Source organism: Prosopis cineraria, unplaced genomic scaffold (assembly GCF_029017545.1).
Source record: "Prosopis cineraria cultivar Desert tree isolate PC_DT_omini unplaced genomic scaffold, ASM2901754v1 PC10, whole genome shotgun sequence".
NCBI classification, from domain to species: Eukaryota; Viridiplantae; Streptophyta; class Magnoliopsida; order Fabales; family Fabaceae; genus Prosopis; species Prosopis cineraria.
In genome coordinates, this window is record NW_026555341.1 from 7520142 (window position 1) to 7592019 (window position 71878).

A 71878-nucleotide genomic window follows, 5' to 3' on the forward strand; every position below is an offset into this window, starting at 1 on the left:
CGCTTGTATATTAAAAATCTATATATAAAATATTTGTTTCCCTATGCATATTAAAAATACAAAGAATAATTTTATTCTAGGATGTAATGTATTTTCATAAATTTAAATTTAAACAACAAAACATTATATTTTATAATTTATTATATATATGTGTGTGCGCGCGGACAAAGCAACGGATTATTTTATTTAGAAATTATTATTTCGATTATTCCCACATAAATTAAAATTGAAACAAATTTATAATTTTTATTGAGCTATGCATTTTATTCTACATTTTATTATTTTATTCATATAAAAAAATATAAGCTATAAATGATAGGTCCAACACTTATCATTTTTACTATAAGCCTCATGTTCACGTCAATTTTACATTAGGAGTTTTACACGTATTGTTACAGCAAGTGCCACATGATCTCTCAAAATTTAAAAACTTTAAAACAATTAAAAATTACCGTCCGTCCCACTATAGGCTTATAGAGGGATAAGCACTTTTTACATTATTATTTTATATGTATAAAAAATATAAATAATAAATGATATATATCATATATATTAATAAATTTATATACTTAATCTTATATATTTAAAGTGTTTATTTTCAATTAAATTAAGATATGTATATATATTATATAAGTCTCGCCCTTTTTATTATGGATCTCATATTTGCCATTATTTTTTCACTATAAACCTTATACTATAGCAAGCCCCACATAATAATTTGTAAAAGTATAAAAAATTCTAAAAAAAGTAAGTTATTATTCATCCCACTATAGATCTAGAGTGTGATGATGTATTTTAGGATATAGAATGATGATTAGTGAAGAATAATGTTGCGGCGTAAATGCGCATGTCAGTGTTAATTTTCACTTCTTGTTTGCTTGAAAATCTAACCATTTCAGTGATTTTGAATTCATTTTTGTGGGCCAATACTTATCATCAATTTTTGATTTTATAGGACTTGTTACTCATTTTCATCAATCATCAGCTGAAGCACTGAGTATTACGATATTCCTTTTTTCTTCTATTGTATTGGATTAGATGTTAGGATTCTTCTTGTTTTGATTTTTTACCAGCATGTTAGGGTTCTGAATCTCTGTTTATATTTTTAAGTTTATGTTTTTCAATGGTCATGGGCTTATGGCATTCTTTTGCTATAAATAATAGTTAATAAAATTTGAAAGTATTGTCATTTTTCTTTGAAAAAAATATTTCTTCTGTTGGGACCTAAAATGGTCACAATAATCTTTACCCATATCATGAGGTAAAGAAAAAAGAGTTAATATGTAATCAAAATCTTAAATTATAGATTTATGGATGATTTAAATCCTAAACTCATATTTAATATATCTTAAACATTGAATAATTAAATTTGTGGCAATTTGTCATTAATTTGAATTAAAAATTTGTTATTTTAAATTGTGAGCCTCCTGTTTACATCACGCGTGGACATAGCTTTTTGTCCCTCCTCCCACTCTCTCCCTCTCTCTAGTTCTTGCTCTCCCTCCCCAATATAACAGCATTACGTGGACTAAGATTGGAGAAACGAAATAGCCATGGACTGAGATTGAGAGCACGCAGCCGAATACCCCATACCTAATGTACTTAACTATCCGGCCACCGACAATGTTAACGGCATGGCAACACATGAAGTTGCCTTGAGACTAAGGACCAATCAAGCAACAGCAAATGATGGCACACAAGTGATCTTTGACTCTACTTTCTCCAAAAAAACTTTGCAAAGGAACGATGGCACATAAGTAGGCTCCTCTCTCTCTCCCCCCAGTTCAAAGCAGCAGCAAACGGCCTCGTTTTTTAATGCAGAGCTCAAGCATTTCATCTTCATCTTGTCCATCCTCGATAATCTGATTGTGAGCAGAGTTTTTGGGGGAGCTGGTTTTCAAAGCTATGCATGCGCCTGATAATGGCACACGAGACGTGTCCTAATATCCTTTAAGTGTAACTCCTTGGGGGGGAGAGAGAGAGAGAGGAGGAAGGAGAAGCCATCCTTTATTGAGTTTATCTTTCTAACATTTCCTGAAAGTTGCTAATGATGATTGGATTTTGGGTTTCAACTGTAAAGTGGCAAACTACTACCTATTATTTCTGAAATCTATAATATTTTAAAACATCTTAAAATTTATTGAAAGAAAAGTTTTAGAATTGTGGGGTCTTTTGTGATTATATAAATGTCACTTCTAGGATCATAAGGGACAATTATAATTATCATCCTTTTCAACATATTATTGATTCAATCAAAAACCTTTTGAGTAGGAATTGAGATGTTCAATTTCATTTTTTGTTAAGAGATGATAATAGGATGACCAATCACTTAGTTAAATTAGCTTTTAATCTTACCAATAATTTTAACTTGCATGACCAACCTCCCATTACTTGATTGGGGTGGTCTCTAATTTTTACTTTTTAGTTTTTTTTTTTTATAGTTGCATATTCTTTTGACATATTCTTTTTTGAATGAAGTGTCCAGGTTTCACTCAAAAAAATATTTCTAGATCACAACTTTGCTTTGCAAACAAATGAGCAGGACAACACTCTACTGCGTCTTCAACTTCCTCATCTTCTTCATCCTTCCCAATACCTTTACTTCTTCTCATTCTATCTACACAGGCTTCGTGGGACGTCCCCTTTATACCATGTCAGGTTGAGAGAGAGAGAGAGAGAGAGAGAGATGAGGGGGTAGAGAGAGGAGGAAGAGAATGGCAGGGTGCATGAATTCATTTCAAATAGGGTTGCACAAAAGACGGAACGACACTGGACTTCACCTTAACTCGAAGTCCGATCTCTTTCATGAAAAGGACAGGGTTAGGTAACCCATAGTCTGGTCTTGTTCAGTGATAATATAAGGATTAATAGGACCGGACTTGATCCATAGGACTGAGAGACTGGTCCTGTCAGTCTAGTACTTATTTAGTTTTTTTTTTTGGTTTCCCTTTTTATTCTATGAGAAGAAATAATTCATTTTAACATAATAAACTCAATTAAAATAATAAAAACACTTATAATAATAATAAATCCATAATAATTTATAACAATGAGAAAAAATATTTTTATTATAGTTCAAATGATTTAAATTTATAACTTTAATAAAAACAGCATTCAATAAAATTCAACAACACCACATTACAGTAATAATTTAAAAACAAATTCAACAAATCTTCATACAATCATCCACTTAGCATCAATTACACTTCAAATATTTGTCAAAAATAAATTAATTATAATTATAATAAAAAATTAATAGGATTGGATTAGACCAAGCGGTTTGAATGCCTAGTCTTTTGTTCAGTCCGACCCGAAGAAATAATCTGATTTTTTTAATCTTTTTGGTCTTGAAGGACCGATGTCTATATGGACTGAACAAGATTGAGACCATTTCGGATTGGACTGAACCAGACAAGACTGAAATACTTTTGCACAGCCCTAATTGCAAAGTTAGAGAGAGAGAGAGAGACAATAAGGGAAGAGAAAGAGAGAAGGTAGATAAACATGCCACGTGGAGAGGAGAGGGCCAAAGATGCAAGGACAGAGATAGAATTCCTGCCCACCAAGCAAGCTTTTATTTGAAATTAACGATAGGGTTAGATCGCTCTGACTTTAGTTGTTTAGAGTCTAAAATATATCAAATGTAAGTTCAAAGTTTAAATCACCTTGAGTTTATAGAGTTCATATGGCCATCTAATCCAAGAAAAAAACTCATCCCACAAAGCAAATAAGGAAGTATGATGAATTGATAATATTGAAAGTTAAAAGAACCTTAATGAAACCGTCTGCATTCATGAAGTGGGATAATAAGATGCAACAGCCCTACAGTATCTTTTCATTGTCCAACAGGTATCGTTTCAAATTTTGAGGCATAAATTGTTTTTTTTTTAAAGGACCAGGGGTTTTTTTTTGGTGGTAGGATAAAGGATCAGGTTTACATTAAAGGTATTTGCCAGGAGACGTCGTCAGTTCTTACGGGCCACTGGAGGAACAGTAATCAGAGACCGAGTCAATGATCTTTGTCTCAAGATGACCCAGATCACTGCACACTGCTTATAAATTGGGCTTAATAGTCATGGCTTGCTGAACTTCTAGAGCTAGATCCAGTAGATGTCGTTTGCCGAGGTCTTAGAAGACGAGGCTATTCCATGGACTCTGCAAGAACAAGGACTGTAATAAATTCCCCTCACCTGGAAAATGTCCTTCACCATCCCAAGTCTTGGATGTCATATCTGTCATTTCCTTGTCACAATCTTTTGATTTTGGGCCCAATTTCTAGATCCCATTTCCTAATGCCCGTTTGGTAGCATGTGATTTCACTTTGGAGAATTTGGAGTGGAATTAAAAAAATAGGTGGTTTGGTATAATGAATTTCATCTGGAATCTGATTCTATAAGCAACTGCGTCAGCTTTTCTTTCCCTCAAGTTGAGCTTGGATGTGCAGTCAATGTCAATCCTTCTCCAAAAGTAGATCATATTCTTTGAAACCCAAGCCAGTGATTTCCTCAAGGCTCTAAGCCCAACATGAGATCCTGTCTATGATTGACCCAATATCAGCAGTCTTGACGCTTCTTCGTCAGTGAAAAGCCCATGTAGCAGAGTCAGTGTCTCTATGACATGGATATGATAGGCATTTTGTGCGCATACGACAATCGACTCTTGAATATTCATTTCCATAGAGACAGCGAAAGTGTTGCAAAGCCTGAAGTGCAATCGATTATCATAGCCAAGTGGCATATTCGTTGAATGTTCGCTTTTGAACCGGATGACCAATCTAACACGGTCGTTGGTTCATATGTCCCTTCTTCCCTTCTCCCACTCCACCAAACAACCTCGTTCAACGGACATTAAAAACAAATCCTTCTGGTATTTGCGTCAAAAAATTCCGAGGTTGTTCTTCTGTTTCTGCAACTCGGCCTCTTGCTTCTCATCATTGCCATTCATTTTTCTATCGAGTCACCCTTCACACGGATGAGGTAATTTAATCCTTTACTTACCCTCCACCTGTCTCTTGATTACTCTTTTTTCAGGTCTGTATCTTCGTCTTTTGTGTTAAACTGGTATTACTGGTTTCCCCCTCAGCTTCGGCTCTGCCTCGATGAGATTTTACGAACCATTTAGTGTCGTACCATAAGAAATTACTCGAATCGAAGTTTTTGGTCTTTGCTGCGGTTAAGGGATAGCAAATTTACGACTTAGGACATGTATTACCAGGACACAAACGTGCCTCATGCCTGATTCGATTTTGTGTCGTGCATTCAAAAATGTCCGATCGGATCATGATGGGAACTCTGCCTTGATTGATTGTGATTTGTTCATAACTTTCTTCCAATTATTTTCCCGTATATTGGACAATCATAATTAGACGTATCAATCCTTATGTTAGTCAGCCTTTGTTAGAAGAGTAGTTGGCTGCTTGGACTTGGAGTTTCACTTTAGCTTGCCCTTTTGTCCACAATCCTTTGTCTCTCGTTGAAGTAGTTGTGCAATGTTGAAACGATTTCTTCTTCAACCAGCGGGGGCCGTGAATTTCCTGTTAGGTTTGGGTTAGAGAGTGTAAAGATTGAGTCGAGATTTGTGGATGCATGATGTATAAATGGGGTTTGTTGCTTTCTCGGCTCTCGTTTCTTGATTACAGCTGTATTCAAGAAACTTTTTATTAGGCCACCGGATTGACTTTCACCATCTCTTAGCTCATTGTCTCGTAGTAATTTGGTTTTTGGTATGTGGGGTAATGTAACTTGGCATCTTTATTTTCCGTGGCCGGGCTTTTAGCATCTTGTTTTTAGCCTTTGTCTGGATGGGAAGCATTATTAATCATCACATAATCAAAACGATCACGCACCTAATTAACCATTTACAATTGCTGGGGAGAGACTTCAAAACGTAAAGCGGTTCAGTATTGGCAACCGAAAGTCCGAAACTTTCAGTTCATGTCTGCACGTCTATATATTCTGTGTACTTGCTACTGTCCTTTTTATTAAACATCTATAACTATTCTTCAAAATTCTCCTCTCTCTATAATTGCTTTTTCCTATCCTCTCTTCTCAATGAATTACACCAATCACAGAGTAATTTTGAAAAGCTGTAAAAAAAAAAAAATTGACATATAGACGCAATTCAACAGAAAATATAACTTATGTGTGTATATTATATGAGATCAACAGAAAATCACATCATTCACAAGTAATGAACTGTTTTTATTAAATTTTATATTACATATATAGACGCAATTCAGTTTGCTTTATTTTTTCTGATAATATAACTTTTAGTCAACTCATTCTTGTGGTTTATTGAGTTTTCAAACTCTAAATTATCAATTTAGCTATTAAATTTTGATGGTTTACAAACTTATTCTTATAATTTACTGAGTTAAGAAATGAATTGTTTTATATTGAATAAAAAACTATAAAGAGCTTATTCTCCCAATTAAAAATACTATAGAAATGAGTTGTTTTAAATTAAAGTTCATGAATTAAATTGGTAATTGAGAAATTCAAGGACCAAAATTCGTTTTCTCTATTTTTTTTATTCTGTAGTGACTAGAACAATTCTCATTCCATGCTAAGTAATCCTTTAATTTTCTAGGAAGGCTAGATTTTTACTCTTTCTTGTCCAAAATATACGTAGTTTTTTAAAATTTTTTGCATATTAATAAAGTTCTCATTTTTATATAAATATATATTATTTTTTCTTTTTAAAAGTTCCCATTCTTATGTAAATATATATTATTTTTTTTCTTTTGTTTTTAGTCAAAATTACTATTTCATGATGAGGAAGAGATAAATTTACACAAAAATATATGTTAATAAATATAATTGGTAAAATGAATTTTTTTACACATAATAAGTTACTTATATTTCTATTATTCATCTAACCTTACAACTTCCTTACTATTGAAGCTTTTTATTTTATAAAATTACGTTCTTATCATTGAAGCAAACTTCATGCAGTTAATTTTATCCTTAAACGAAAAGAAAAAAAAAATAATTTGGATAATATGACAAGATAACAAGTTTATCTAAATTCTCGAGTTTAATAATAACCTTAGAGAACTAAATATATTGAATCTTATTTTCTTCCAAATTAAACTCCTCTCGCTCTTGAGTTATTAGTTTTTTAATTTATTCTTTTCGTTAAAAAATGTAACATTTTTTAGAGAGTTGTATAATAAAAAATATAAGGCATTTTTAATCTTTTGAGGTGTAATTATTGCTGTTTTTTTTAAAAGTATCTTTATCGATAATAATTTTATATTTATTATAGGGTGTTTAATAGAGGTAAATATGAAAAGATAGAGTTAATTAAAAAAATAAGTAATTACTTTATTGAGGTGAGATTTAGTTAAAAATAATTTATTTTTTTAAATGGAGGGAATATCTAATTAATGCAAAAGTTATCGCGTAGTCAGGGAAAGTAAAATCTTAAACCCTGACATGGATTTTTAGGGCTTTGGGATTATCTTTCATTTAAGATTTTACAAGCTTTTTGTTACATCTTTTTTCTAGGTAATCACTTAGGAAAATGACAATTAAGGATCCCTTAAAGATATTAATCTCAATTAAAGACTATAAAATTTTAAAATTTAGTCTTTAATTGAGATAAAAAAAATATAGTTTGTCTTAAATGTCCTTAAAAAGAAAAACCCAATTATGTTGAAATCCTAATTATGTTATTTTTACAATATACATCAATAATTTTCTCACATTGGGTTAATGAATTCTCAAGTGATGTTAGTGAATCCCATCTCACATTAGTGGATCCTAATTTTGGATAAGTTATTTCTTGTTAAACAATCGATTTTTAGATAGGGTTTTATTTTTTTTACAATATACATTAAATTTTTTTTTTCAATTGAGTTAGTGAATTTTTAAATAGCACTTTTTTTTAAACAATCGATCCTTAAGTGAGATTTTATGTTTTCACAATATTTGTTAAAAAAATTTTTAAGTCGAATTAGTAAATTTTTAAATGATGCTTTTTGTTAAACAATTGATTTTTAAGTGAAATTTCATATTTTTACAATATACGTGAGCAGTTTTTTTTAAGTGGGATTAGTGAATTTTTAAGTGGTGTTAGTAAATTTCACATCACGTTAATGAATTTCAAAGGCATTTAAGGCAAATTATATTTTTTTATTTTGAAGTCCTTAATTGAGATTTTAAAATTTTTTTGTCCTTAGAATTAATGTCTTTACGAGGTCTTTAATTATTATTTTCCCTAATCACTTTCTATTACATCTTTAATCTTAAGCTAAGTATAGAAACTTATATTTTATTTACTATAAAAAATTGTATTATATGAATAATAACGAAATATATTTTAATTTATACACATTAATTAGTAATTAATTATCGTAATAAATTTTCTTAACCTTCACATTAAGGAAAATGCCGAATTCGTGTCGAAACCATGTAAATTCGGCTCACTCACCTGAACGGTCGATATGCCTGCCATCCGTTGCCGTGGTCATCACTCTCCCTATTTTAAAGGCTTGAAAAGGATGGCACGATTATTCTTGCAATCGAGTGGCTTTCCTGTTCCTTCCAGACGATTCGAAACCAGCTTAGGGTTTGTGACCATCACCGATTGGAAACCCGAATCTTGCAGTTTGTGAATCATGGCTGAGCATCATGAGCACGATGAGCCAAAGTCTGAATCACTGTTAGATAAGATAGCTGAGAAGATTCATGATCAGCATTCCTCGTCCTCGTCTTCGTCTGATTCAGACGACGAGAAGAAGGATAGCTCGTCGTCTTTGATCAAATCCAAGATTTTCCGACTTTTTGGAAGGGAAAAGCCAGTTCATAAGGTCCTTGGTGGCGGAAAACGTACGAGATTCATTGTCTACAGCTATTTCTTTTAGTCATGGAACTTGGGTTTCCAATTGATCTAGAGTACTGTTATTCTTATGCTTCGAATCTGCCTTTTTTCATTGCGAATCGTCTTCTGAATATGATTTTTCTAACCTTCTTTTCAGTGATAAAACGATTTAAGTCAAATCATAACTATTGTCGCAGTTGCTTACATTTTCCCTTAAGTAGGGATGAGATTTGTTCTCATATATATAATTTCACATGATTAAACCTTTTTCTCCGTTGGAACTTGGTGGATACATCCTTGAATTTATTATATGTAATATTGCCTTTATTTTGTGTGCTAAAATGATGAGCAACAGCGAAGCAGATATATTGTATTTGTAAATTATATCAAATATGTAATGCATAATTCATAATCGAAACTCTAGAGTCTTGATTTTGTGAGGAAAAACATCCTTAAAATGTTATATCGGATGATTAGTTATTTGACTTTGATGTCAGCTCGTGTTTTTTTGGGGTAGGCTCTGTTCCGTCGTTATGGTTTCTCGATTCGTTGTGTTTGGTGCTAATTCTTCATTAAGATGGCATACTTGGCGTTTAGAGCCTGAATTTGTACCGCACCACAGTTTCTTTGGTTCTTTGCTTTGTTTGCTGCTGTCTGCTGATTTGCTTGTTCGTGTAACAGCGGCAGATGTTATGCTATGGAGGAATAAGAAGATATCAGCTTCTGCTCTTGGTGTTGCAACAGCTGTATGGGTTCTGTTTGATTTGCTTGAATACCATCTACTCACTTTAACCTGCCACTTCCTGATACTTGCACTGGCAATTTTATTCTTGTGGTCCAATGCCTCAGCTTTTATCAACAAGTAAAGCGTTTAGACAATGCATTCATCTTATGGAACTTAATTCCTTTTCATGTGTGGGTTTAATTATTTGTTTTTATCAGGACTCCACCGCGTATCCCAGAAGTTCACATCCCAGAGGAACCTGTTCTACAGTTTGCTTCCGCTCTTAGAATTGAGATCAATTGGCTTTTTGCTACTTTGAGGGATGTTGCATCAGGAAGAGATCTCAAGAAGTTTCTTTCTGTATGTTGATATCCTTTTATAACTTACAGAGTTGTAGTCATATCACAAATGTGGTGCTTGCTGGCGTGTGCTCTATGAAAAAATTTTGGGTTGTCAAAGTGTAAACCTAGGAGAAGGAGGGGTTAATGTGAAGAAATCGAATGAGGGAGAGTGCCTGAGTGCAGTGTAGGGTTTTACAAGAAATTGAGTGGGTTAAAAGGGATGGGGGATGCATCTCTTAACATTGTTCTCACCTACCCATTTTGTTGACTAGATGACCAATTTTGTAACCTGGCGATCATTTAATAGTGAGTTTTGGGCAGTTATAATGTGTATCCTGAAATACCAGTGTAGGTTGTGCTTATTTCTTCTTACTTTCTTGGCTGGCATTTTACTCTGCTGTATTATATGATAGGTGATTGCGGGGTTATGGGTTTTCTCTATTGTCGGGGGTTGTTGCAACTTCTTGACGCTGTTCTATATAGGTAATGAATCTTTCTATTTCTGTTGGGGTTTATATGGAGACCAGTGCTTAGTGCCTTGAAATATTATTTTGATATGTATATTCTAATGTGTGTGGAACAGCCTTTGTTTTGCTTCACACTGTTCCTGTGCTCTATGAGAAGTATGAAGATCAGGTGGATGCACTTGCTGAGAAGGCAACCGTGGAGATTAAGAAGCAGTATGCAGTGTTTGATGCCAAGGTCTTGAGTAAGATTCCCAAGGGACCTCTGAAGGATACAAAGAAGGATTGAAGCGGCTGACAAATGTGCGATGTGGTTGGGCATTCTTCAGTACCCCTTTTTTTTGTCAAAGTCTTATCTTCTTTAGTTTATATTTTTCGAGGTACAGGGGAAAGATCAAGCTTGCTTTTGTTTCAGCTGCTTTCATGGATGTCTCTGGAATTCTGTTATATGGATGTCTCTGGAATTCTATGTTATATGGATGTCTTGTTTACTCGTTCTTAATTCTTGTGTTATTTTGAAGATTTGCCCTTTTGGGAAAGAGGGGGCAACTGGCAAGGAGGTTTTTCTGTACATCAATGCGTGGTTCTCCCATCTTATTTAAAGCTTGATGAACCATGACGGCTCCTTGATTTAACAAGATATTTTCATGTTTGTTGATGGTCTCTTACTCTGCGGGAAATTAGAATATGGAATTTGTTCGCCAATAAGAAGTGTCTGCACTAATGCAGCTGTGAAACTTGGTATGATTGTTTTTGCTCTGCAGGTTGAACCTTTGAGAATATTTGAATTAAATGATACTTTTACCACCTTTAATGGCTGGCTTCGATATATGTAACATTGTGAATTTACATTTGACTTGTATTTCATAACGATTAAAATTGATTTTTCATGATGTTTCACAAAAGGATACTTTCTTCTATTTTTTTTTAACACAATCATTAAGGTTTATAGTTTTATCAAATTTTGTTTTTAGTTTTTATATTTATAAGATTGCCAAGAGTAGGGAAAGAAAATCAAGAGATCTAGAACAGGTAAGGTGTATTAAGGATGAAGAGGGAAGAATTTTAGTTACAGATGATGAAATTAAAAATAGATGGGAGGCTTATTTTTCTAAACTTTTCAATGATGGAGAGGATTCATCTAGTAACTTGGAGGATTTAGTAACTGGTGAAGGAGAACAAAATTTGTCATTCTATCGAAAAATACGTGATAAGGAGGTAAAGGAAGCTCTTAAGAAAATGGCAAATGGTAGAGTTAACGGACCTGATTGTATATCTATCGAAGCGTGGAAATGTTTAGGTGAAGAAGGGGTGAGATGGTTAACTAAGTTATTTAATGTGATTTTACGGTCCAAGAAAATGCCTGATGAGTGGAGGAGAAGTACATTAATTCCTATTTATAAAAATAAAGGAGATATTCAGAATTGTACTAACTATAGAGGGATTAAACTCATGAGCCACACAATGAAATTGTGGGAGAAAGTAATTGAGCACAGGTTGAGATTGGAGACAAGTATTTCTGAGAATCAATTTGGTTTTATGCCAGGTAGATCAACTACAGAGGCGATTTATCTACTAAGGGGATTAATGGAAAAGTATCGTTGTAAAAATAAAGATCTACACATGGTTTTTATTGATTTGGAAAAAGCTTATGACCGTATACCAAGAGAAGTGCTTTGGAAAGCGTTGGAAAAAAAGGGAGTACGGATTGCTTATATTAAAGCCATACAAGATATGTATGAGGGGGTAAAAACTAGTATAAGAACGCCTAGTGGTCAAACAAAGGATTTTCCTATAAAGATTGGGCTACATCAGGGATCATCTCTGAGTCCTTATTTGTTCAACTTGATTTTAAATGTTTTGACGGAACATATTCAAGAGGAAATCCCGAAATGTATGCTCTTCGCGGATGATATAGTTCTTATAGCAGAGACAAGAGAAGAGGTTAATTGCAAACTTGAGTTATGGAGGAGGACATTGGAGTCAAAAGGTTTTCGTCTGAGTAGAAGTAAGACGGAATATTTATATTGTAAATTTGATAAAGGACTATTCGAAAATAATTTGGAAGTGAAATTGGGAGATCAAATTATACCTCAAGTGGAAAAGTTTAGATATTTGGGAGCCATTATCCAAAATGATGGCGAAATCAGTGGAGATATTTCACATAGAATTCAAGCTGGGTGGTTTAATTGGAGAAAAGCTAAAGGAGTTATTTGTGACCGTAAGGTGCCTAATAAACTTAAAGGAAAGTTTTATCGTACTGCTATCAGACCGGCAATGTTATATAGTAGTGAATGCTGGGCTCTAACGGGACAGCAAGAGCATAAAGTTGGAGTAGCAGAGATGAGAATGTTACGATGGATGTGCGGACATACACGTAAAGATAAAATTCGAAATGAGCACATACGTGAAAAAGTGAGGGTGGCACCTATTGAGGAAAAAATGGTAGAAAATCGGTTGAGATGGTTTGGGCATGTACAAAGAAGACCAAGGGAGGCACCAGTGAGAAGAGTGGAACATATAACTTTGAGTCCGATTAAGAGAGGTAGAGGAAGGCCTAAGAGAACACTCTTGGAAGTTGTTGAACGTGATCTCTTAATTAATAATATTTCTAAAAGCTTAATAAATGATAGAGCACAATGGCGTCTTGCAATCCATGTAGCCGACCCCACCTAGTGGGATAAAGGCTTGTTGTTGTTGTTGTTGTTTTATATTTTTGTTTTAGTGTTTTAAGTTTTTATAAAGGTTGAAAAAGATTGTTGAAATTATAGAGAGTAAAAATACTATAAGAATGACAAAAATTGAAAGTGAAAGTGTTAAACATTGCTGTGCTGAGAGAAGTTTCACCTTCTCTTTAGATTTTTGAAGAGAAGGTTTATCTTCTTCATTGAAGCTGACTTCTTCTCCCTTTCTTCATACTTTGTCTTTTTCTCAATGAATCCAAAGTTTGTATCAGGCCCAAACTTCACATTCTCAGCTTCAATGAATACTAGAGTCAACATGAATCCACCTAGAAATGGATCTGCTAAATAGAAATGTGATGAAGTTAGATGATGAAAAAGCAATGAAAGATCAAGACATGGACCCATCCAGAGACACTCAACTGTTGAGTGAACATGTCTCCTCTATTGAGCAACTGATAGAGGATTAAAGAATATCATCAAAAGATAATACCTCTGCCTCAACTAGTAAAGAAGACACCATTAAGAGAACCCAGGTTGCCAAGGCACCAATTTCCTATATGGATTCTCTAATTGGCTATAATGGATGCTACGGCATCAATGACTCCAAAGACACTCAGCATATCAATGATGATCTTGCTAAAGAGTTAAACATAGATTGGACTCCATCTGAATCAACTAACAAGCTAATGGATCGTTGCCCAATGGTCCCAATATCAAATAAAGAATGAAAAAATATATGCTTACTTTGGATGGATGCTTTAGTGATTAACACCCTTGGCATCCAAATTCATCCGAGATTACTTAAACCAAGGTTAGCAAGAAGGTGGAATCTTAAAGATTTTGAACTTATTAATTTAGTCAATAGTTATTATATTGTTAGAACCAAAAATTCTGAGGCTTATGAACATATCCTAAATGGAGGACCATAGACAATATTTGATCACTGCATTTTGGTTCAAAGATGATCATCGAATTTTAACCCAACTACTAACTCACTTGGTAAAATTGCTCTGTGGGTTAGACTTTCGAATGTCCCTATCCAATGCTACAATAAGGATATTTCGTGAAAGATGGGGGATTGTATTGGCAAGACATTAAAAGTTGATAATAATACTCTTTAAAAAGTAAATTCTTAAGATTCAACTAGAAAAACAAAGAGAGGCAAATTCGTCAGAATCAGTGTAGAAATCGATTTACAAAAAAAACTTGTCCCGAGATTGCTTATCAGAGATGAAATCTATAATGTGGAATATGAAAGCCTTAATCTCATTTGTTTTGGATGTGGTTGCTATGGTCATAGTAAAAACACTTGCCCCCACAATCCAAAAAATTCCTAGACAAATCAAAAAACCAAGGTAGAACTACAAGGGCAGTATAACATCTTGATTTTTATATAATAAAGAAATTGTGGAATTTAGGTTTTGAGGAAAAAAATGATAATAATAGGAATTTATATTATTTGAGGTTATTTAAAAATAATATTATGATTAAGTATTTAATTATGAATTTAAAAATTTAAATTTAAAATTATATAAGCAATATTTAGTTAAGATATAATACATAAATAATTTTTTTATGTGTGTGTTAAAAAAAAAGAGAAGGTAGAAGGAAAAAAAAGGGGGGGTGGAAGGTTGTTGTTTCTAAGTCCCACATTGGTTAGATGAGGGAAGAGAAGAGGTGCCTTCATGTATAAAAAGGAGGGGGTGTGTGCATTAGGAAGCATGAGAGGCTAAGATGCAATTTAGAGGAAATTGCAACTTTTGGCCTAAAGGTTTTTATAATTAAATTCAAACCTATAGTTTTTTTAATATAATTTTGGGACTCACAATCCCATTTTTATATTATTTTTCTCTCTTCCTCTCACGTTGCTCGGCGTTTTCTCGCAAGGGGGATTATTTTTTTTTCTTCAGGTATGTCCTAACTTTCCTGTTTAGATTAGCATTTAAAAATTTATTTAATTACAAAATTAATTTTATAGTTATTTTCTAAATAATATTAGCTTTCTAGTGATATGATTATTTTGTAGGATAGAGTAAATATTTTGATTAGGATTTTTCTATAGAATAGTTAATCTGATGATATGATGGATTAAAAATATAGGTTAAAACTCTTAGAGATATAATAAATATTATAGAATATTTTCTTGAGGTTGAAACTCATGTTTAAAAATTTTTGAGTTAAAATCTAGATCTATATGGTTGAATTTATGTGGAATCTGAGATGTAGGGATAAACCTATGATTATTAAATATTTATTTAAGTATGAATAGGTATTTTTGAGGTTATAGAAAGGTGATTTAAGGCTTCAGAATAATTTTAAAATTTAATTTATTTTTGGATAAATTTTTAGAATATAGAAGGATGAAATTGTGATACTAGAAGTAATTTGAGGATAAAAAAAAATAGTTTATTAGGGTACGAGAATTTTAGAAAAGAATTTGGGAAGTTAAATGAGGCATAAATCTTAAATTAGTGTTAATATGGATTATAGATCTAAGACTTTCTAACTATTTAAATTAGAGTTATTTATTTTAATGTAAAATTAATATATAGTATTGTGAAATAATTATGTAGATTATATTGACAAAGATAATGGTGAAAAAGGAGTTGTGAAGGGGAACTTGTTATTCAAGACACAAGGTAACCATTATTAATGTGTTGTGATGAGTGTGTTTGTGAATGGTTATGTGTTGTTTTATTGTTTGAAAAAATTATGAATTAATAAAAATAAATACTGTATATATATGCTTGTTTGAAATTATTGCCAAGTGGGTCAAAAATTTATTTTTGTTTATCATGATGAGATATTATTGTTCGGATATATTCCTGTTTGGATATTTGAATGATGCATGACTTGTCAGGGTATTTTAATATATGGTGTTAATGGGAATTTCTGTTCAGTTAATTATTACCACGTGGTAAGCCCTCATTGGACCCAATGAGTGGAGTGTCGCTTGGTCCAACTCACCTTTGGCCGGGTGATTTGGCATCCGAGCATGGCGAAAGGAGGATATAAGGTGCAGTCATGCAAATTAAATACTTGTTCGGTTTGTTTGAAAGTATTGTTCGGTTAAATGTTTTGTGTGCCTACTTAGCAATCGCATGATTAGTTACATCCGCATGCATCATTACATATTAATTTTTGGTTACTGGGACTTTTAAGTCTCATTCCCCGTGGTTAATATTTTTACAGGAGCGAGTCCGGCCGAGAAAGCACCAGAGGTGTAATTATGGTGTATGAGACACCATCTTTTACGTTGCCTCTTATTTTGGATTATACAATGTATCTTGTGCCAACTTAGGACATATCTTCTTTGTGGAGCATGTAAACTCTAATCCTTTTTATTAAATGCATTTATATGTTCAAGAGGATTATGTCTGTCCCTTTTAATTTATGACCTGATTTGAATAACATGCTATGAGGATCATGTCTGTCCTTCATGGTTCTAATTGCTTTTTGAGATATTTTAAGACCTGTGGTATATTGTTAGAAATTTTTCTATCATGATAAGGGTATGATAAGGGTTCAATAAAAAAAATGAGTTGTTGAATTAATAATTTACGAAAGATCGGTTTGTAAATTTGAGGGTGTTACAGGCAGTAACTCATCCACATGAACCAAAATAATTAGGTAGGCGTAACATTTAACGGACCATCACAAAACTTACTGGAGGACGATCGTAGTGAGTGAAATAAACCCAAGAAAACTTTCCAAGCACAGCAAACGAGACATCCAATGAGTAGAAATTTCGAGCCTCAAATGGGTAGAGTTTTTGATCAACGTCATGGTTGGCCTTTACACACAAACCGAGGTACAAACCCCAACTCAAAAACTCAATTTGATGTTTTATCTAACCTTGAGCAGGTTATTGACTTTGAAATGAAAAAGGATAGTGGTGACCTCAAGCAAAATAACACTTCTATAAACCATTGTAGTAGATCTGTCTGGAAGGTATGGAAAAAGAAAGACCTATTTGGGTCTAAACGTACGAGACAGAACAAAGCAGGGGAAGACTCAGTTCAAACACCATATGATACTGAGAAACAAAATAACTGAGAAGTTAGAAGTAAAGAACGGATGGGTAACGCAATAAAGAAGAAGCAAACTGGACCCAAATTTACTTGGGAAGGCCCAAAACCCTTAATGAAGACTTGATGGAAAACAAAAATGAGTCCAGCAACATACCAAACAAGCCCAATAAATGAATCCACTTAGTTGTTAGAGGAAACAAACGGCACGTGGGCTCATCTTCCCAGCCCATTAATGCCTATAAAAATACCAAGCCCATGAGTGAAATCCAAAACACAGAAAACTACTTCTCATCGAATCTGAGCGTATGGGACAATTCCAAAGTTGATGACAGACCCTCAACTCTTAATTACACACATTTAAAACCCCCAGACCTAGAATCCTCTCCAAGTATCGTCCCTGAGACACAATTCCATGAGGATGCTAAAGTGGAAATCCAAAATAAGAATTTAAGAAATTTAAATAATACCCTTATTGCTGAAGATGTTTGCTTAGACAATGAAGATATGGCGATTATCTTCTTGATGAAGAATTCAAAACTACACCTATTATTGAAAATCTTGAAGATGATGATTTCAGTGACAACCAGATTGAGGAAATGTATTCAAATATTAACGGTTAATATCCTGCAGATTTTTACTCCTTTGTTATTATTAATTATTTTTTATTATTAATATTATTTGTTGAAATTGTAGAGGTTCTTGTGCTAAAAGCTTTCCTTCCAGAGTAAAAGAGATTACTAAATGTCATAATGCTCAAATTTTTATTCTGGTTGAGACTAGAGCTAGTAGTACCAAAGCTGATAAAATTATTAGGAAATTGGGATTTTCTGACTGGATCCGTGTTGAAGCAACTAGTTATGCAGGAGGCATCTGGCTACTTTAGAATAATGATTTTATTAATATTGAATATATTTATTCCAATGTTCAGCTTCTTCATTGCAAAGTCAAGATTCCTCAAAAGGATACTTATTATCTTCTATCATGCATTTATGAGGATCCTAACCCATGCAACTGTGATTATCTTTGGTAATCTATTATTAATCGTTTCAATAACATATCTGAGCCTTGGCTTTTTGTTGGTGACTTTAATGCCTACCTGCCTTGTGAAGATAAATGTGGTGGCAATAGTTTTAATTGGAAATTGATGAAATTCTTTAGACAATGCATCAACCTTTCTAAGCTTCTTGATCTCAATTTCATCAGAGAAAGATTTACTTGCAAAAAAGGAAATCTAAAGGAGATACTCGATTGGGTTTTTTGTAATACTGAATGGAGACTTTCATTAACCAATGCCAATAGCTATCATTTGCTTAAATATGGCTTAGATCACCAGCCGATTAGTATTAAACTTGATGATAAAAGTATTACTACTCAGAGAGCTATAGCTTTCAAATACCATGCCGCGTAGTCTTTAAAAGATTCCTTCAAACCTCTCATCACTGAATCTTGGCATGACAATAATTGCAAGAATAGGACCTCCAAATTCATAAAACTTGCTTCAGAATGGAACATGAATAATATTAGTGGTATCACTGTGAAAAAGAGGCAAATTCTAAAGAGACTTGAAGGAATTGATCGTAATAGAAACTCCAAAGATAGCTACTTCCTCAAAAAACTTGAAAAATCTCTTTGGCAAGATTACAACAAGGTTCTTCTGCAAGAGGAATTGATTTGGTATCAAAAATCCAGATATAAATGGTTGCATTTGGGTGATCGCAACACTAAATTTTTTCATGCTTCTACTATCATTTGAAGGAAAAGAAATCAGATCTTATCTCTTAAAGACGAGGATGGCAACTGGATACATGAGTAAAATTCTCTCAAGAACTTAGCTGTCTTTTCCTTTGAAAACATTTTCAAAGTAGATATTGAAAGAAAACCCAAGCTTATCATTGAAAGATCCATTCCTTCCCTGTCTGACGCCCAACTTCTTTTCTTTTATCGTGAAGTTTCTGATAAGGAAATCAAAACTGCTGCTTTTGATATTGGAGCTTTTAAAGCGCCTGCTCCTGATGGCCTTAATGCTAATTTTATCCACTCCTATTGGGATGATCTAAAAGAGAGCATCTTTACTTTGATTAAAAAGGCTTTCAGGGATCCAACAACTGTTGCTGAGATTAACGATACCTTTATTACTCTTGTCCCTAAATTGAACCACCCTACTTGTATGAAGGATTTTTGCACGATTTCTTTATGCAATGTTAGCTACAAAATTATCTCTAAGATCATAGCTAACCACCTTAAAGAATGTATGAATCACCTAATTGGGGACAACCAATGTAGCTTCATTCAAGGGAGAAAAAACAGTGACAATATTATTATAGCTCAAGAAGTTATCCACTCCATGAGATCTAAAGCAGGAAAAAGAGGATTCATGGCTCTCAAATTGGATCTTGAAAAAGCTTTTGATAGACTTTCTTAGGATTTCATTGATGATACTCTCCACGCCATCGGAATAAATATCCATTTTAGGAGAATCATCATGACAGTCGTCTCTTCTGCTCGCTTGAGAGTCCTTTGGAGTGGCGAACCTTCTCATGAGTTCAGATCTACCTACGGCATTAGACAGGGAGATCTCCTCTCCCCTTATCTTTTTATCCTTTATATTGAGTGATTAAGTCATTGCATCTGTAGTAGTATAGATAATAATGATTGGAAACCTATTAATTTAACTACTAATGGTCCACTTATCTCTCATCTCTTTTTTACTGATAACTTATTGCTCTTCGTAGATGCATTAATTCTACAAGCTGGTATCATACAAAAATGTCTTCAAGAATTTTGTAATGCCTCTAGTTAAAAAATTAGCAAAGAAAAATTGAAGCTCTTTTGCTTAAAAAATATCAACATCAATAAAGCCTTGTAACTCAGCAATGAATTGGGCATCCCGCTCACAGAAAATCTTGGCAAATACCTTGGGATTCCTATTTTACATAAAAGAGCTTCCAAAGTAACTTTTGCCCCTCTTCTTGATAAGATAAAGTCTTGTCTATCTTTGTGGAAAAGCTGCTATCTCAACATTGTTGGAAAATCTGTTCTTATACAGTCTGTGCTTTCTTCTCTTCCTAGCTATATTATGCAGACTATACTCTTTTCTGACAACGTCATTTTTGAATTAGATAAAAGCTTTCGAAACTTTCTTTGAGACTCCTCTGATGGAACAAAAAAGCCCCACCTTATCTCTTAGGACAATGTCACTAAGGATAAGAAAAATGGTGGCCTGGGCTTTAAGAAAATCAAAAGTTAGAACATTGCCTACATTATGAAACTTTGTTGGGGGATTATTACAAAGCCAAACTATCTTTGGGTTTAGATCATTCGAGACAAATACAAATGCAATAAACCCACCATCCCAATGATCTACAATACGAATTTCTCCTCTTATACTTGGAAAAGTATCTGTAAAGTGTGGGATACCTTTATTTCTCAAGTTGGTTGGAAAGTTGGTAAAGGAGAGAAAATATCTTTCTAGCATGACAAATGGTCTCCTTGGCCATAACCTCTTGTTATTTATGCCTCCCCTAAAGCTAAGGTCATCCTTCAAACTAAAGTTTCTGATTTTTGTTCTATTACTGGGGGCTGGAATATCGAAAAAATGAAGCACTACCTTCACCCAAATGTGATAAATTCCATTCTTCTGGTGCAACCTCTTAACCCACATGGAGAAAATGATACACTTGTTTGGAGACCTTCCTCTGATAGCAACTTCTCAATCAGTTCTGCTTATAAAACTATTGAGAACTGTGAGACCAATATAACTTCCAACATTTAGTCCACTATCTGGAAATGGCCTACTTATGAAAAAATCAAGTTCTTCCTTTGGAAAGCTACTTGGGACCGTCTCCACACTACTTTTGTCAATTCCAAAAATGCGACACCTATCATTAGAAAGTGTCCCTTCGGCTGCAACTCCCTTGATTCTTCTATCTACATCTTACATGATTGCAGCAAATCAAGGTAAGTTTGATGAAACTAGTTAAACCTTATAAAATTAACACTTTATTTCTCTTTCTTTGCAGGAATGGATACTTTAAAATGCTAAGAATAATGCTGGAGGGCAGAATACCAGAAGAATCCCTTGGAACAAACTCTTCGCTCAGATATCCTGGAACATTTGGAAAGATCGCTGCTCTCACTTATATTTTGAAGAATACTTTCCCAACAATGACATTATCTTTTTCAACACACAAAACATCATTAATGATTACTGGCTTCAAGATCAACTTGGAAATGCTCATTTCATTAATGACAAATCTTTTTCCAAATAGATCAAACCTAACCCCGGTTGTGTTAGACTAGATGTTGATGGTTCTGCTTTTCTCAATGGAGCTGCTACTTATGGTGGCCTTATCCGAGACCATAATGGCAACTGGATAAAAGGTTTCACTAAATACCTTGGTTACCTTCCTATTACTGTTGCTGAGCTCTGAGCTATTTATGAAGGACTTTCCCTCTATTGAAGATGCAAATTCCCCTGCATCAATGTTTACTTTGACTCCTTGAAGCTCTATCTCTTATCCATTAATACCAAAGCCCTGTTCATCCCTTATAAGATACCATAATGAAAATAAAAAATTTCATCATAAAGAACTGGGTTGTCAACCTCAACCATGTATTTAGAGAGGGCAACAGATGTGCGGACTGGCTTGTCCACCAAGCGTCAAACAACAACAATGACATCCTCATTTTTGAAGACCCTCCGCTAGATTGCAGCACTCTTTTACATTTTGATCTGAACTAGTTTTACACAATTTTTTCCGTGGCCTTGTATTCAAAAAAAATTATAAGAATTATAAAAATTGAAAGTAAAAGTTGAGGTATTAGAAGGGATCCTGTTCCCTTCCTCTTTTTTTAATTGTGATATCTAAATTGCATTGTATGAAAACTCGAATCATATTGGTCGTATTGGTCGGTTCAGCCAGTGAATTGGGAACCTAGTCTCTTTTTTGATTTAAGTTTTCACTTAAACCGGTCAGCCATTAATCTAGTGTGACTTGGGGTCAACTTAAGAGAACCTGTCTAACCCAGTTGGGTTGTTGGGTCAGCTAGATTATTTTTTTATGTTTTTAAATTGTAAAAACTAAATAAAAAGTAAAAAATTCAACTTGAAAATTGTTAAAAAAGGCAATTAAATCATATTTCATTATTTGTGGTTCAAACTTTGAATAAAAGGCCTTAATTGTAAGTTCGAGCTTAGAAGATTCAATATTCTTTTAAATTAATTGTGCCTTAATTATTTTAATTTTTCATTATTTGTCGTTATTCATTTGTCTGATTGTCGCTTAGCATCTATGAATTATAATTGTCATTGTTGATGATTTTAGTGTTAGTAATTATTAGTTTTAGAATTTTTAATGATTGAAAGGTTGTACATCATAATTGTAAGAACGAATATTGAAAAAGCTATATTTTATTATTGTTAGACTTTTGGGTGGTTATAATTTTATAATTATTGTTGTATTTGTATCTTGCATTAGAGATTAATCTTAAATTTGATTGAATATTTGCATAATTAATGTCTTTTTATTTAAATTATATTATTTTAATTATGATCGGTTTGCCCTCCGGATTGGCCCCCAATTCAATCTTGGTTGAACTACTAACCTATTGGCTCGACTAGTTTAGTTTCCAGTAACTTGCTAAATTGAGTTTCTATTATAGTGATTTATATTTATTTTATTTTCTATTTCATAAAGTAATTTGTTTTGGCTAGTGGGTTAAGACCTATTTGAATTTCAATTGAAAATAATTGCTTATGAAAAATTAATTAATATAATTAATTTTAATTATAATTGATTATATTATAATGTGATCATGAATATTGTGTTTTTAAAAATTAATTTTAATAAAATTGATTTTATTTGGATAATTTCATAAGAATTAATTTTAAATATATAAATTATCATAAAAGACAATATTTTTTTAAGATATAAATATTAATATAATTGTATATAATATTATTAAATTTTGTTAAATTTTATTTAATAAATAAAATATGTATAATAATGATTCAGTTAATATTTATATAATATTTAACATAATATATAATTATGAAAATTATATTTGAAAATCACATTAAAATTTACGCACTCCCAACCCTGTCAACAACAGATGGGAAGACGCGAGCCCTTCACTCTAATTGCAGTTTCTTCACTCTTAATTAAATAAGGGCTCTCAAACAGAGATGGGGAGACTTGATGTGACTGTGAGGGAACTTTTCATATTTTTTGAGTGCTGTTCATGAGCCAAGCAATGCCACTATGGGCATATTTGAAAATTTAATCATTCTGACAAAATAATAATGACACCAAAAGTTATAATTGAAAATCAAAGGCTGATCCTATCAGCTTATAAAAAAACGGAGTTTCTGTGGCAAAATCGATTTTTTTATTTTTAAAGAAAAAGAACCGTTCGGGACTTTGGGTTTCTTTTCTTAACACCACGGTTCGGATTGACATAATTGATTATTTGTGATTATCCAAACAGAAGTTCAGTTAAATTTAAAATATTTATTAGTAATTGTGCATTTTTTATTTTTAGAAATACATATATAACACACACACGTGTAAATGACAAGGGGGGGACCCTCAACCTTTGATAGGATGATCATAATAGTACCATTAATGCACCTAGGCCATTGGCTATTACTTATTGCACATAAAAATTACCATTTCAAGAAATAATTATTCTACTCGGCGCTTTTAAACGAATAACCTAGCGCTTTAATTACCTACACATGTCTTTTTGGAAAGATGTCTTAAGCAGACCACGTCTGCGAAGACCTTCTAATTTCTCAATTGCTCTCCAATATATTGTTGGACAATACTAATGACCCATGAACTAAATTTTAATACATAATTTTTAGTGGCCTAAAAATTTATAACCCATTTTAATATTTATCATGATGGTATGTTGAATGTCTGTTTAGTCCTCTTCATATTCCACTTTAAGCAATACTTAGTTGGATCAAAAAATCGGGGGACCAACTGTTGGTCCCATTTAAATAAAGGAGTTGACTTTTCTAGCAAAGGAGGAATTATGGAAGATCCGAACTATTAAATAGAATTTAATGATTTAAATTTGGTAATTTTAAAAAATATAAATTTAATTTAAATGGTTTAAATCTATAGTGAAGGAACAAGAGACAGAAAAAGCAGTGGATAGAAACTTTTCTCCCAACTAAATTGCTACATATATTAGGATTGGAATTTGTACTCTCAACTATTTGTTTAAGTTGCGAAAATCTTTAAGAATTATTACTCAATTCAATTTTAATTAGTATAATAATTTATGCTTTCATCTTGTCTTACTCGATATTTTTTTTTAGTTTTTTTGTATTTTATTTGAAATCAAATTTTACATATTTTTGTTCTTAATTTGTATCTTTTTTATTAAAATTATTTAATATATAATTAAAAATATATTAATTTAATTACAGTTAGTCTGAAGTTGGTTTGACCATATTTCATTAATTGAACCACATACCAATGCCTTGATCCATTTGATGGTCGGTTTGGTTCCGATTTAATATCGTGAAAGATAAGTTTAGATTTCGTGCTCCCTTCCCTCAACAATTTCCAGTTTCATCATTTATAAAAGCTCAGATTCGATGTCTATTTTTCAGATTTTAGATATAGTTTCATTCTTGATGTGCTTAGGGAAGAAACGATTTTTCACTATAGATATATCTAATATGATTATTCATTTATTTGGCTGGTGCAATGAATAGTGAACACTCTGAGGAATTTTACTAGAATGAAATATTGGGAGAAATTTTTGCAAGTGTCAAGGATACTTTTGCCCTTTCAATTTTTTATGTATTTAAAAAATATTTTTCATTCATCTCTTGTTAAAAGTGCACCAAACATATTTGTGGTAATTAAGATCGCCTTGCACCTCACTCCAAAAGAGTGCGGAATTGAACCCCATAGGCCTTCGTATTCTTAACATCAATTGCTATGATGGTTATAATAATAATTCCTCTATGGGAATGGAATGTAACGTGAAAAGGTTATGATTTGTTAAAAAGGAGTTGCATTCCATAAAGCAAGAGGGAGAGCCGGTAATATTTGAAGTTTAACAACCTTGATGAAATTTGCTGCTACTATAATGATTAAGTGGGATATGTCACAACAGCCCTACATCATGTTTTCATTATCCAAGTCGATTTTTCAGGTTTACATTATGCCTTGTTTTCACCAACAACAAGAACAAACAATTGTCAGGCATCGTCCTCAGTTCCTGTTAACGGATACTTGGAGGACCCTGAGATTGAGTCCCTGTTTATCTTAGGTAGACGGTGATCCAGAGCAAATGATACAAATAAATTAGGCTCACCAGTCATGATTTGCTAAACTATTATGGCTTTAATGGAAGCTATTTCATGAGGTCTAAGAAGACAAAGCTATTCCAAAGACTGTGCAAGAGCATGGACGGTAATAAATTCCTTGATCGGGTAAATATTACACCCATCACCATCCCAAGAAAAATAAGTGGTAGCATCCTCTGTAAATTGAAATGCGCAAGAGCAAAGGCAACTGAACTCACCAGTATTGCACACCACACAGGCATGTATTTGGTAAGCGATGGAAGTAGAAAACCACGGAAAAGTATCTCTTCCCATACAGGAGCACAGATTGATACCACTATTGCAAATAATCCCATTGCCACGGGATCCCTTGCCATTATTGATTGTTCAACACTTGAAAGTGTGACAGGCGATGAAGGCAAAAGGGGTAGCAGGTCCAGGTTGAACTGTGAGAGTCGATTGACCAGGGGAAACATGAGACATCCCATGATGACATCCAGCTGCCATTTCCCTTTCAGGCTAAATCTGAACCAATCAGGGGGAAGGGGACGATACCGAGATAGGCAAAGCTGAAGAATTGCAATGCCAGCTAGTCCTTCAGTCATATCAGTGACTAGGCTAAATAGTGCCTGTCCTCTAAATGTCAACGATTCCTTGTTAAAACCAGCTATATGAGCCGCACAAGGAATCAACCAAGATCCTATAAACCAAAATACTGTTGTCCATAGAAGCATAACCTGCATGATACATTCTCTCACAATTTAGCCTCTCATGTTAAGATTTTGCTTTTCTACATTTTTAATCTACCTCACGGGGCCACATCACCCTGAGGGACTCATTCAATAGTCCAAAGCCATGTTGGAAACCATGTCGTGGTTTTATCACAAGAAAATTACCCATCTATTTCTATCCATATATTCTGTCAATTTTAGAATAGAGGGTGATGAAATAAATATAATCCATCTTAAAATACACAAGATGTGGATGTCATTTATTGCTCTCCATAAATCATAAGTTTGGATGTCTGTATATCTGTTTTGTCTGGTGAGAATGATATTTTTCCAAGCCATAGTATCATGACCAGGGCATCAGCCAAGACCAAATCCAGCAGAGAAGATTAAAGGAAGGTTGGCGAATCAAATTGTTATCAGCCTAACAAGTGAAGTCAAGGAGAAGGTTACTTGTCCATTTTCAAATTTTAATCGATTAATGGACTATTCTTAGATTTTTTAGCAGCTAAGCTAAGGTGTGCTTGATCAGAGTGGAAAAGGGAGAACTTAAGGGAAAGAGTGAAAGTCAAGGATGCACCATTAATTTCCACATTACATTGTTATTTCTAGATCCCATTCACTTCCACTCATATCAAGAGCATCATAAATTTAAACTCTACAGAATTTTATAACCAACATTAAGCAATGCTATTAAATAACATCAAGCTTGAAGTAGGACAAAACTTACAAGTAATATGGTCCCTGCAGCCCAAGGTACAACCCATTGTTTGCCAAATATCGTCAATACAGTATTAGCAGACTGAAACAGAATCAAACCTTTCAGTCAGCAAAAGATTAGACAGTATTTACATATTAGCTCTTACTCATGAACAAGATGTTGATGTTACAGTAATATCTTGCCCAGGGTAATCATGTGTCCTTATGTCTATAAAAACTCAAATAGGAAATGAAAATCTAATTTTCCTTATGCTGTAACAGAAAAACAAAAATCGAAATCTAATTTTCCTTTTGCTGTAACAGAAAAACACCAGCATCCAAATAGGAAATGCATTTGCTCTTGTTATCGTCAATTGGACAGACATATTAAAAAAAAACAAAAAAAAAAACATGAATACATTTATGGATTATATGTTTCAACATAGAAATTTTATATCGAACTATTTCAGATTGACTGCATGCTAGTATCCTACTGAACTGCAAAAATACCAATCAGACACATTTAAAAGGAATGAGTCTACAAATTGTGTATGCAAATGTATATGAAGCATGTCTGATTGGTAGCGAGTAGAATTGAGTTGGGCCAACTGAAGAGAGAAATTTCATCTTAGAAACACCGCGCAATTACATGATTCAATGTTCTACTATCAATAATTAGAACTCATATCATGATATGAATATCAATATTAAAAGTAGAACCCACTGACACAGTAAAGCGTGTGATATAGAAAGCAAATAACACCGTTACCTTCTGAAGGCCCGAATTCCAGTCTCTTTTAGTGACACTTGACTGAGAAAATTCAGGTTGCACCAACTCCTCGGGAAGATAATGACTTATAACTTCAGCCTTTGGGGTTTCTGAAGAACGATGTTCGTGCCTAAAGCACAAGATACTCAAATTCTGCAAGTGAAAGGCATCATGAAAACTACATCAGGTACGCAAAATTTAAAAAAAAAAAGAAAAAAAAAAGCTTGACCACCATTTTCACCGGAAACTTTGTACATTAGGTAATAAAAATTATATCTGGAATTTTTATTTGCATATCAAGCTTTTAAGGCTCACTCCAATGCTTAACTGCTCGAGCAAGGTTTTTTTCTTTTAAGAAAAAGGAACGAAGTTCAGGCTCCTGCTTACTGCATTCAATGGGTTAAAAAAAATGTGATACTCGATAGAACAACGTATAATTCAGGCCTCGGGTTAAATTCGAAAATGGATAGAACTTCAGGCCAAAAAAAGAAAAATGCTCAGAACTTTTTCGACCTTCCCTTTTTCCGGGTAGTAGAGAAGGCATTAATAATGACATTTCCGATGTCACATAAACAAGAGGAGAAATAACAAGCGAATAAAAAAGATGAAACTAACATGGAAAGATGCTTGAACTAGTTCCACAAACTGCTTACGTTCTTTGGTGACTTAGATTCCAAGATCCGAAACGGCCGAGAAATAGGACAAAGGGTTGGGGATCCGCTGAAGCCCTTAAATGGAGAGGTTGAGGGTGGAAGAAAGAAGCGACGGAAGACAGCGGAAGAGGAAGAGGCACTCAACATGGAGTCAAATTAGAACCGAACGCTGAAAATCACCAAAGCTTTATATCAAACCAAGTCTGTTTTTGGAGACCGATAAGAAGTGATTTGGCAGCCGGAGTCAAGCTGTTCTTCCCGAGGAATTCAATAGCCAACAGCAAATGGTGGGAGTTTTTAAGGGTGTTTGTGAATTTTAATTCTGGCCGAGGAAATTTGCCGGGGGTTGCGAAGAATCTTGGACTCTTGCTCTAGTAATTGAATTTTGAAAAAATACATTCAAGACCTCCAAAGATAAAGACTTTGAAATATCACTTTAAAATAAGAAAAGTAATTTGAAAATGATTAAAATTATAATACCTCTACATTTCTTTTTTAATTGATAAGTAGCTATTAGTGAAGTAATAAAGACTTATCCACATTTAATAAAAAATTATTCATTAATTGATAAATTCATAAATATAAAAGAACTTAGTTTTAAGAAGGGATAATTATAAATTATATATTATTCATTAATTAATAAATATTCATTCATATTTAATAAAAATTTATTTATTAATTGACAAATTCAAGAATATAAAAGAATTTTATTGTGAGAATGAATAAATATAGATCATATTTTAATAAATAGTTATTTGTTAATTAATAAGTATTCATTCGTATTTAATAAGAAGAGATTTGTTAATTAAAAAGTTTGAGAATTTGAATGAAGTTGATTGTGGGGAGGGACAAGTGTATATTATGTTTCAATAAGTATCAATTTGTTAATTAATAAGCATTCATTTATATTTAATAAGAAACTATTCGTTAGCTGAAAAGTAAAAAAAAAAGAGTATTATAATTTTTTTATTTAAAATTATTTTTAAATCAATCCCCTCATTATGCAATGATATTTCAAAATATTTTACTTCTTATTTGATATTACATTATTGCTATGATCCTTGAATGATATTTTCTATTATAATTTTAACTAATACTAATAATAACAATTATAACAACAACAACAATCGTATAAAAAAAAAGAAGAAGAAAAAGAAGGCATATAATAATTAAAATTTAAATTTCTTTTGAAATCATTTTAAGAGTTTTTTTTATCCTAAAATATCGTTTCATAATTCTTGTCATGATATGACCTAAAGCTATAAGCATGAGTTGCAAGTATCTCTTTTAAGAATTTGACATCTAAATTTCATAATAAAGATAAAAGAGAAAATTAGCTCTTAAATTATTTTATACCTTAAATTTATTTTTTATATAATATTTTTTTAACTTTTAAAAAGCAGTACAATTTAACTCATACCATTAACAAAAGTTAATATTGACCATTAGTTAACAAGAAATGACCAATAAAATTTTCTTGATCATTTCCTATAATTTTTTAAGATCTTGTATGTAATTTTTAGGTTCTTTACATTAATTTTTTGGTAATTTTTAGGTCTTTTTTTATCATTTTTAACTAAACATACTTACGTTTAAAAATAACCACCTAATGCTACATCATTAGTGCCTTATCATCATCCATGTGTGGGTTAGCTTATGACCTGTCACATATTATCTCATGCCTCGTCACTCACCACGTGTGCGACGACTCATGCCATGTCATCATCTATCATCTACCTCGCACTGCATCACTCACTTACTATCATGTCACATATTCATTACATTTATGTAAAGATCAAGACTTAAACCTTTGACTTCTATCTTCCTCAAGCATTATTTCTCTTTCTTTGTCAGTTCAACTAAAATGTACCTACATCCATTATATAAAAAATTAAATATATGTTATTTAACTACGCAAATATATTAAATAATATATTATAAAAATACATATGTATATTATATTATATTTTCAATTATTAATATATTAAAAGTATTTATATTTGTACTTATATGACTCTTTATATTCTATTTTTTTGGTAAAAATATTATTTTTTGTAAGGAAAATGAACTCAAAATACAAAAAATATTAAATATTAAATAATTTTATTATGAATATTTTAGTTAATTTTTAAATTTTATTTTTATTTTTAAATTAAAATAATTAAATATATAATTAATTAACAATTATTTCTAAAAGTTTTTTTTTTTTGTAATAATTAGTTAGGAACATAATCCCTAACTAATTATCTAATTTTAGATAGAGATAACATTCCCTTACTATTTTTCTCGCTAATTATCTTACTTTAGATAGGGATTAATAGTCCCTCACTATTTTTTTCATTAATTATTTTATTTTAGAAAGGGGTTGACATTCTCTAGCTATTTTTCTTGCGAATTTCAAGCCTAACTATGAAGTCAACATCTATCACTAATTTAGCATTTTAGAGAGAGATAGACAATCCCTCAATAAATTCCCTTGCTAATTCACATTTTTCTAACGTTGATGTTTCTAAAACTAGAGTGTACTTTTAGATAATGTGCATAGCTCAAGGCGAGACGAAATTAATAGCTTACTTAGGTTTACCTAAACAATTGATTTAGGAAAGTATCTCAATGTTAAATTCCATTCCAAGCCTATAGGGAAGGGTACTTTTGAGGATGTTGTTTATAAGGTGAAAAGGAGACTGACGAATTCAAAAGTGAAGTCTCTTTCCCTGAAAATATAATCTACCTTAGTGGCAGCAATAAGTAAGGACATCCTTAAATTATCAAAATTTAATTAATTAATCAAGAGTAATTAAGTAATAATTAGGCTAACAGTGATTAGTGATGGCTAATGGACTTTTATATTTGTGGGTATAGCCTTTAGATTGAGTCTGGGAGGCGGATTGGGACATATGGTCCCAAAACATAAGGTAGAATTGGGATGCCTAATTTTATGCCATTTGCCGTGGCAAATGGGGGCTCTTGCTGCAATGAACGACTAAATATTTTAAAATTGTAGCTCATGTTCAAGTTGTAGAAAAAAAAGGAGAAAGGAAGGAGAATGAAGAGTAAGCAGTAAAAGGAGTATTGTGGTTTGCTAGGACAAGCTTTCAAGACCATTCTAAAGGGGTTCAAGCTTCAAGCCTATAAGGTATTCATTTTTCCTTTCTCCCCCACTTCATTTATGCATTTCAGCCCTATTTTTTCTTTAAGGGTGGTGATTTTGGACCTTACAGCAATGGGTCCTGATCCATTAGTCTTAATGGGGCTCATGAGAGTTATTTAACCCTTCTAAACCTATTTTCTTGGATTTTATAAAGTTTTGAGGTTGGGGTTAGGGTTTTGGATGAACCCTAGTTACTATAAGGATAAATTTAAGTTTTTGGGTGTTTCAATTATTCATATTTAAATTAATAGAAACTAAATGGAGTTAATAAAAATTACTAAACTCATTGGTTTAGTGTTTAGACTTGTATTTGGGGAATTTAGGTCGTTAAAGAGTTGATTTTGGGATAAGAAGTGGTACTTTAGTTGAAATTTAATGATATTAGTAGCTTTATGATAAAATTGTGAATATCTTATGATGAATTAGTGGGTTGCTATTGCATGCTTACTATAGTTGTTTTCACCATTGCACATATGCTTGTGAATTTAGTATTATATGATTTGCATGATGGTATATTGTGCATGATGGCATGAACATGGTTCAGGTGGGAAGATGCCTTAAGAGAAGTATGTTATATTTTCCATGTGGAACTATATGACTAACACTATGGGTAACCCTGATGTTTGGTTTTCTTTCATAGGTCGGGTCTTTCTGAATCTCACCCTGGATTAGGTGCAAGTGTAGGTGCCTAGATCCATTGCCCTTTTATATCACCTTGGACTAGGTATGGTATTGAGCATTCCGACCCCATAATGGATTCAAGAAATTAGGGGAACTTATGGTTTGAAATTGAGCTAGGAATCTTTGGTCGGATGCCTCCTCATGATTGATGAGTTTGAGTTAGTCCATTCACACAAACCCAATCTTATTATATTATCAGCCTACGGTATTCAGTCAGCAGTATGTGAAGGAGATAAGGAGCTAATGATCATGTATTAGATTGAACCATGGGATGTGATACGTGAATGTTGTGATAATATGTTTTATGCTGTGATGTGTTTTATATAAATGCTCTCATGTGTACCTTTATTGATTTGACTTGCATGTGCATAATTTAAAGCTCTCCTTGGTTGTTGAGTAGTTATACTCGTATATGTTTACCATTTTTATAGGAACTAGTTTCGGTAAAGAAAGGGGAAAGCCTTTTGAGGCTTTGGAATTTTGATTCCTACTTCATATAGCCTCTATCTTTTGATTTTTTTTTCTTTATGTGTAATCAATATGGTAATGCATTGCCAATTAGGACAATCATTTTTTTGTTTACTTGTACCATTACATGTTATTTGTGGTGATTCTTTTGTATTTAGAGCCATAATCTATTGTTATATGCTGAAGATGCTATTCAAGGCCTAAATACTAGTTTGCAAGTAGGTTTAGAATCTATTAATGTTACTTTTAAAGGCTGTAAACTATGAAGTTATATTATTTTGGCCTCCCTTATGGTTTTAGCTGAAAATCGGGGTTAAGAAGTGATAATGCCATGCTTGTGGTATATCTATGTGTTGGTACATTGTACAAGTAATCTTAAGTCTTAGGGACTTGATCTAAGTGAGTGTTTAGGCTTTTAACACTTGGTGTGGGTTTTGGATACCTTGGAATTGTTTAACTGTGAAAGAAAAGTAGTTTTAATTTTAGGTCTTTAATTTTCTACTAAGATGAAATTTTGATATGAAATCAGTGCCATTAGCTAGCTTACTATCTAAGCTTTTTGAAAACACCTAGATCATTCCAATCGGATGTTGAACAAAGGCTTGGAGTATGTCCAAAGCTTGTCTTTGTGCTATGTTATAACAGTACAAGGGTTATCAATGTTGTGTAGTGTATTGTGGTGCACAGCATGGTTGGGGCTTGTCGTGACAAATTCTAAGGTTGGTTGCAGCAAGGAGTATTGGCCATGATAGATGACATTATACAGAAAAGTGATTTGTTAAGAAAAATGTTACTTTCAAGGATTATCATTTATTAAATGATAATGGGTTAAGATCTAATTTTACCTTTATACTTATTCTTAAAGAACACTGAGCACTTTAAACTCTTAAGTAGGGCAAATTTTCCCTTTAACTACTTTTTAGAGGAGAAAAATTACCTTTCTGTTAATCTATCATTTATTCTCCTCTTTTGTGCTTATGTGTCATAGTGCAGGGCCCATTGTCTTCTTACTTAGTGCCCAACATGTGACCTTTGACCCATGGTTAACCTTCTAACGTGGCATCTTCTTCTTCGTTCTTCTTCTACCTTTAGTTCTAACCTTCCTCACCCAATTTTATCTCCTCCTCTAGCAAATTTATTTTCTAAGGGTCCACATTAGCAACACCATCACCATCACCACTTCCTCCTCTACTACTATGATTACTACAACTATCATTGTGCTTGGTGCTTGAACCATAATACCCCTCAAATTAACAATGGTATTGAGATAAAGAAACTCGACTAGTTGAAGAGGTATGCCTCACCTTTCAATCTCTATTACCAAATTTCTTATTGGGTGGGAACAACCAGAGACTACTACGGATCTGATAGTCTTCTCATTACATAGTACCTCTTCACCTTCGCTAACAATAGATAAAAGCAATGGAAAATTTTGAATTCCCTTCCTATTGACAAGCATAGATTTGGGGCTCAATTATTGACCAGAGCCCTCATTTCAAATGCCTTTGTGCCATAATTTGGTGATGCATTGCAAAGGCAAGGCGATGACCCAGATCTAGATCTAAACCCAATAAAGTGACAATATGTAGAAAAGATCCATATCAGAGGAAGCATGATATACTAGGTGATAAACAGGTCATAAGCAAGGTAGAAGCTAAATCTTCAATAGTTAGTTTGATTTGAAAAGATTGGCAATGATGATGGCTGATGAAGTAATGGATGCAAGGAAAGAGATTGAAGAAGTAATGGATAAGGAAGAAGGGATGAGTGATTTCTTTATGTATAGGGTAAATCTGACAATTGTGAATTCGCGAGAGGTGGACGTATATTGACATAAGCCAAAAGGGTTAGCTATGGCACAAAGATTTTGGGAAGAAAATAGTGAGAGGAAGGAGAATGTATAGTGAAGAAGAAGAATATGAATGAGATTTGGTCAAAGATGGGGTTTGACTTCACAAGTTGGAGGCCAGGCCAAACAATGATGGCTCCATGCCATGACATATCATCAAAAACAAAAAACAAAAAACTTAACGGTTAACTCATAGAAGGATATTTTTTTCCCTAAAAAAATAGTTGAGGGAAAAAATTACCCTAATTAAGAGTTCAGGGTACCTGACGCTCCTCGAAAATAAATACAGAAATAAAATTGAACCTTAACTCAATAATAATTTATGCTTCCTCATACACTTTGATATATGTGTGGCTATATTTCAAGTATTTAATTGGTTCTTCTTTTTAAAGTTTTGTGTTAAAATTTTTAAATGATAAGTACAAGTCTTTTAACTATAGCAGACCTTTTAAGCCGAATCTCTTCTTTTCTACTATAACTAGTTTTCTTTTACTATAGTTAAATCCTTTCTACCATGATAAGGTGTCCAGGTTGGTTAGATCTGGTAGTACATAGAAATATGGTTAATTCTATGGAGTAATTTAGCTGATATTACACGGATACACTATGCAAACTACAAAGTAACCTGTTTCCACTCGTGAGACGCTTGGCCGGAAAAACAAAGAGTTCATATGGGGGATGGAGGATGAGAAACAGCGAGTTCACTTGGTGTCATAGGATAATGTTTGTAAGAGCAAGTAGAATGGCAGGCTTGGTATATGGCAAGCCAAGTTTCAAAATCAGGCATATCTCATGAAGCTAGGTTGGAACCTTATGAAGAAAAGATATGCATTGCGGGTTAAGGTGGTACAAGTGTGGAAATGACCTCATTCTAAAGATCAACAAAAAATGGCCTGGCTCCAACACCTGGGCAAGTATTAAATTATCATGGGATAAAGTTGTTTCTAGTCAGAAGTGATTAATGGTGGACATGATGTGAGGTGGCGAGGGGAGAAAAGTGGTGCGTTCTCTGTAAAGTCTGCCTACAACTCAATCTGCGATTCGGATGTTGGGGGTGATTGTGCTTGGGACAAGATCTGGAAGCTTCAAGTTCCTCAACGATGGCTGGTGCATCATAATAAATTGCTCACCAATACGGCGTGGCTTAAACTGGGTATGGAAACTGATGGGATGTGCCATTGGTGAAGACAAACCGAAAGATGCCCCCCGTGTTCTACGAGACTACTCTTAGGCTTGTCATTACTGGATGAGATTGTTAAACCATCTCACAGAAATGTTTTCTTTGAGCTCTCCTTGAGTTGGTGGTCAAAGTGGAATATTAGAGGAACAGGGACGTGAAGGGACTCGGATTGGCCTGCCAGATTTTCTATAAGCTGTAGGGCGCTTTGAAAACGTAGGAATGAATCTGTGTTTGAGGGAAAATGTATGACGCATGACTCGATTTTTGCTCAGGTTAGTTTGATTCTTTTCAGCATGAAGACTTTCAAAACTCGAATGGCAGATGTGAATTTATCAGGCTCTGCCAACACTAAGAATAGATACTCGTGGACTGCACTACCACAGAATTGGCTTCTCCTTAACATCGACGGAGCGTTTTCACCAGGCTTGAACAGGGGAGGACGTGGCGGAGCCATCAGAGATCACACTCGGGCGTTCTTTGTTGGTTTCACTCACGGGTACGTGGGAAAAGATAGCTTGAATACTGAATTTTGTGCGATGTTGATGGGGCTCAAAATTGCATGGGATACAGTTCATAGGAGATTGATCTTGGAATCCGGTTCTCTAGAAGCTGTTACTGCTGTTAGAAGGGATAATGACCCTGCTCTTCACAACTACAACTTAATCGAAGAGATTCAAAATATGATGATAAGGGATTGGGAGGTTTCGGTGAGGCACATTCTTCGAACGGGAAATGCCGTGGCGGATCACTCAGCAAAGGGGGCGTGTATGGCCTGGTTTTAATCGTTTTTGCTTTCCGTGTTCTAGTCTTACTACTTGTAGAGGATATGAATAATCTGAACAACATTTAGGCTGTTCACTTGTCTTGCTTATAAAACATGAAACAAAAAATGATTAGCTAGACTAAGAATCTCTTGTGATTGGTAATTGGCACAAATGATTTTGACTATTATTTCCAGAAATTATGCATGATGATAAGGAAATTTTCAACCTAGAAAACCCTTGAAACATAGATTGCTTGAGGGCAAGACTTGTTAATTTGTTATCTCAACACATTTGAATGATGACTTTCTTGTAATCAGTCGGCATCGTCTTGAATAATTTTCTCAATCAAGGTATAACATAAAGTGTTGCGCTTTATAAGTTATGAATAATGGAATTAAAAAAAAAATCTATGATAAAAGAGAAAACATGCTTTGTTTGATATGTGAAATTTTAACTACAATCTTAATTTTTGACTATAGAAGAACTTTAATCAACTCCAGAGTCCATACTCCAAGAATATCTTAAACGAATTTTGCTTTTATGTTCTTATCTTTTAAGATTTATATTCTTGTAAGTCTTGTATTATTTTCCATCTTTTTAATATCTCAAATGACTAATTATATCGACCATTTTTTCATGACTATGATGATAATTGATAACCGGGTGCAAGTAAACATAGTTTTCGGTTAATTTTTACTTAAAATTTCTTTTACTGGTTTGTAATAGAATTACATGAGTATATTTTTATAATTAAACAACAAATTTTTGAAAATAAAATTATGATTACGTAAGATTTCATTGATTCTAATCTCTTATACTTTTGTTTATTATAAATTAAAAAAATATGCAAGTAGGTACCTTTGCTCCTTCCTTTCCTCTCCAACCAAATAGACACAAAACGACTAACGAGCACAAATTAGATAAAACAAATTTCACATCCACCTTGACCAGCATATATCAATCCGAGATTAATTTTGGAAAGTTTCATTTATTATTTCACTAAGGAATATAATTTACAATAGTCAAAATGAACAAACATGAAGATGAAAAGTTCATTCTGAAATCTAAATACAGACGCAAAAACGAGTGAGACTGTATGCGTAAAACCAAATATAGCAGAAAATGTGATTCTATGTAACAACAGTGACTGAGACATGGAAAACCAAGTACATATTTGGCAAGCTCATCACCCCGCACCAAACACCATTTCATTACAGAATCAAACATCTTGATATCAAACTATTCCTCTGGACACGCCAAGCATAAATGCTAGCGCAATACGGTGTGTATCGACTCTGTATAAGAAACAATCTGCCTATAGGTATTATGGCTTGCATATTCATCTAGTCGACATGATATCATACTCACAGAATAGTCTCAGACATGATAATTCATGCCTACCTTGATCAGATAGATGTGAGGAATGTTCAAGCTTACAGCAGGGGCCCGACAATTCTTTCGTAGAAAGGAGTACAGGTTGATGGCAAACCTTTTTATGAATGATGAGTTCCACTTGGCCTTTACGTGAGAATGGCTGATTACATAAGATGCCCCTGCACGCTTGGCTTCCACAAGCTCCAGAAGCTCCTCCTTGACACGTGGATCTTTATATATTGTATTTAGCAACTCGAATCGAATCCGTTTTCTATTGTTAAGTTCATGCGATTCCTGTTCATACATGGCTTGCAACCTCTTGAGCGTGGGGGACTTGCTGCTGCTTACTGTCAAGGTTCCAGAAAGACTCAAACTACTACTGCCTTCTTCAGCAATACCAGATTCTGACATTAACAATCTCGTCCCATACTTTCCAGATGTCTTAACCACTGCCATTCGGCCATCCACAGCACCATCTAGGTTTCTGGAACCACCTTCTGCTTCCAATTGGATGAATTCTGCTATGCTAAGCACCAGGTCATTCTCAAAATCAGCTTCATTGTTATAAACATCTTTATAACCATTTCGAACAATGCACCGGTACATTCGGTAAGATTTGGGACCAATTCGGCCAATGAGGTAACGTTCCTTGTGTGGTACACTAGGAACAGGTACAGTCTTAACACAAACAAAAACAACCACTCGGTAAAAAGCCGGCAAATTGGTCAAGAAGTGGGTGAAAGTCGCTGGTATTCCAGCAGCTAATTCAGTGTAGATGAGGCCAATTCCTGGGACCCTAACAATCCCAAGACTAGGACCCAGTGTAAGGATCCACTTCATGGAAACTTTGTTATGCAAGTCAAATAAATACTTTTTTCTAGAACCATAATGCCACACAAACATTACCACCAAGAAAACTGCAGAGAGAAACAGAGGAACCCAGCCACCTTTTGGGATTTTCATGCAATAAGAGGAAAGGAAGAGAACCTCTATTGAACCGAAGAATAAAAGAAATGCAAGAGCAGCTACAAGACTTAGATTCCCTACAAGGTTGATGACTAGAGATGTCAAACATGTGGTCACATATGTGACAATTAGACAAGCAATCCCTGCAATGCAGACCTTCATATTAGCAATCAACAGAAAACAAGTAATAATTTATAAAATATCATTATAAAGCAACCGTGGCTCCGTTGATGTATTTCATAACATAACCAGAAATTAGAATGTCCCAAATATTAGTCATTCAATGCCAGAAAATTGAAGTGAGAAAGATGCTTGTAAATAACCTCAATATGTTGATGTGCTGATGTGACAAGACAGGTGATTGGCGGATCAAAAGCAAAGGGTAGAATGCAGACACCACGATGAAAGACAATTTCTATACCAAATTAGTTTATGAATTCAAAAATTGCAATAGTGTGTGACTTAAATGCATGAGCAAGGGTAACGTCCAGTTCCTGATCAGTGAGTTCCTAAACTTCCAAAGAACCATAAGCAGATTTATCAAAAGAAACTTGGATGGGTAGGCTTTTATATGCTTCCATGTTGTAGAATACTTGGAGCATACCAAAATGCTAATGAACTTGGCCATTCCTCCTAATGCATCCAAAGTGATATCCACACATATATACAAACTTCTCAGGGGCAACCTTAAGAAACTGCCTAAAATTATGTTAACATTGCAATGGCTATCTGCTTATCACACTAATACTATAAACACCATGAACAACATCCAAATTCAAAATCATAAGGAAGGAATAACTTCTCTTGAAAAATAAAGTAACATGAAAATAAATGGCCTATAAGCACGATAAAATCTGCTTGGAGATATTACGTTAATCACAATTTTGAAGGCTGTTACAACACAGCTTACCATAGCCATATCCTATATGGATTGGATCTCCAAAACCAATTGTCACAGCCAAGCTGATAATCATAAGAATCCAATTTATCTCCGGTATGTATGTCTGCCCTTGGATCCATCGTCTGGAGTGTACAAACTTAACACGAGGAAAACAATCAAATGCATGGCATTGTTTGACAATTGAGAATGCTGCAGAGATAACAGCCTGACTTGCAACTATTGCTGCCAAAACAGCCACCACAAATACTGGCCAAAAAAGGACGTCTACAAAACAACAAAAGCATGCTGAAATACATTAGCAAAGTCGTAGGGGAATGAACCTGAAGAACTACCACATCAAATGCACTGTTGTCAGAAGACATAAAGAGACCAAAAATTGTACTGAAGCGCTAAATCTGGTTTTGCATGATACTGTTGCTAGCTGCATGATACTGTTGCTAGCTCAACTAATTTGCCTCATTTTCTAGTGAAATATCCCTCTTGTTAACTAGTGAACCAAACGTTAAGATATGATGTGCCCCGAAAGGTGTATGGCATGTAACAGCATGGAGAGCAAAGACAGATCAAATATAAAGATTATTCCAAAATACTTTGACTCTTGGTCTGTTTTGAAAGGGGGAAACTTGTGTAGTCAGCCAAAAAACAAACTTTTGATTAGGGCAAAAAAAAGCACTTTTTAATGATGGCAATTATGCATGCATCAACTTCCTACTTATTGCCAGAACGTGTTTAGATTATTTTTTCAACGACATCATGGGACTTTAATTATTCAACTGTTCAAACCTGTGCGGTTAAATAAGAAAAAAAAAATGAGTTGAATTACTTGTCGAGGGATGAATGAAAGAAAGAAAAAGCTTTGCAATTCTACTTGGATGCATATATTATGGTCACTCAGTCCAGAAACATCTGGACCAACATGAGCAGCCAGGAGTATCACTAATTCTTGAATTGGACATTTAACTAATGTGACAATCACAATGATGATATCATGGCCTAAGGGTTCAAATAGTAGCATCTGCAGAACATTATTAGATTTGGATGCAAAAAACTTCATGGATGCATTTTAGGATTTTATAAGATGGTATATCAGTCCTCAGTTAATCCTAGTACTTTTATTCTCTGACCTGGAATGGAAGCATAAAAGCTTATACGCACTGCAGATATATTCTTTGAAAGAAAAGCAGCCTGCCCCATGTATTGAAGGACTAGACATGGGTAAATGACACAACAAAATGCAACCTGCATGGCAAAGAGTCTTTAAAGTACACAATCGCAACAATCATTTCAACAGAAGCAATCTGACAATTTCTATAGCATGTTTAAGGAGGAAACAAGCACTAGTGAAGGCTTGTATTTGTTATGCCATGAATCATAGACAAAGCAAAATAATGTATCATAAACTCCTTATTGGGTAAACTATTTGACAAATTTATTTTACATCTTCAGCAATAGCTTACAAGTTTACCATAGTACAGACAGAATATTCCTTTCTAAATATAATTTACACACAATCTCACTGCTCAATCCCTCCACTTTTCATTATCATTTAGCAGACTATGACTATATCCCAGCCTCACCTACTCTCACACACATGCTAAACTTCAACAGTGCTATATCTCAGTGGAATAAAAATTGGTATGCATCATTAATTCATTATCCCTCAGATGAATTGATTTTGTCATGACCAAGTGTAAAAAGCATATCACAGTGAGGGCCACACTGACATGGATGATGATCCAAAGGATATCTCCAACCTCCCTAACAGAAACTTGCAGCTAACACCATTGAACATTATTGGGCTATAATCTATAGAAAAGACACTCAAGGACTGATCAGTGCCACATAAGGTAATTATTGAATTGAGGGTCAAACCCATAATTTGCCCACACATACCCTTATAGGTGCTTGCCCGTAGTATCCTAGGTCTGCAAACATAGCTTCAGTCCCTGAAGTTATCCAAGAGACCACACAATGAATCTAGTGAGTATAAAGTTTAAGCTGATTTTGAGTATCAATAGATGCACTGACCTGTACAACATAAAAACACTCCTCCAAGATTAGCCCAACCATCTTTTCCTGTAACCCGGAAGAACCTATATATATAATATGGAGATAGAGCCTGATATACTCTTGGATTCCATTTGATGACATTGTAAAGGCCAACCACGAAAGTAAACAGTAACCATAGGATCATGATGGGAGGAAACATGAAGGCCACATTGTGGGCACCACGGTGTTGCAGTACAAAGAGTCCAACCAGTAGAATACAAGAAATAAGAAGCAACATACCTGCTTAGGGGTATCTATGTAAGCTTTCATAGCAAAACTACATAGATTGCATACTATTTCTCAAGAGACATGGGACTAAACCAATACAGGCTATGGAATGCAAAAATAAAAATTGTTAGGAATAAAACTAGCATTGAATGTTTCATCAATTCCACTTTACTGGAAATACACGGTCAGCGATTCATTTAACGTTCCCTACTTAGACCAAGAGTGCCTATATTCCTGGAAAGTACTACTTCTGCCACTCTTCCTTTTTCCACTCCACTTACTCCTTCCCCTTGCAACTGCAATTGGCAATTCTCTGCAATAGGTGCTGCCAGGGAAAATATTGGCTACATATGTCACATCTGAAAACTTAAAAGATCATGACTGTTTCCTTGCAGCCAGTTGCAACCCTAGCATAACATAATGAACTTGATGCATAAAAGAGGGAAGTCATCCAAGTTAAAGGCCTTAAGAAATATCAGCATCATGTGAACATCACATGCCCTGTTAATTGCTGTCACCATTTCATGACTTCACCTTACAATCTAACTTGCAAGACATAGGCAGCAGCTTCCATGATAACAAAATAATACAATACAATTATATCTATATTTAATTAAAAAAATTCGTTGATTTATTTTATTAAGATGATTTAGGCATTGATTATCATAATGCTAAGTAGAAGATTAGGTTTTTCTTGACTTACTATTATTCGTAGCCATTGTCTGGTTTTCCAGCCCTTTAATGGATGAGAGAACTGCAAGAATTGGGTTCTGATCAACACAGATGCTTATGAAGGTAATGAATGGCATAGAAATGCACTAAGGTGAAAAATCAACCAGAAACAATGTCTTCCTTTACCAGAAATAGCAGGTGTCAGCGCACCAATGCAAACAACCATACAAGCACCAAGAAGAACGAAAATAAGCAATGCAGGTTTTGTGCTCTTATGTCTCTCAATGAATCTTTTCAAACGTGAGGATGGCATATTTCTATTTGAGCTACAAGGCTTATGATATGTAGAAAGCTCCTCATCAGATGCTTGAAGATTAGGTAGCAGACAAAATTTTGCATTTCTGCAAAGAAGTGAATACAAAGCGATAATTCCCCCTGCAAAGGAGCTGAAAGTATTAATAACACGCTAAATTATGAAGGGCAGGCAGAAAACAAAGGAGGGAACCAAATTCACAGCATCATCATAAAGACCAACCCTTACCTTCACCATTATCATCTGAATTCAACATGATAATGATATACTTGAACAATGACGTAAGAGATAGAATCCAAAAAATCAGAGAGAATGCACCAAATATTGCCTCCTCATTTTGAAGATGTTGCAGTCTACCAGAAAATATACTTTGATATACATAAAGAGGGGAGATGCTTAGGTCACCAAACAAAAAACCTAAACTCTGGTATGCCAAGAAGGGAACTGCTTTACGTTGATATTTGCACTCCACCTGTTTAAAGAGAATCATCAAACACACTGGGCATACTTTTCTTTTACAGACGAAACAGACTGTAAATACAGGTTCTTCTATTATGGGTAGAAGATTTAAGTTCCCTTTTGATTCAACAATGAGAGGTCCAAAATGATAGCCAAAGACACAAAATTAGGAAACTAAGAACAATGATGCAGATAGAGGCAGTCAGCCGCTTCTTTTCTCCTTCTTTTTTTTCCTGCACAAGTGTGCATGTCATACAATTTGCATGTAAAAGAAAGAGTAAGAGAGTAATGATAGCGAGGGCATCAGATACTTACGAAGCTCAACTATCATTTGAGAGACATCCCTATCTTATAATGACAGATTAACAGCCTGCTTAATCAAATTCCAGCAGCTATTTTTTCGCCCAGAATTTCATTCAGAAGCAGGGTTGAAAATATATGTTCTATCGTACCCCATAAACTGCTGCAAGCTTTTAAATTACACGGAAAACCCATCTACTACTGCCGTAAAGACTCAAAACACATCTCGAGTTTTATTAACGCCTCTAACACTGTTGAAAATCTATGTTTATGTCGATGACCAAGTTTTAAATGACAGATGTCATTTTCGCTTTGGAAATAAAATCTGACCACATAGTGCCATCATATAACCATATTTTCGGTTCTAACTTGAGGGGGAGCGTTGAGAGGATGATTGAGGTCGAGCACGGAAGTGAAGGATCGATTGGAAGAAGAATCAGAATAACACGTAATTTGAATCGAAGCAGAGGAAATCAAATCTGTAAAAGAATTTTAAACAAACCTGCAGAAAAGCCATATTGGATACGAATGGCGAATGCATTTCATTTGCAGTAAGTTTAACCGGAAAGGAAAAGGAAAAGGAAAATAAGCTTGCTAGGGCTGACATGTTAAGACAGAGGTTTCCAATTCGATGAAGAAAAGAAGAGTACCCTGGCGGCAACACCTCGGTCTCTGTCCGAATCGTCGGAGCTCATGGCGAAACCAGAATAACTGAATGGGAAAGAGTTTTCAGTTTCCCGATGGAGCGTTTAGCGTTGAATCAGTCCGCGGGTCTTTTGACAGCTCGTTTATTTCACTTTGCCCAATATTCATTCATTCTTGGTGCATTTGGCTTCCAAAATTTCCCCTTTCTGGTTCGTAATTAAATTTTGGATCTTTTTTCTATTGCGGCGTGCTCTGCACAAGGGCGTGGGCGATCACGTCGCCTCTTCAATTTGAGAAGGAAGCACTTTCCTTGGAATTTCTCAAAACCATCAGTATCGGAATGACAAGGACGTAACTATGTTGCGTTGCTAACGTGTCATGTAAAATACAAAACAACAAAAGAGCAAAAATTAAAAATAACATCACAGTGTCTGACAGCTTGGCAACCTACCTGCGACTTCCCGCCTAAGGCCTGCTAGTATGGCTGCTACAGAACGCCCAGTGAATAAGCACCGAATGGTGGGGCCGGAAGCGGGCCACGTGTCAAGCAATGATTATCGAATGTAATATGATGGATGGTCGAAGGCAACGTCATGAAATTGTACCCTTCATCAATTTAATGATTAATTCGATTAATCCAACCGCCATCTTCATCAATTCATCCAGAGTCACCTGATTCACCATCATGTTCGGACCGGATTACTGGATCGGTTCCTGATTCAACTGATCCGCCAGTCCAATTTGATTCTCAAAATAATGGTCAAAGTCTCCTTCCTTTTTTTTTTTTGGCTAAATTACTTGCGCGCGCGCGCGCGCGCGCGTGTATAACTAGATAAAAGTGCATTCTTAGATAGACTTTCGGAAGGACTCTTCCATACGAAACACAGCAAGCATGAATTCTCACCGCATATGAGAGTGTTAGGAAACTCGACTGCCTGGATCGTTGGACTCGAATGCAGTTCAATGTCCTGTTTGATGTAATGAGAAAACTAAAGAAAGAAGAAGCTGACCAAAAACAACAAACCGGTCTGGAATGAATTACAACCGATAGAATCGATGGATCAATGAATCAAACTGGTCACATATTCTGTGTTTTAAAAAAAAATTAATCGATAATTTAAGTACATCCATATGTAATAAACATAGAAAAATGAAGAACAATAGGTAAATAAGCAAAAATATAGATACACATATACACGTACACAATTCGGAATAAAATTATGAAGTATTAATGTATATTACCTATCTCTCTCTTTAGATTTAAACATTTATCCTGTGATTTGAATTATTATTTCTTTTTAATTTAAACACAAAATATCCAACAAATAGACCTGAAAACTTCAGCCACCAATAACAATAACAATTGCAAATTGCAATGATTATAGAATGGTTTTGTTGTGTAAATAATTTCTTCCTCTTGTGCTCATTCAAAGGGAAGCAACAAGAAGGGGAAAACAGCATGCAGTTCTCTAAACAGAAAAAAATAAACAAGTGGGCTTGCCATCAGCAATTGGAGATCATAAAGCCAATATCAATTAAGCTATGCAAGCACGATGGGATAATTTTGCTCCTCCGCACTGCAGTAGCTAATATTTAAAGATCGAAGATCTGATAATGATCATCCGGAATCAATCCTCACGCTCCCTTGTCTTGATTGCAATAACAGTAAATCTCAGCATCTCTTACCTAGTCTTGGTATCACCACTTTCTTTTTAATGTATGAGTACTTTACAGGCTTTACATTTTAGAAGACTCAAACTCTATTTTCTAATTGCAAGAGCTGTCTTGAAATGACGTCACTAAATTTTCCTTAGTATGATACAATTACAGTCAATGCTACTTGCACGTGTCAAGTCTCCGACAAAATAAAAAAGCAATTCAACCAGAGGTTACTTGCGACGTCTGTTGCTTACCGTTTCTGGGTTGCCTTTCCTCATCATGGCAGCAAACTCATCATAATTAATTCTTCCATCCTGCAAGAAAGATGAGATTTTTAGCCAAGGATAACTTAACAAGTATATACGAACGACCAAAGCTTCACAGGATGCAGAATGAAGGATCACCAGATACGTAATATTTTTATTTGTTTACAGGATGCGGATTGAAGGATCACCAGATACCAGTATTTTTTTCCCCCTTCCATAATTCTCCAGATTTCACCACTACTGAAAGGCATGTTCTTTCCAGTTTTATCGTCTTAAAATTAAATGTTGACAATAAAAGCCACCCAAAAAGATTAACCATGTTTAGAATCCAAAATATGCACCAACTAACTGCATTTCCTAAAACAATTTTATGAGCAGCAAGGCAAAATCCCAAGGATCATGCCTAAAATGACCAGGAAAAAAAAAAAAGGAAGACAACCGGAGCATAAGTACAAGCAGAGTCCAACTTCTAGTTCAACTAGGTCTTCTACTACCTTTCACCCTAGCTTAAACACCCAATACCAAACAGAAATTACATAGTAATATTTTCTCCTCCTGGTTGTTTTTGGGTTGTGTTGGATGGCACCTGAACATGGCCATTCTTTGTCCAATTTCTTGAGTGAGAGACAGTTACAAGTAAATAGAAGTAAAATAGTTTATGGTGGCCATTCCAACATTCGCAGGATGCCTGCATGCTTGAGGAAGATCTAGACACAAAATTCAGAGGACGAACTTACATTGTCTGCATCAACTTCAGCAATGATCTCCTTTATAGTATTTTCATCACCCATATTATACTTCTTTAGTGCATATTCCAACTCTTCCTTCGTGATATACCTATAAAAACAGAAGTTAAAAGACAGAGAAAAGAAAAACTTAAATATAAGATTCAACAGTGAAAGAGAATGCTCTCAGTATGAAGGAAACTTAAGTGTGATTACCCGCTCCTGTCCTTGTCAAAATATTCAAATGCTTTGTATAGGTGGTCCTCTCTGTCCATTCTATTCATGTGCATGGTAGCTGTAATAAATTCAATATAATCAATGGTTCCATTTCCATCTACATCAGCCTGAGAACCCAAAAATAATGTTACAATGGTGAACTGAGAAGGATCATTTTAAGTCAAGACAAGTGGTAATGGTGTTATGATATAAAGCAACTCTAAAGACAATACCTAAATCATTTTTTGCAGAGCATAAGTTTAAATATGAATTCTCAACATTAGACAAATAACAGTTTCCTCCAACATATTAATTGCTCCGGCTTGTGAGGTTCTAATCCTAATTGGTGATTTAGGTCATTGTTTTGAAATCGGATGCAATCTTTTTCACCACCAAGCATTCGCCCCAGTTAAAAATAACGGAGCCCAAATTTCCTAGAAGCAGACAGATATTTTCTCTTGGGCCACTAGAACCAGACAAAGCTAAGGTATGATCAAACAAGAAAACAAAATAAATTTTACCGCTTCCATCAACTGCCTCACTTCAGACTCAGAAAGCTTACTGCCCAATTTGGGGAGACCGACTTTCAACTCTTCAAAAGTGATAGTTCCACTGTTATCTGTGTCCATTGATTTGAACATTTCCTTCAAGCCAATGATTTCTTCTTCAGAAAGATTTTCTGCAATTACCTGGAATAAATAGAAGATTTTTCTAAATCCTTTTACACTAAATCCAAGGACTGGGCCCTCTGAGGGACTTCAAGCCCCACATTAAAGAAATGCGTGTACAAGTGTATTAAAGGAGGAAGTAAACTCAGGCCCAAAAACAGCAGGATGCATACTGTTTGGCTAGCACTCATTGCGTTTTTTCTTTGAAAAAAAAAAAATGATGAGCAAGTCTTTTTCTTTTCGACAAACGGCAGAAAGTCTTATTTGTGCAATAAATATTTTTTTCCTTTCCACATCAATGGACAGCTTGGCAAATGAAAAAACAGAGATTTCAACAAACAAAGCAGATGCTATTTAAGCACAAGTGTATCACAGCATTGAAACCCTTGATCTAGTCCAGCCACGGTTACCTTTTCCTCATTTATTCTTTAACTATCTTTTGGCATTTCCATTACAAACAACAATGATGATAACAAATAAGTTACCTTCAGAGCTACTTTCTTTAGTTTGTTCATTGCCCGGAATTGTTTCATTCTGATCAAAACAGCAGTGTCAAGAGGCTTATCAGATGCATCCCCATCTTCTCTCATCCAAGGATGATCTAGAGTAGATGTAGAACTCTTATTATGACTGGTTGATTTGAATAACCAAAATGCTTTGGAAAGTACATCATCAATCATCAATATTCTTTTAAGGTGTTTAAAATAAAAGGACATGCATGTAACGTATGGATATTATGTTTCTTAAACAAGCACCCTAACCAATCATTTTTTTTTTTAATTGTGCACAGGAATCCTTCTTTTAGAGGCAATCTTGTTTGAGGCATGGAGTACCTTATCGTGTTTCAAACAGGATTGCCTCCAATAGAAGGATATATCTGCACAATCCCACAAAAAGGGTGAGGCAACAGTCACTTCTTAACCATGATATAAATCATTGAATAAGCATATGCACACTACTCTTTTGATACAATTCTGAATGTAACAGTGTATGTTTACCTTAGAAGCTGATAGAGCCCCTCATTATTTTACTAAGACTTATCAAAGGAAGTCAAAGGGGAAGAATGACTCTAGTAGAATAATGGTGACTGGTCCAGAGGTTTATCCTTCGGTCTCTAGCCGTAAGGAACAGTAGCGTGGAATCAATGATAGAGCCCCTCATTATTTTACTAAGACTTATCAAAGGAAGTAAAAGGGGAAGAATGACTCTAGTAGAATAATGGTGACTGGTCCAGAGGTTTATCCTTCGGTCTCTAGCCGTAAGGAACAGTAGCGTGGGATCTTAGTTATGGTCAAAGATCCCACGCTACTGTTCCTTACGGCTAGAGACCGAAGGATAAACCTCTGGACCAGTCACCATTATTCTACTAGAGTCATTCTTCCCCTTTGACTTCCTTTGATAAGTCAAACCTCTGGACCAGTCACCATTATTCTACTAGAGTCATTCTTCCCCTTTGACTTCCTTTGATAAGTCTTAGTAAAATAATGAGGGGCTCTATCATTGTTACAAGTCTTCCTCTGATTCTGGCCAAAACCCTATCTCCCCTGAATGATCACAAAAGTAACAACATTACAAGCTCAAACCTCACAAGAGGGTTCACTCCTTTTGGCATTCGAGAGGCCAGTCTCTCCTCTCGCTTCTCTTCCTTTCCCCCGGATATCCCTACAATACAAGCAAAAAGATAAAATATACCCACAGCATGGACAGCATGGCTTCCCCCCTAGCCCATACCTCCCAAAAGATCTTAGTTATGGTCAAAGATCCCACGCTACTGTTCCTTACGGCTAGAGACCGAAGGATAAACCTCTGGACCAGTCACCATTATTCTACTAGAGTCATTCTTCCCCTTTGACTTCCTTTGATAAGTCTTAGTAAAATAATGAGGGGCTCTATCATTACCTTCCACTTATCAAAGGAAGTCAAAGGGGAAGAATGACTCTAGTAGAATAATGGTGACTGGTCCAGAGGTTTATCCTTCGGTCTCTAGCCGTAAGGAACAGTAGCGTGGGATCTTTGACCATAACTAAGATCCCACGCTACTGTTCCTTACGGCTAGAGACCGAAGGATAAACCTCTGGACCAGTCACCATTATTCTACTAGAGTCATTCTTCCCCTTTGACTTCCTTTGATAAGTCTTAGTAAAATAATGAGGGGCTCTATCAGAAGCTGATGAGAGACAAATCAAGAGCAAGTCATGCATCAGGCAAGGAGAAAATCAAAGGGATTTTTTTTTTTTTTTGGGTCGTTGGCTCGAGGAGAGAATTGAAGGCTGAGTAATTAGTAGACACTAAACTAATATGTAAAAGGATTTAGTACTAATATGTGAACCATGCTCGTGTTCTAACTTCGTTCTTTGTTCCTTCTTCCTTTCTTGAGTCCCCTCTCTTTTTCTTTTTATATTTGGGTATGGGAAGGGGGGAGGGTTGTGTAGAGATGTGTTAAATGTGAATATAGATAGCATTCTTTGTTCCATCCTATACAAAGACAGAATATTGACATATTTTTAACAATATTATTATGGAGCAATAAGAACAAGTGAAAATTCGCTTGAAGATGCAAGATCCAATATAGAACTTTATCAAAACAAAAATGAGACCGCTTTTGATGAAAAGCAAAAAATAATAATAATAATAATAAGTTTACGAGAAGAATCAAACTTACTAAGGACATCAACAGCTGAAAGGCGTTCTCTAGGATCAGCTCGTAGCATCTTTCTAACCAAATCTTTGGCACTACTTGATATGGATGGCCAAGGCTTTGACACAAAATCAATATTTCCCCGAAGAATCGCATCAAAGATGCCCTGTTCATTTTCTTCACACAGAAGATTAGAAGAGAATATGAGAAGCAAAGATAAGGCTAAAAAAGTCGAGGTAATATGTCTGATTTTAGACAAAAAGTTCAATTTCCAAGGTGAAACACTGAGTAACAACTTTTAAGCTGAATGTCGCACAGAAAGCTCAACCAACAATGTCAGATACAATGACAAACATTTAACTTTCATGTGCCAATTTGATATAAATCAATAACAAATTTCAAGCTCTAAAGGCTTAAAAAGAATAGGAAGGAGCATTACCAGCCCAGAAAGGCGGGACACCACTAAGCAGAATGTACAATATAATCCCGGCACTCCAAATATCAGCTTCTGGCCCATAACTTTTACGCAGCACCTCAGGAGCAACATAATATGCACTCCCAACAAGATCGCTAAAAAAATCTCCTGTTCTCAAATTTGAACAGTTAAGTTCAGAATCATCATTAGTTGAAAAGTTCATCAAAAGGGTGCAATGGGACCACCAAATCGTGCCCAAAAGGCAAGGGAAGGAATAGGATAAGTCAACGAATGCAAATAACCACAAAAGAAAAAGAACGAGAGCAAACCTGACTTGAAGAACACGGAGAGACCAAAATCAGTGGCCTTAAGAGGCGAGCTATCGTCTTTACTGAGGAACAAGAAATTCTCGGGCTTCAAATCTCTATGAAACACTCCCATGGAGTGACAACTATGCACGACCGTCATGATCTGGCGACACAAGTTTGCTGCCGCTCGCTCCGAGTAATGGCCTTTGGCTATGATCCTATCGAAGAGCTCCCCGCCAGCACAGAGCTCCATGACCAAATTGACAGAGTGACGATCCTCATAAGCTCCTTTGAGCTCCACAATGTTGCGATGACCGGTGAGGTGGTGCATGATCTGAACTTCGCGGCGAATATCATCGATATCGTCGCGGTTAATGAGTTTGCGGGTGGCGATGGACTTGCAGGCGAATTGTTGTTTAGTGACTTTGTGGCTGACTAAGTAGGTGACACCAAATTGACCACGACCTAGTTCGCGGCCGAAGATGTAGGCGGAACGGACGTCCTCCATGGGACGGCCGAGGACGCGGCCGACGGCGGAGGAGAGAGGAGGTTTCGGCAGTGGGGGCCTAGAATTTGGAGGAAGGACGGAGAGGCCATTGGAAGGTAGGGCAGACTCGGGGCAGTCAGAACTGAGTTGGTTTTGGTCGGAGGGGACGCCGCTGCAATTGCCCATGGACGGGGTACAGGTCGGGTCAACGTCACTAGCAGAGAGAATAGTCTTGGTCGGCGTTCTGAAAATGAGGCGGCAACTTCAATGGCGACAACACATGGACTCCGAAGTTGCACCCAAGTATATTTAATTGCTTTGGAGTGCTTCGATGTGAGATGTATAAATTAATGAAAAATATTAGCCATTTTGAGTTGTTTAAGAGAGTTAAAAGGTAATTTTTGTTTCAGGACCTTCCGTGTAGAATCTACGGTTGTTCTAAACTTAGATTTTGATTTATTTTTATACTTAAACTTTAAAAACTCTACACCCTATTATCTTACAATTTATGCTTCACTTGTTATCTATTATATGTTTAATTGGACTTGTTTTATTGATTTTTTTTAGCCACATAGCATCTAATGGATGTCAAATTAAAATTAAATAAAATTATATTTGTTTTTGAAGTATTCGTTAAAAGACACATGATGTCTTAAATTTAATTTTTTTTGGTTTATTTTCTCCCTCAAGATGTTAAGAAAAACTAACCACACATGGCCTAACTTTGATGACACGTGGCAAAAAAAAAGTTAACAAAACATATCCAATTAAATAAATAATTGTCACGGCGAATGAACAACAAGGCAATTAGATAACGAATTTTAAAAGTTTTAAGACAAAAATAATCAAAATTTGAGTTTAGCTGCAGGCCTTGCACGGAAAGTTTGAGTATAAAAATGACCCATATCCATTTTAAAAATGTAATTAATAATTTGTTAAACAAATGTTTTTAGTTAGGATGTAATAATTAATTAGAATATTAAGATAATTGAACATGAATGAAAGGAGTAGAGTTTAGGATGATAAATTTAAAAAATTAAAATTATTTAAAATATTCTGAAATAAATAATTGTAATTACAAAAATAATTTAGAAAGCCACATTTTCTTTTCTTCTATTCTTAAAAAAAAAAGAATTCTTTAGTTGTATTTTTGAACTTATAATTTGAGATGTAACTTTCCCCCAGAAAAAAGTGCCTCCCAGACAAACACTTGAGGTATTAACCTTGCTTTGATAATTTTTATTTTTATTTGTGTTTCTAAAGTACATGGGAGTCTCAAGGAAATAAAAGAAAAAGGAGGTCTTTTTAAGCTTTTGCGATTATCTACTTCCTAATTATAGGTTTTGTTCTCGTATTAGAGCCATGTTTGCCTTGAAAATTGATACCATTTTGGATGTCTTGGAAATTCAAGAACTCAATTACGGTTTTTGAAGATGAAGAGCGTTGAAATTGACTTTTTACTCTATCAAAATTGCTGGAAAAGCAGCCGCCGCGGCTGCATGCATGGGCGTGCATGGGCGGGGATAGACTGGAAGGAGATCGTGTTGAAGTCAAAGTCAACACAAAAAGATATTGAGAGGCTCCAAAGTACCAGTGTTTAAACGAAGGCCAATCCGTAACCCAACTGCATTCCAAAAAGATACAGTACCAGTGTTTATTTAAGCTTGTTTTTATTTGTAAAAAAATGTGGAAAGTGAAAATATATATATATATATATCATCTCCATTATTATTCATAATTTACAAGTTTTCCTTAACTAATTTACATAAATAAAAAATTAAATGTAAAGTATATATTTGGTCCTCAAATTTTATATAAAATTTTAATTTAATATTTTAATTTTATAAAATATATTTTTATTCTTCTGTTAGTTCAAAATAATCATTTTTATGCTAATTATTATTATTTTAAAAAAATAAATTCAATATGTTAACATCTATACTATTTTGATACTATTTTATTAATATTTAAATGTTTAATATAAAACTCACGATACTAGAGTTAAATAATTAAAAATATATTTTATAAATTTAAAGAATTAAAATGAAACATCATTTATGAATTAAAGAATTAAGTGTGCACTTTAGTCAAAAATTAATTAGAATTAGTTTGTATTAATATTATCTCATCTTTTTAAAAACACCCATAATTAAATGTTATAAATCACGACCAAATTTTACGTATTTCTCTCAATTCCCTTTTCTATTATAGTCCTAAAAAAAAATACTATAACAGATAAGTCCAAAATAAGAGAAATATTTTTAAAAGTTATTATTAATTTCATAATTTATCAAAATAACTTATGAATATTAGTATAAGTGTTTTTATAAAATATTTATAAATAAAAACTGAGTACATGCGATGCGTTGATTAGCAAAAAAATAAACAAAAGCATTGGATGATTTTTTTTTTTTGGGGGGGGGGGGGGTTGTGGAAGATGAACTGGATCGTTGTTCGGGCAAATGATGTCCAACGTGCTCAAATTCTTTTGACATGACCAGAACAATCATCTCTCCCAAAGACAAGGGAAGACACGCTAGTAGAGAAAAGTAAATACTCACTCTCGTTCTCTATATAAATAATTTTTAAGCTTTAACTTCTTCGTCAAAAAATATGGAATGGTTTTGATTGAGGACTAAACTTATCAGATTTACTTTCATTAAATAAATCATCTTTAAAAACATTTATCTTTATTTAACCCTTTTTATAAAAAATAAATCAACAATCAATGCTCTATTTTTTAAAACCAAGTAACTTATAAAAGAGGTCAAAGATTCTTTTTTATAAAATGACTTTATCATAAGATACACTAGATTATATATTGGCCACTCGATACTAGCTTGAAGTAATGAGACTGGTTGGGGTAAGATATAGGTGTACAGAAAGAGTTTAAATACCCAAAACATAAAAAGAATAGTACCATAGGTCACTACATGCACTGTTCTAAGGTACTGGTTGCTTAATGTTACATGTAGGGTGTGTTTGGATTTCAATTGAAAAAAATTAATTATAAAAAGAATTAATTATTAAAATGTGGTGATGTTTGGATAAATTTTTAAAAATTGATTGTGATAAAGTTGATGATGTTTGAATTATTTTTTTAAAATTAATTTTGAGTGGATAATTCTACTATTTAAAGTGACAAGTTAATAATATTCAAAATTAATTTTTTAAAATGGAATAAATTTTAGCTTATCTCAAATGGAATTTTGGAAATCAAATGAAGCTTGAAAAAATTGGGACGTTTGGATAAAAATTTTCAAAACTATGGTTTTAAACCTAAAATTGATTCTAGAAAGGTATCCAAACAGGCTCGTATGCATTTAAACGCTTACTCCTTTCATTAAAAAAATATAAAATATTTTTAATTAAATTTTACTTTCCAATAAAATAATAATTTGCTTTCAAACTAATCATATCTTTTTATATTTATCTTTATTAAACATCCTATAATAAATATAAAGTCATTCATTAATAGGAACATTTTTGAGAAAAAAAGACAATAATTATACCTTAAAAGACTAAAAATGCTTTATATTTTTAAATATTTAACTATTCAAAAAATACTGTATATCTTTAAACAGAGAGAGTATATCTCAACAAAATACAATAATATATGGTCAAAATATTTTTAATTCAATCTATTCCATTTTCAAAGCAAGCATTTACTTCAATAGTCATTGTTTTTATTCACAAAGATTAAAATATTCAAAATTAGTTAATATTTAATTGAGATTGAAATTCTTAAATAATAAATATGTTGAAAAATTAAAACTCAAAACCCTAGGTGATCAAGATGTATTTTGAAATAGGTTAAGTAAAATAGTATATTTAAAATTTCAAAACTTTAAAAGTTCAAATTTAAATACTATATATATATAGATATATATAATTTATCATACTCGGTATCAAATAATAAATATTCAAAAATTCATTATAAAACCTTTAGAAAGTTATAGTTTTAAGGGTTAGATTCAGACTAATAAAAAAAATTCATACAAGTGACCTCCTTATAAAGCTTCATGTCGACCACATAAGTTGGCCATTAAAAAAAGCGGAGAATTATATTCAAAAATAAAAAAAATTTATCACGTAGGAATTAGCACAAAATAAATTATTGTTAAATGAAAATGTAAATTCTTTTTATAAAATTTATTATTAATCCTTATCTTGGATTAATTCAATTGAATGTTCTTTCAATACGGTTCCCCCCCCCAAAAAAAAAAAAAAAGCAACTACACAAGTCACAGCGACCGAGAGCGTGGGTCCCTATAAATCTATCATCTATGTCGGCTGCTTTTTCCATTTTTTTTTTGGTTATTTATTTCTTTTACCAAAAAAAAAAATATTTAATTTTTAAAGGCACGCTACTATGAGAGTTCGTGGCACACCACTTCTTTTCCATTTCCTTTCCTTTGTTTTTTTAATTATTTATAGTGTGAATCCTCTTAATAGGCGTTTACAGGCCCGGGTCTTGAGCCCCAATAACCACTTGGGCCAGCCAGACCCAATGAAGAGCGAGTGAGCTTCGGCCCCATATAAAATGTTTTAATAAGAAACAAAAAAAAAAAGGAAATGAATCCATTTATGAAAGACAATTATTTTCATTTAAAATATATTTTAAAAATATTTTTATGATAAAATAAAAATTATGAATTACCAATAATAATTATTTTTACATGATATTAAGTTAATAAATTAATTTATATTTTTAAATAAAACTAGAATATTAAAAAGTCTCAATTACTGTTCTAGAGTAAATTTAATTTGATTACCCAACTACATACGAGTAATCTACGGAAGCGAAGCGTAGGAAAAACACATGGTAAGCTTTGCATAATTGCATGGGCAGGGTTGGGAATGGGAGAATGCAATACCAGGTAACCAGAATGAAGATCATTGCATTTTGAGTCAATAAAATTCTGAAAATTTTTTCAGCCTCAAAAGATTCAAATCAAAATTTTGTTTCTAGGTGAAAAGTCAAAAGTATACCCAGCTGAAAAAGTAAATATATCATAAGAACATACCTTGATATCTAATGCTTATAATTGAACAAGTACATGTTCAGATTTTGACAAGTATTGCTATATGTCCGTACTTTGTAAAAAATTATCAAGTGCTCCTTCTACCAAAAAATATAAAATATTTTTTGAGGAGTTGAATGTTAAAAAATATAAGATATTTTCAGTCTTTTAATATGTAATCACTGCCTTTTTTAAAAAAATGTTCCTTATTAATAATAATTTTATATTTATTATAGAATAGTTAATAGAGATAAATATAAAAAGATAGGGTTTAAAAGTAGATAAATACTTTATTGAAGGGTAAGATTCAATTAAAAATGCTTTATATTTTTTAACAGAGGGAGTATATATTCAAGAGTCAAAAAAATCATTTTAACTTTAAAAGAAGACTCGTTGTAGCAAACTAATATTCAGCTTAATTTTACAAAGTTTGTGTCAGCATAATATTTAATATTGATATTATATTTGTACATTTCTTAAGGTTTTTTCTTTTTAATGATAAACATATTTCTTAACAATATTTGGACGTCCTCGAAAAGACTATATTTCTTGACAATATTCAAACAAATCAGATTTCACCCAAGCATGATAGAGTTTTTTAAGGGAAGATGATAAATAAAGATATCTGAAAAATATTAAGTAACTCTTACAATTAAAATATATAGGTTTTATAACTGAAATTTCATGGATTATAACTTAAATATTTTTATTTTACATTGTTTTAAGATCCTTATTATTTTCCTGATCTTTTATTGTTTGACATCATTTTCACACGAGATCAATGAATATGTACGCGTGAGTGTGTGTATTGCTGTCACTGTCCACCCTTCTTTTCTCCTTTTATATTTTTTTAATCTTTTTTCTAGAGTTAGGAAGGTTAGCTGAATGCTTTATTTAAATAAAAATTTAAATTTTAAAAATTAATTTTTTTTAAAATAATTAAACTCGAACATTTTATTTTAATAAATCTTATAAAAAAAGATTCAAATTCTAACAGTTTTTTAAGTTCTGTTATTTTATTATAATTTTTTAAATTTTTGTTGGTTTTGATTAGTTTGAAAAAAAGACCCCTGCTGCTAAATCTTAAATATCTAAACACTACTTTTTGAATCATGTGATCACCTCTTGCTCCTCCTTGTTTGTCTTTTCCTCACCGCCTCACGCCTCTAGTCACAGCCAGTCAACTACTCTGCTTTATGCCTCTCATTCCTCATTTCTCGCTTACCGTCTCACATCTGATCTCAATGACAGACCAAATTTTGCTCTCCTTGCCTATCACATTTGATTTTTGAATTCACATGAAGTCGCTCTGTCATCCCCTTCTCAGTCATTGTATTTTGAATTATTTATGAGAGGGATCAGTTTAATGACAACCTCTTGATAGTGTTATCATCGTTTTAAGCTTGTTTAATTGATATTTTTGAGGTGTGATGTATTTTGATGTTAAGATTAATTGTAAAAATTTAAATTTATATTAATGAAGATTGAAGATTTTAATTTTCATTTTAAATTCAGACTTTTAAATCTTTATTAAATTTTATATAAAATTTTTATTTATTTTATATTAAATTTAAACTTTTAAATTTTTGTAAAATTAAAATATTTTATTTTATTTTTCGAAAAGAGGGCTTACAGGCTTAAAGTAAGGGTTGGACTTTAGAATTATATTAAATTTTAAAATTAAGTTTTAGGATCTAAGATCTTAAGGGTCGAGCTTATAAAGGTTGAGCTTACCTTAATTCTTATATCTATTTTTTTTTTTTTTGGTTTGAACTTTCAAAGCGTGATATTTAATTATTCATATCTATGATATTTGAACTTTTCCATTTTGATGCTCGAACATGCTATTTAAAGAAATATATTATAATTATATAAGTTATTTCTTAATGAGATTGAAATTTAATTCGGAGAATTTTTGTTGTTGTTGAGAGACATATTCCTTGTATTTTTTTTCCCCATCAATACAAATTCCTGTTCGAGCTGAGTTGCTAACGTAAAGTTCCTCTCCCAAAGTGCTAATTAATCTTGCTAATCGGCACTTTCAGAGAACAAAGCTCGAGACTTTGTTTTCCTCATTTGAGTTTAATTTCTTACGTAAAGAAGTTGTTTATTCTTGATGCTCAACCCTGGAAAGAAGGAACAAGAAGAACAGTAATTAAGGAGAGAGAATAATATCTATATATATATATATGCAGGTGAAATTAAAGCGACCAGATTTGTTAAATTTAGAACCGCCAATGGAATGTCAGTTTCCCTCCCTTGGTTCCGCATCACTCGAGCACATTTCACACTTTACAACATTAAAGTTCGCAGATTCCAATCAATAAGTGAGCACCAGGTGGATATTTTCTGTTTCTTGTTGTAGAGTTTCTTAAGGAAATCAAACCCAAAATCTTTTCTTTTTGGAACATATTCCTCTATCAGTCCATCTTAATCTGGCGTCCCTCCGTGAATGTCTTCCTTTTCTCTCGTTCATGATCCAGAACAGGAATAATAAAACTTGGAAAAATATATTCATAGGTCTTACAGTTTCACTTAATTTTAAATTAAGTCCATATAGTTTATTTTATTTTAATTTAATTCTTATTGTTTCATCTATTATAATATAGACTCTTGAAAGCTAAAATTAATAATGAATTATTAAATTTTACCAAATAAAAATACGCTTGGTTCTTGCAAAAAATTTAATTTAATACTTTTAGATAAAATTAAAAAGAGAAAATTTGATTTAATCCATTGTTTATATTTTTATTATACTTTTTTCATACAAATTCTACATTTATAAAAAATATTTTGAAGACAACCTAATTATATAAATTTTGAGTTATAAAAATTATGTAATTAATTCTAAAGTCATATAATCATTTAATAAAAATATAAAAGTTCTTAATTTTGTTTTTTAAAATAAAAATGTAAAGATTTTAACATTTTGGGATTAAAAATTTAATTGGTTAAATTATAAGGGCTCAATTAAAATAAAATAAACTTTAGGGATCTAATTTAAAATTAAGTAAAACTATACAAACCTACAAATATGTTTTTCCATAAAACTTTAATTCATTTAAATTTCTTTAATTATTGATTTGATCTTTTTTTTTTAATTGATAGCCATGAAATCTATATCGAAAGAAAACAAAACTAAGTCTTGTTAAGACCCGTTTAGATAACTCTTAAAAGTACATTCAAATTATATTTAAAATGTATTTTTGTTAACTTCAATAAATAATTGAATTTTTTAAATATACTTTTGCTAGATATAAACTGAAAACTAAATAAATTTAGAAATTAACAAACTTCTATATCCTAGAGGTGGAAAGTTCAATAAAATGATATGGTGAGAGTTCACGAGATGCTTAAGATGGGTTAGCTAGCCACAATTTTATTAGCATTTTTAAAAATATGGTTGAAGACAACGGTCCAGTTTTGCATAATGAGAATTTTTTTTTGTGTTTTAGTTGTAGAAGGGATGATTCAAGGACAACTCATTATTAATGAGCCTGTAAGAGCTTCAACTGAATCAATCCAAACATGGACTTTATGAATTTTAGTATTTTAACAAAAGGTAAGGCCTTTAAAAATATTCAAAAGCTTAACCTTAATATTAGGATAACAACTACAAAATTTAGATAAGTTAATACTAGGATAACAACTAACAAATTTAGATAAGTCCTTTATCCAATTTCCTTTACCATAAAAATTGATACTTTCACAAATTGTAACACCATAGTGGTTAACGGAACCATTAAAATTATTATTGATTTGATTTTTAAAGTTTAATTTCTATCAATCAAATACTTGAAGTTTCATCATAGTTATAAAATTTTAAAGACTCGATAGAATTTAAATTTTAGTAACTAAATTGATAATTAAGAAAATTTTAAAAGAGCAAAAGTTTTATTTTATTTTTTTTATGAAAAGAGCAAAAGTTTTATTATTGCTAAGAATATAACACACTCTTTCTTCTCTGTTTCCAACTATTTGGCGAAACAAAATCAGAATTACTCTCAACAGTAACATGAGAGTTTCCTCCAGAGGAAACAATATAGAAGTTACCATCACAGCGGAATTATTTATAAACAACTCTGGTCTCACCAAAAAACGTGGGGTTATAATTGTTCGGCAAATAGTACTAGAAATGGGTAATAATATACCCGCTGTCTTGTACCTTGAAGAATTTGCAGACAGCACTGAAATTCCTCGAATTTGTGGCTTATATTTGAAAGATAAACCATTCATGCATTCAAATTTTAGATTAACATCGTTACAAAGAACTGGAGGAATATTTAGGGGATATGTGACTTCATAGCCTATGAGTAGCTGAATTAAAGTTACGATCTTGTGTGTTTAACTGTGAAGAAAAAGCTACAGGTTAAACTGTTGAGAAGAGGGTATAAAACAGAGCAAGCAGCAGAAACCACTGATCAGACACGGTGGAAATCAAACCCCAAATTCCAATGAGATGATGTTAACAACTTGAGAAGAACAAAAGGCTGTCGGTATTAATTTAGACACATTTGTGAATGCATTTGTCTGGCAATTTCATATTCCTATTCTCAACAGATGAAGTATTATTGAGACTATGAGCATCTTCTTATCACATCAGGTTTCTTAATATTGGCTCCATTTCTTTCCCCTCTTCTGTTATTGTCGCATCAATTCTTTTCCTGGATATATGGTACATTGACTACACAAACCTCATCTCCCATTTGCATTAACAACTCAGATCCACTCTTCACTTCAAATTGCTATCTTTCTCTGTTCCGAATATACTTGAACGAACTTGAGCTCATTTCCACCCTTAACCTCGTTCTTTTTAAAGAGGATCAATTCTGTGACTGTAACTCAAAAATTAAGAGGCTCTAACAGAATTGCAGAAGCTTGAAATTCTTTCAGAATGAATGCCAAACAGGGAAGCATAGAAATAAGCATTCCTACAAGTACAAAAAGTGACAAGAAATGTGAAAGTAGAGGTCTGTGTAAAGCTTTGGCACAGAATATATGGGAAATTTGCAAGGAAGATAAGGGCAAAGCGATATTTGGTGTCAAAGTTGGTGTGGCTGCTCTTCTTGTGTCTTCTCTGGTACTCTTCGAAGCACCTTATCAAGCGCTTGGCACCAATACCATCTGGGCCATTCTCACTGCCATCCTGGTCTTTGAGTACACTGTTGGTACGTGCGTTCATGGCATTGCATGAAATGTTAAAGCAAGTATTAAATGAAGCTAGCATACGTGTAGTTATACATTGAATTAATTACTGTATTATTTGACTTTGGTTGTTTTTGATTTCCAAGGAGAAACCTTTAACCGAGGATTTAATAGAGCATTGGGGAGCTTACTTGCTGGAATCTTGGCTATTGCTGTTGCTGAGACGGCCCTGTCTTGTGGTCACGTCGCTCAGCCTATTATCATTGGCTTTAGCATCTTCATGATCGGTATGCTACAAGTTTCTTTCTTTCTTTCTCTTATTTACTTTCGTGCAACCTAAAGCCTGTCGTGTTATTGATTTGGGTATGTGAAGCGGCGGTGACGTCATTCATGAAAACTTGGCCATGGCTTAAGCAATACGAGTATGGGTTCAGGGTGATATTGTTAGCCTACTGCTTAATCATAACCGCTGGCTATAGAATGGGAAACCCCATTAAAACAGCAGTGGATCGCTTGTATTCAATGGTGATAGGAGGAATCATATCAGTGTTGGTCAATGTCATTGTTTTTCCCATTTGGGCTGGTGAGTTGCTCCATAAAGAGCTCGTAATCAACTTCGATTCTGTTGCAGATTCACTCAAGGGTGAGGAATCTTCAGCACTAATTCAGCTGGCATGCTCTGTTCTATTAAGTATTAAGCCATTGATTATGCTTTTAAACCAATGTAAATTTCTTGTGTCTGTATGTAAAAATCTCAGAGTGTGTGAAGAAATATTTACAAGACGATGGGCGTGAGCATTCTAGATTCAGAACAACTGTGATGGATGAGTTTCGAGACGAACCAGCTTATACCAGATGCCAGAACACCTTAAACTCAGGGCCACAACTAGAGACTCTGGTAATTATTTCATGTAATATATTTGTTGTAATGAAGTTTTAAAGCTGAGAGGGAAAGTGATGTTTATGGAATTTTGTTGTGATGGTATGATTGGAAGGCAAATTCAGCAAAATGGGAGCCACCTCATGGGAGATTCCTGCACTTTTTCTATCCGTGGTCAGAATATCAGAATGTGGGAGCAGCTTTAAGATATTGTGCTTATGAAGTTATGGCACTGCATTGTATTCTACACTCACAAATTCAGGTACGTGCGAGTCTGATAAAAACTTGAGTTCTTCGCTTCTTCCAATTAATGAAGAATATTTGCTGTGTCATTAGTTCCAGAATCTGTCAACGAGGGGTGTGTATCAAATTGCCGACTGGCTAGCTAGTGCTATTAAAGGATCATACTGTCAGAATCACATGTAACGTCCAACAGATTTGGCTGTAAAAGTTGACATATTTTATATGCATAGTCCTTCAAAGTAAAAACAACTACGGTTGTAACTAACGGCTAGGAAAAATGGTTGATCTTGAATTAAAATAATTTTAAAAAACCTCTATTACCCAACACCCGCTCTGAAGTTCTTTTTTAGATTCCATGATTTTGATGAGTGTTTCAAAAGTTTCACTTGGAAGGGTTATTACATCCCTTATCTAGTGTTCACTTTTGGAACTTGAGAAATTTTGGTTGCTTAATATAAATATATAATGGCCTTTTTTCAACGTCATTTTTTCTATTGGCAAAAAAAAAAAAAATACACCCATTTTTTTCAAATAAAGCCGGCCTTAAATTTCTTTGGAGATCCATTGTGTTTGTTCCTGGGACTTCACTCAGTGTCCCTCTTACCCTATATTGCAATTTTCAGGCCAATGTTGTTCACTAACATCGCCTACTGCTGTAGTTCTTATATATTTCGACCAGAAGGTTTAGTCCTTCTCATAAAAAACATATCATCAAATGAGTTGAATCTTCTTGAGGAATAGAATAAGCATATCAAATTGAAGGACCTTACTTTTCATTTCAACGGTCATCAACTCCAACCAGAAGCACCAAGCAGGGGACTGGCTGTAATCAAGACTTATCTTAGACTAAGGTGTCCAAACTGGCAGGGACTAGGTTCCTAGTTCTAGATATCGATCCTGTAAAAGATAATTCTGAATGAACACGAACAAGAAACAGAGCATTACATAGGTGAGATTAATGTGCTATAGTTTTTTTTTTTTTTTTCCTGGTTGGGTTTCAGGCGCCTTACAATTTGCGGATGACATTTGGGTCAGAAATCCAGGAAGTGTCAGATCAAGCTGCAGAGCTAGTGAGAGAGCTTGGAAGAGACATTAACAACATGAAGTGGAGTATTAAAAGTTCGCTAATCAAGAAAGTTCATAGCTCCACGGAGCGACTCCAACGTTCTTCAGAACTCCATGCTTATATACTCACATCCACTTTGGAATCTAAGCACCTCACAGTTTCCAAACTCTCTCATGCCCAGTCAATGTCGTCGTCGTCGTCCACCGCTATCAGCACCGTCGCACTCGCACCGGACCAAACGGCGGATCTTGACCCTGAAAAGAACTCAAACACGCAGGCCAAGAATGCTGGTGATGGAATTTCGCCGGCGGCACAACAAACAGAGTGTTATCATGAGATGATGAGGAGGCAATTCAGGAGGATATATTCGTGGCCGTCTATAGAGGTGGATGCCTTCGACGGAGATTATGGGACAACCTCGGACTTATTGCCCAGAATGAGAGCCCTGGAGAGTACTGCGGCCTTGTCGCTTACCAACTTCACTTCCACGCTGGTTGAGTTTGTGGCGAGGCTTGACCACTTGATTCAGGCGGTGGACAAGCTTTCCAAGAAAGCCAAGTTCAAGCATGAATCCTTGTAAGAAGATCAAATGGAATATTTTATCCTCATGTATCCAAGTTTCAGAAACTTCAAGATCTGGATTGAAAATTAACCCTTTATTATTATTTAATTAATATTTAATACTTGTTTATATTACAAAATATATATATATATATATATATATCTCTATCTTTAATGCCCTCTTTATTAAAAAATATAAAGCATTTTGTGTCTTTTAAAATATAGTCATTACCTTTTTTTTCTTCAAAAGTGCACCTATTAAATATATTACTTATTTTATATTTTTTAGGATGAAACATTTGATTAAATAGGGATAAATATAAGATTTCTATATGTTGAAGGTGAGATTCGGTTAAAAATATTTTATATTTTTTAACAGAGGGAGTATAAAATAAAAATTTAAATTTTTGCCAAACAAAATTTAAGATTTCTATATGTTACGATTCCAAGAGCATCTTAATGATAAAATTAAATGTAATTTAATTATTTGAAACATGAAAAGTGGTTTCAACAAAATTTTGCAACAAATCATTAGAAATTCACTTTGCAATTGCATCCTTTGAGGGAAAAAACTTGCGAATTTGAGCTCATCTGGTTGGCGGTTTTATTACTAATTAAAAGTGGATCTTAAACTTAAAAACATTAACAATAGTTAGTTAAAGAATTCATTTAAGTCCTGTTCGGTTACTGTAATAGAATGAATTAAAAAAATAAAAGTAAAAATAAAATAATTAAAGGAATAATAAACTACATTTATAAAAAAATGGGTAATTTAATTCATAAAGTTGAGAATCATGATTTATAAAATTTTTAAAGGGTGTGAATAATTTTTATATTTATAATATATATTAATGAGTTTTATCATGTTTATTATGAGGAAGAAGGAAAATATAATTTACTTTTGTATTTATTTTTTAAAAAAATTAATCTTTTAGTCTTTCAACTTTTAAGTCACTTGTAACTAAGTCCCTCAATTATGCCTCGTTGTGACTCAGTCCCTCAACTCTGACTCGCTTATAACTCAATCCCTTAACTTTTGAATTGCTTACAAATTAGACCCTTAACTTTTGTTAATTTTTTTTCATGTTAGCTTATATCTCACATCAATGAGCAAGAAAAGGGTATTTTAAAATAATATATGAGCATTTTTTATCTCTTTTATTTGATAAGAAATTTTTTTAAAAAAATTAAAAAATAAGGACCGAGTTATAGGTGAATCAAAAATTGAGAGATTGAGTTATAGTAAATTATAGTTGAGGAATTGAATCATAACGAATTATATTTGAGAAACTGAGTTATAAATAAGTTAAAAGTTGAAGGATTAAAAATTTTTTCGCTCATCTTATTCTAATAGCGAAACGGGACTTTATTTCGATTTGATCTGCGAAAAAAGAAAAGTACATCAGGCATCTATATACAGTATAAGTTGAGGTGCCCAAAGTTGGTACCCCCACATGCGCAATTTGAGAATAGGAAAAATAGTACAAGATCTTTAACAAATATTATTCACAGATAATAATTAATATATGAAATTAATTGATGTTAAAATAGTTAAATAGATTTCTTTTTTTTTTTCCAATGAGAACATATTATTGATTCTTATTTGCTAATAATATTCTCAACAGTTCTTGAGTGTGATTTTAAGAAAATATAATAATTTAATTATAATCTTGATTGTCTTTTTTGTTTAAAGTATATTTTCACGATCTCATATTTTTCAAAAAATGTACTTCATGGTTTCTCAAATTTTATTAATATATGCAATTAAATATACTTCTGAATAATGTTTTTACGAAGAGCTCTTAGAACATCTCTTACAGGCGAAAAGATTTCTAATTTATATCATATTAAAACATGTTTAAGTGCTGCTTCTTGCCAGAGAACATCAACACACGTCACTCACTCTCCAAGTCCTTACTAATTTAATAATTTTAATCTTCACTGGCCATATAAAACGCAGCCTCATAAAATCTGTAAGAGAAGCGTGGCCAAAAGTAAAACAACCACAATCTATTCTGCGAAAACCTGTCAAGCAGTTATTCACGCAAACAATGAACTCCTAAAAAAATAACGAACACTATCAACAAAAAGGGTTTTAGGAAAAGGCTTTTATTCCATGTAGAATACATAGCACACCAACAGAACGTTTTATCAAATATTATATGTACAAAGGATGAGCAAACAAACGCCAAATACCAAATTGAAGTACAATAAATATCCTACTTTGACACTGTTCCCTCCATAAGAATGCCAGCAACTTCGGAGTCCTCCCACCGCCAAGGTTGATAGAATAACCACCAATGATCAATGATCAAACATAAAAGGGAGCATACACGCCATGAAATTTGCCAACTTTAAAGACCAATAGCAACAACAAGCCTTTAGATCCAACTCTGTCGCCAAACGTAAGGTTTAACTAGCTCAGATGGATCACTAACCAAACCTCTTCTGCTAGTTGAACCAAGGCCAGAACTCCCCGCCAGCATTGCCAACAGACTCCCACCATGCACCCTACCTTCAGGAACAGCAACTGACATTGGCAAGTGGCTACCTTCACCGGCTGAGACACGAGCACTCACAGCAGCAGTTTCCACTTTTTTCAAATTCATATCCATGTCTCTGACAGTAACTACCTGCTTTAGTTCATCTGGTTTACTAACATGAGGATCCTGAACTGATCCCAAGGAAACACCACCGTGAACCCTCTTATCCTGCACCAGTCCATTATGAAGTGCACAGAGACCTGTTTTGCCCCTTGCAAATGAGTTACAAGGGCCGCCAGGCTGGTTGCTATATTCTGACCCAGGATGGCCCCAGGAGCATCTCTTCCCCCCACCATGTGCCTTGCAAAAATCAGTGCTCCCTTGCGCACTCTTTCCACACGCTTCAAACTTGCACCTCTTGCCTCCCCCATGTCTCACACAATAATCAGTCCGTCCCCTAGCACTCTTGGTGCACTCTGGCACAGCACATCTCTTTCCACCCCCATGTGCCACACAGAAGTTGGTGCCCCCATGCACACTTTTAGTACAAATCCCACCACCTTGGTATGCACATCGCTTTCCTCCACCGTGGCCCTTGCAAAAGGGGGTGCTCCCTTCAGCACCCTTAGTGCACCCTGGAGCAGTACACCGTTTTCCCCCACCATGTGCTTTGCAGAACATTGTGCTCCCTTGGGCACCCTTTGTGCATCCAGGAGCTTGGCATCGACGACCTCCACCGTGAGAAATGCAAAGACCTGATAGTCCTTCTGCACTCTTGGTGCAATTTTCTCTCTGGCATCTTTTGCCACCACCATGCCGGATACACAATCCTGATTTTCCTCTAGCAGCTCGAGTACAACCCTCATGACTGCATCTCCGGCCACCACCATGAGCAATACAAAAATCTGTACGCCCTTCCGCACTCTTCGTGCAACCAAGGAATTCACATCTCCTGCCACCCCCATGGGCCTTGCAGTACACAGTCCGACCCTCAGCTCCTTTGTGGCAACCAGGTTTCTGACACCGCCTACCCCCACCATGAGATATACAACGTCCAGAAGCACCCCTGGCTCCTTTTCCACATCCCTCAACTTGACATGTCTTAGAACTACTACTGCGATGATGTGTCTGTTGCTGCTGCGTTACCCCAGAAGTACAGGTGACTGCACTTGGTGTATTTGATGGGAGGTCCAAAACAAAGGGATTCTGGCTGAATTCCCTTGAAGCATGAGTTGAAATGAAGCTAGTGCCTGTATTAAAGGAAGTCTTCAATGATGGTAAAACAATTCCTTCCTTCCAACTGCAAGAAGTTGATCCCTCATCTGCATTTTGTGCCCCACTTAATGCTAATGGCATCTCCATGCTCAATGGAAGAGGCAAGGGGCTTGGATGAACACTAGTAATGTCAGACTCGGAGGGTCCAGTGGAAAGGCTCAACTCCAAATCAACCTTGGGCTGCAATTGCAAGGTCTTCAAATTTGAAGCAGCAGGTTTTTTCAGACTCTGTGCCTTTTCAGAACCAAGATGAAGTGTAAAGTCCAGCTCAATATCCATAGAGGATTCCTCATCAATTTCTTTGGCTGAAGACATAGCCGTGCAAGCAGTAGCTGAACTTCCCTTGCTGTCTGAAGAACTTGTTGAACGCCCAAGCCCAAGAGACAAAGAAGAGCCAATGCTCTGGCCCGTGCATCTATCCATTAACTCCCACTTTCTTTTTGTTCCCTTTGAGGAGGACATATAGGGAACTGAAGAACAAGGGGAATCAAGTCGTAGGATGGTGTCTGTGCCATAATCCACTCCAACTCCATCAACTTGCATAGAGTTTCCCAAAATATTAAATGCATTAAGAGAATGATTAGCAGACAAACCCAAGTTCTGGAACCTCCCGTCCATAAATCAATTGCAGAACTAATAACTAACTCTAATCAATTTATACAGAACAGCCTGCCTGACTTCAGGGTGAATAATTATATAACTATATACCTATCTCTACAGAATTACGGTTAGATGTTAGATGTAAGAGTACGATGCACCCCCACTGACAAAGCCAGAAGTATCACGTCGATCCATCTAATGGAAGTTTAAACAGTGGCTGAGTTTATGAGTTGTTGCAAGAGCAGACTAATCCAGCAAGATCTAATTCTTTCAAAAGTTCAGCTTGGATGTCAATCATCCTGTTAGAAAGAGATCACATTAGTAATGGATACGCAGACATTATAAATCATCCCAAATTTTTGAGTGCACAGAAGAGTCACAACACATACCAACTCCAAGAGATTGAAGCTTTGACTCATTAATATGCAAGAAGAAAATGTGAACCCAAGCATTCAAACTTAGTTGCCCAAAACTTGACTTCAGTATCTGACTTACAAAAAACATAAATTCTAAAATAATTATTCAAACTGTTGGGGCTATACCACAGCAGATAACCAAACGGTGGCATGGATGCCTATCAAAAAGCAAGAAATTCAAAGAAACCAAACCAAAAAAAAAAACGGAATAATAGTCAGTAACCTTGCATCATTCTCCAAATTATTTAACATTTTAAAAGACAAGAATGGAAGAATAAAACATAAAAGTTATTTATTCTTCAATCCGTATAATCTCTCCTATTGATCAAAAGGGTTAAGGCTTGGAACATGGTGTTGTACATATTCAACGCCAAAATGATGACTAGGGCTAGAAATTCGAAAATAGACAAACAATAGGCAGACAACTAGAAATGATAAAATTGGATTAAGAAATTAATCCAGAATCTTATCAATTCAAAATTAAAAACAACACAAGAATACATATAATGATTGGAGAGAGATCAAATCATGATTATTATCATAATTATCGTGATAATCCTAATGAATTCAAAATATGTCTTCCCCATCAACCGGCCAACCCAACAGCAAAACATATAATAGCTGATAGGCGATAGCATTCTCAAAACGTGTGCAAGAGAAGGTACTCACTTTTACACTGTAACATACTTAATCACAAGCAATGGAGGTGAAAAGTAATCGAAGTAGCATGTACCATGAGCCGGAAAAAAAAAGTATTTTAGAATGAAATGTGTAAATTGAAAAGGTAAGTAATGAAAAAGAAGCGGGGAATCGCAAAACAAATCAAAGTGATCGGAGTTAATCCGACGGTGGGTTGCAACACTAGAAGTTGCCGGATAAATAAAAAGACTGGTTTTTTCCAGCTTTCACCATTCTATTCACGGAACTAATCAAACTTTCCAATTTTTCACTCAGCACCAGAAGGGCTGCAGTATTGAGAGTTTAAAAGAAGATTACACTTTTTTTATCCTTCAGCCAAAGTGCATCCTCCTTGCAATTCACACAATCCCAGCAATCAAAGAGATAAATTGATAGCGTAAAAGACCCGAAAACGACAGCGAAATTGATAGGAGCATTAAACACAGAAGAGTTCCGCATGACCGGATGGGAATACACTCATTACAGATCAGATTGAATCCCAGGGGGGAAAACAGGATTTTAAGATTCAACAATGAAGAGCTTGAAAAAGAGTTACCTAGTTCATGGATTTGATATGATAGGGAATTATCGGGCAAGACAAATAGAGTAGAGGAAGAGCCTTAGGGTTTTATAAGGCGGCAAGGACGAGAAGGATTTGGTTGGGGTGAGAAACGCGAGCGAGACCGACAGGGAACGGTGAGGTGTAAGGGATGGTAATAATAAGGGATGAGAATGCGAGTTCAGGGTCACGGCGCATGCTTGGATCCAGACGTGGCTGTCTTTGTAAGATGGAGAATGGAGCGACTAGGGTTACGTTTCTATTTTCTTTTATCATTATTATTATTATTTGATGGAATGTTTATTATTCTCTCCTCATATTTTTAATAAAATATTATTTTTTTAATAAAATAGTTACCTATTTTATAACGAACTCTATTTTTTTATATTTATCTTTTTAAAATACCTTATAATAAATATAAAATTATTAATTAATAATTACACTTTTGACAAAAAAGTAATGATTATATCTCAAAAAATTAAAAATACAATCTTATGAGATGGAGAATGGAGCAACTAGGGTTACGTTTTTATTTTCTTTTATCATTATTATTATTATTTGATGGAATGTTTATTACTCTCTCCTCCAATATTTTTAATTAAATATTATTTTTTAATAAAGTAGTTACCTACTTTATAACTAACTCTATCTTTTTATATTTACCTTTATAAAACATCTAATAATAAATATAAAATCATTAATCAATATCTTATTATTTTCATTATTATTATGTTGGAATATTTTCAAAAGAAAATAGTGTAAACTAAGAAGTTAGTCCCTCCAATACTATTTATATGATACTTTTTAAAAATATTTTTTAATTTAAAATATAAGATATCTTATAATAATTAAATTATTTTTTTAAAAAATTTACCCTTTTTGATTAGTATAAAGGTATTAGTATAATTGTATCATTATTTAAACTCAAAGGCACATGTCATTTTTTATTATATAAAAAATAAATTTTTTTTAACATGCATAAAATAATTAAAAAAATTTTACAATAAAAATCAGCTGAAGCATGTCTTTATGAATTAAAAAACTTTTATGAGAGATTACATGGAGAGTTATAGTTACCAATGCTGTGTTGCTCTAAATTCTTTTTATGGGAAGTTATTCTAAATAACTATTGGTTAATATTAATTATTAAATTACGTAAGTTCATGAACTAATATGAGGATATTTATGAATTAATATAAGAGTTATGAGCCAGCATTAATTATAACTTTTAAAAAAAGTTTTACTATTTAAAATGCATCATTTTAAAGCATCACTTCAATATTTATAAATAATCCTCACCATTACTTATTTGAGACATCTAAAAAAAATGCATACATTAAAA

The 71878-nt window shown here is 33.9% G+C and overlaps 5 protein-coding genes and 2 long non-coding RNA genes across 11 annotated transcripts; 4 read left to right on the plus strand and 3 right to left on the minus strand.

Moving 5' to 3' along the window:
* Positions 1-4689: 4689 nt before the first annotated feature.
* Positions 4690-5610, plus strand: LOC129322372 (uncharacterized). Its single transcript, XR_008596252.1, has 2 exons — positions 4690-4976; positions 5083-5610. It is a non-coding gene; the product is annotated as an uncharacterized LOC129322372 (long non-coding RNA).
* Positions 5611-8498: 2888 nt separating this feature from the next.
* LOC129322371 (reticulon-like protein B1) lies at positions 8499-10854 on the plus strand. The gene is made up of 5 exons (XM_054968697.1): positions 8499-8831; positions 9505-9685; positions 9766-9907; positions 10302-10371; positions 10472-10854. Exons 1-5 carry the CDS (start codon positions 8621-8623, stop codon positions 10639-10641), a joined length of 774 nt encoding a protein of 257 aa, XP_054824672.1. The 5' UTR covers positions 8499-8620; the 3' UTR covers positions 10642-10854.
* Positions 10855-15396: 4542 nt separating this feature from the next.
* LOC129321255 (uncharacterized) lies at positions 15397-16796 on the plus strand. Its single transcript, XR_008595963.1, has 3 exons — positions 15397-15675; positions 16229-16360; positions 16633-16796. It is a non-coding gene; the product is annotated as an uncharacterized LOC129321255 (long non-coding RNA).
* Positions 16797-25152: 8356 nt separating this feature from the next.
* On the minus strand, positions 25153-28596 carry LOC129322851 (uncharacterized). Its single transcript, XM_054969281.1, has 4 exons — positions 28225-28596; positions 27572-27724; positions 26834-26905; positions 25153-26112 (listed from the first exon to the last, which is right to left on the minus strand). Exons 1-4 carry the CDS (start codon positions 28369-28371, stop codon positions 25444-25446), a joined length of 1041 nt encoding a protein of 346 aa, XP_054825256.1. The 5' UTR covers positions 28372-28596; the 3' UTR covers positions 25153-25443.
* Positions 28597-37285: 8689 nt separating this feature from the next.
* LOC129323200 (potassium transporter 3-like) lies at positions 37286-51902 on the minus strand. 2 transcript variants are annotated; one of them, XM_054969800.1, is made up of 16 exons: positions 51141-51902; positions 50836-50979; positions 50421-50573; positions 48244-48359; positions 47612-47779; positions 47091-47218; positions 46887-46986; positions 46138-46197; positions 43043-43292; positions 42694-42942; positions 42539-42589; positions 41587-41847; positions 41452-41504; positions 40683-40797; positions 39568-39822; positions 37286-38800 (listed from the first exon to the last, which is right to left on the minus strand). In XM_054969800.1, exons 1-16 carry the CDS (start codon positions 51790-51792, stop codon positions 37695-37697), a joined length of 3861 nt encoding a protein of 1286 aa, XP_054825775.1. In that variant the 5' UTR covers positions 51793-51902; the 3' UTR covers positions 37286-37694. The 2 variants fall into 2 exon arrangements, with proteins under 2 accessions (XP_054825775.1, XP_054825776.1); XM_054969801.1 differs by having other exon boundaries at positions 43049-43292; positions 51141-51901.
* Positions 51903-61524: 9622 nt separating this feature from the next.
* LOC129322041 (aluminum-activated malate transporter 9-like) lies at positions 61525-64544 on the plus strand. The gene is made up of 6 exons (XM_054968070.1): positions 61525-61798; positions 61922-62062; positions 62149-62418; positions 62534-62673; positions 62771-62917; positions 63900-64544. Exons 1-6 carry the CDS (start codon positions 61525-61527, stop codon positions 64542-64544), a joined length of 1617 nt encoding a protein of 538 aa, XP_054824045.1.
* Positions 64545-66618: 2074 nt separating this feature from the next.
* LOC129322329 (uncharacterized) lies at positions 66619-70747 on the minus strand. 4 transcript variants are annotated; one of them, XM_054968614.1, is made up of 4 exons: positions 70534-70746; positions 69273-69369; positions 68992-69182; positions 66619-68819 (listed from the first exon to the last, which is right to left on the minus strand). In XM_054968614.1, the coding sequence occupies exon 4, from the start codon at positions 68743-68745 to the stop codon at positions 66907-66909; it is 1839 nt and encodes a 612-aa protein (XP_054824589.1). In that variant the 5' UTR covers positions 68746-68819; positions 68992-69182; positions 69273-69369; positions 70534-70746; the 3' UTR covers positions 66619-66906. The 4 variants fall into 4 exon arrangements, with proteins under 4 accessions (XP_054824589.1, XP_054824585.1, XP_054824586.1 ...); XM_054968610.1 differs by having other exon boundaries at positions 66619-69182; positions 70534-70747; XM_054968611.1 differs by having other exon boundaries at positions 66619-69182; positions 69273-69373; positions 70534-70747.
* Positions 70748-71878: the final 1131 nt, after the last annotated feature.

Coding starts and splice junctions, on each gene's coding strand:
- LOC129322041 (XM_054968070.1), top strand. CDS start 61,525: ATGAATGCCAAACAGGGAAGCATAGAAATAAGCATTCCTACAAGTACA. Junction 61,799..61,921: donor GGTCTTTGAGTACACTGTTG/GTACGTGCGTTC, acceptor TTGATTTCCAAG/GAGAAACCTTTAACCGAGGA. Junction 62,674..62,770: donor GGCCACAACTAGAGACTCTG/GTAATTATTTCA, acceptor TATGATTGGAAG/GCAAATTCAGCAAAATGGGA.
- LOC129322371 (XM_054968697.1), top strand. CDS start 8,621: ATGGCTGAGCATCATGAGCACGATGAGCCAAAGTCTGAATCACTGTTA. Junction 9,686..9,765: donor GCCTCAGCTTTTATCAACAA/GTAAAGCGTTTA, acceptor TGTTTTTATCAG/GACTCCACCGCGTATCCCAG. Junction 9,908..10,301: donor ATCTCAAGAAGTTTCTTTCT/GTATGTTGATAT, acceptor ATTATATGATAG/GTGATTGCGGGGTTATGGGT.
- LOC129322851 (XM_054969281.1), bottom strand. CDS start 28,371: ATGTTGAGTGCCTCTTCCTCTTCCGCTGTCTTCCGTCGCTTCTTTCTT. Junction 27,725..28,224: donor AATCTAAGTCACCAAAGAAC/GTAAGCAGTTTG, acceptor TTTCACTTGCAG/AATTTGAGTATCTTGTGCTT. Junction 26,113..26,833: donor CTGCAGGGACCATATTACTT/GTAAGTTTTGTC, acceptor TGTATCATGCAG/GTTATGCTTCTATGGACAAC.
- LOC129322329 (XM_054968613.1), bottom strand. CDS start 68,901: ATGGACGGGAGGTTCCAGAACTTGGGTTTGTCTGCTAATCATTCTCTT.
- LOC129323200 (XM_054969800.1), bottom strand. CDS start 51,792: ATGGGCAATTGCAGCGGCGTCCCCTCCGACCAAAACCAACTCAGTTCT. Junction 43,293..46,137: donor GGAAAGGCAACCCAGAAACG/GTAAGCAACAGA, acceptor CTCTTTAAACAG/GTGGAGTGCAAATATCAACG. Junction 39,823..40,682: donor CTTTTATGCTTCCATTCCAG/GTCAGAGAATAA, acceptor GTTGTTTTGTAG/ACGTCCTTTTTTGGCCAGTA.